Source organism: Gymnogyps californianus, chromosome 11, assembly GCF_018139145.2.
Source record: "Gymnogyps californianus isolate 813 chromosome 11, ASM1813914v2, whole genome shotgun sequence".
Classification (NCBI taxonomy): Eukaryota; Metazoa; Chordata; class Aves; order Accipitriformes; family Cathartidae; genus Gymnogyps; species Gymnogyps californianus.
The window spans coordinates 419904-483994 of NC_059481.1; the positions used below are offsets into that span (position 1 = coordinate 419904).

At 54.1% G+C, this 64091-nt stretch overlaps 2 protein-coding genes and 2 non-coding genes across 4 annotated transcripts; 2 read left to right on the forward strand and 2 right to left on the reverse strand.

The window, feature by feature from the left end:
* The first annotated feature begins 11615 nt into the window (after positions 1-11615).
* TRNAH-GUG (transfer RNA histidin (anticodon GUG)) lies at positions 11616-11687 on the forward strand. The gene has a single exon. It is a non-coding gene; the product is annotated as a tRNA-His (tRNA).
* A 352-nt stretch (positions 11688-12039) lies between these two features.
* On the reverse strand, positions 12040-12111 carry TRNAH-GUG (transfer RNA histidin (anticodon GUG)). Its single transcript has one exon. It is a non-coding gene; the product is annotated as a tRNA-His (tRNA).
* Positions 12112-15054: 2943 nt separating this feature from the next.
* Positions 15055-23652, forward strand: LOC127020646 (sodium/nucleoside cotransporter 1-like). The gene is made up of 17 exons (XM_050903409.1): positions 15055-15123; positions 15196-15293; positions 15768-15859; positions 16307-16496; positions 16862-17003; positions 17817-17930; positions 18328-18405; positions 18781-18861; positions 19198-19278; positions 19421-19546; positions 20767-20897; positions 21107-21275; positions 21471-21668; positions 22134-22215; positions 22743-22841; positions 23324-23435; positions 23529-23652. The coding sequence occupies exons 1-17, from the start codon at positions 15055-15057 to the stop codon at positions 23650-23652; spliced, it is 1986 nt and encodes a 661-aa protein (XP_050759366.1).
* A 1954-nt stretch (positions 23653-25606) lies between these two features.
* On the reverse strand, positions 25607-58968 carry ALPK3 (alpha kinase 3). Its single transcript, XM_050903672.1, has 15 exons — positions 58751-58968; positions 49489-49527; positions 47063-47107; positions 46110-46231; positions 38330-38447; positions 35975-37007; positions 30573-32421; positions 29605-29752; positions 28035-28162; positions 27726-27761; positions 27328-27602; positions 26885-26973; positions 26413-26630; positions 26168-26216; positions 25607-26007 (listed from the first exon to the last, which is right to left on the reverse strand). The coding sequence occupies exons 1-15, from the start codon at positions 58966-58968 to the stop codon at positions 25686-25688; spliced, it is 4689 nt and encodes a 1562-aa protein (XP_050759629.1). The 3' UTR covers positions 25607-25685.
* Between the last annotated feature and the right edge of the window lie 5123 nt (positions 58969-64091).

Consider the following 64091-nt stretch of genomic DNA (forward strand, 5'->3'; position numbering starts at 1 on the left):
AAGGGCGGCCGCTGCCCCGTCCCTCTTGCTGCGGAGCCTGGAGACCGCGGGCCTGATCCGGCCCCGGCTGCCGCCGCCGCTGCCCGCTCCCCCGGAGCATCGCCTGGCTCTGGGAGCGGAGGAAAGGTGCCTGCGGTGGCACCAGAAGGGCCACCGGGGAGGCTGCTAACGAGATAGGAGCAATAAAGGGTCCCTCGGTGGCAAATCCACTGCCTAGGAGGTGTTCATGAAACCAGCGCCGTGCAGGACCCACAGAGCAGATCGCTCCAGGGAGAGCCTCCGAAAGACCAGGCTGGCACCATGGACCCCCACAAGAAATACCACGGGACCAGGGTGAGCAGGGACAAGCCAGGGGAAGGCGCTTGGGAAGAAGGCTGAGCCGGGCTAGGTGTGCAGGGACGTCGGGGCGAGTGTGCAGGGCTGAGCCCCAGGACACGCGGGGCCAGGCCACGGGCTGGAGGACATCCCTTGGGGTGCAGCCCAGGCAGGGCTGGATTTGCGGGTAAGGGGCCAGTGGTGACAGGCGTGCAGAGCAGGGAAGTGGCATTGGGAGCAGTGTGTTGGAGCGTGGCAGCGGAGGCCGAGGCCGTCGCAGCGGCAAACAGCACGTTTACACGTGTTCTGACAGTTACCCCTGCACACACACCCATCACCAGCCACCACCACCCCTGCTCACCCACCACGCAGGACCGGCTGTTACCCCATGCCCTCCTAACCCCCGGCAGCCACTGTGCACAGCCCTGTCTCCAGACTGGCGCTGCTGAATCCTCCACACCCCTTCCTAAGCGCACACATCGTTCACCCAAACCTGCTCCCGGCCCTGCTCGCAGGCTGAATCCCCCGAAGGCCATGGTCAACTGTGCCTGAAAGGGAAGGGGGCCAAAGGCAGGATGCTCCAAAAGCAGGACCACCGCAGAGGTGAAGCCGTGCAGAGGCACGCAGTGAGGGGGCAGAGATGCCACAGTGTGGTCCTGCTCGTCCTCACACCGTGAGCCGGGCTCCTGCCCCACTATGGGAACAGATGTTGGGACGTGGCTGTCGGGGTGCCTGCTGCAGGGAGGAGAGGATGTGTGGAGAAAGAAGCTTCTCATGGTGACCCCCCCTTTCCTTCCAGCCCCTGTGCAGGAGGAGACCTGGGATGGGGCTGCTGAGGAGCTGAGCCTCCTGTGCCAGCCTGGCATGGCACATGCCGAATGCGTGCCCAGTGACCCCACCGAGTCCCAGATTTGCTGATTTATTGAGTACGCGCACACTGCACGCTCCTGTCCAAGAAACCCAGCCAGATCCCTCAGGTCCAACCGGACATCAAGGGAGCTTTCTCCCTAGGGAGAAGACAGCCATGGCACCCAGAAACCAAGACTGGAAATTTCAGAGTGCAGGGAATGCAAGACACAAAAGGCATCAGAAGGAGAAAAAGTGTCTGCCAGGAATAGAGTGAATACAAGGCAGCATTTAAGGTCTAGCAGCAGACCTCAATCCTGGCAGATGGGGATGATGAGATTGTTATTAAAATGCAGAAAAGACAGAGGTTCTCGATAAATCTGTCTGTCCGGCATTTGGAAGGAAGCAGGATGCAGGGCTGATGGCACATGAGATTGAGAGTACTTCCACCCTCTGTCAGTAACCAAGGAGGATGTTCAGCAACATCTGTTGGAGATGGCTTTTGTTAAATCCTCAGGCCTGGAAAACACACACTCAGCGTCTCCTGAGAGGTGACCGAGGAGGGATCTAGCTTGTGGTGGTGGGTTTTTTTTAAAAATACTACCATACCAGAGGAACTGCAGAGGTCCTTCCTTCCCATCCCGTCCTGTCACATCCCCTCCCATCGCTCCCTCCTTGGAGAGGCAGCTGCACCAGGGCCATGCTGGGGATCGAAGAGGGTCTGTGGTCTGAGCCCACCTAGGACCCCAGCACCTCCTCACCATTTGCTGGGCCTGCTTCTCTTCCAAATTCCTCTGCGGCCTTTTGGCAGGTGGGCACCTGGCCCAGCGTAGCCCCGTTCTCTGATCTGTGCCCTGTGGGGCATCCCCTTCTCACCTGAGGCTTCAGCAGATCCTGGAGGGGCATCAAGAAGATCCCTGGACCCACCTTAGCCCTCAGATTTGAGCTTCCCCTGGATATTGGCTTTGCCTGGGCCAAACCACCCAGACAGCAACATGGGGCAGCAGGGTGAGGAGAACATAGCCAGGGTGGGAGCTCCCCTCAGGAGACTTCTTTGTGCTTGGGGAGCTTTGAAGGGGAGTCCAGAAGGAGACCAAATGAGCTCCTTACGCCCCGCATGGCTCAGCACTGGCACGGGCTGCTCATATTTTTTCTGCAGTCGTGACGAGACACTAGCGACATCCCTCCGTTCACAGCAGTTCGTTTCAGGTTTGAAGAAGCAGCGACAGATTTCTGCATTCGCACCGCCAAAGCTGAGCTCCATCTGCGTCTCACGCTGCAGCTGGTGTTGCTCCAATCCCCAACTGTTTACATCCCCCGTATCTGATGCACATTGGGACCCGGGTTTGATGCCTGCACCGTAGAGACTGGCCCCGATACCACAACTGTGGCCTGCGAGTCGCTGCGGCCCGGCGGATTGCCGTGACAGATGGCTGTCACGTAGCATCGCTCGTATAGGGACTGGCGGGGGACACGGGGCAGGACTGGCAGACGGGAGAGGATCAGGGAGCACACGCTGCGCCACTTGCGTGCCAGACTCCACATTTCGGCTGCTCTCTCATGCAGCCATGGCGGGAAGCCCCCCCGGTGGGATGCGTGGCCCCGGCGGCTGCCTGCTGCTCACGCTGCCCGCAGCCCACGGAGCCCCCAGGAAGGAGGGAAGGACGGCGGTGGAGCCACTGCGCACACAGTCCTCAGTCGGGAGGAGAGCAACCCATGGCTGCACAGAAGTGATTTTTGGCTCACTCTTACGGACTGCAGGAATAGGGGAGACAGGAGGCCGCCTGCAGTGGCCTGCAGGGACCCGGGGCTGGACCTCTGCACCAGGAGCTCTGCTCCCACCCTATTCTCCATCTCTGGAGGGTCCAGGAGCTCTTCTCTGTCGTCTCTGGGCTGGAGCTCACAGCACGGCCCTTCCTCTCACCGAAGGCAGCAATAGCTGCTCGCCTGGGTAAACACTTCCCAGGCAGGTCGGAGCACGCACCAGGAAGAAAAAGCCAGGCAACGTCTTCCGGGCTCCTGCCAGCCCTGCAGAGAGCTGTGTGCGTCCTCAGCCCTCATCCATCCTCCTGGGTGTGAGGAGCTGCTTCAGCTACCCTGAGTGCTCCTTGTGCTCACCCACAGCTGGGGACAGGAGCCCTGTTTGGCAGCCGGGCCAAGAACAGGAGACGGGACCTTCCCTGGGTCTAGGAGGGCTCAGGCCACATCGTCCTGGTAAACCTTCCCCTCCAGTTTAACCCTGGGTGGTGTGGACACAGCCCAGCATCCCCCAGGCAGCAGCTTTTGGTGACTCAGAGGAGAAGGTCTCTGCTCCTGCACGCTCTTGAGGAGGTGCTGGAAGATGATTCACCCACAGGTGATGTGGAGGCTGAATTTAGCATTTCACATTTGCCAACGTGTCACTTGAGTCAGGCGCTGGGTCGGCTGCTACCCCTGACACCAGCATCTCCCCTGGCTTGCAGGGAAGCCTGCAGCCCCTTGAATCTCCAGGTACTTCTTCCGCAGCTTCAAGTAAAAGCCATCCCCGGGAGCTTAGCAATGTCTGTGGCAACTCCAGCCTCTTCCCTCCTCGGGACCACCCTATGTAAGCCCTGTTGTGCAGCGCAGCAGGGACCGGGAGGATGTCACATCTGCTGGGTGACACCCCAGCCTCTCCCGAGGTCTGGGTACAGTCAGGGACGTGAGGACTGGAAAGTGGCAACTGTGACACCAAAAATGCTTCCCAGGAGGCGGCCAGGGAGCCCCAGACTGATAAATGACACATCTGTTCTCTGCAAATGAACAAAAATTGGCATAAGGAGTAGGAAACTGGCATCGTTAGAGGACAGATGGATAAATATGACATATTGGGAAAGAGTCGACACAGCTCTCTTAAAGTGAATTTCTTTTTTCCAAAGCTAGTGGCTTTCTTGGAAAGAGCCAGCAGGCACCTGAGGGTGATCCAGCTGAGAGAGGTCACCTGCATTTCCACAAGCAGATCCTTTGATGAGATGAGGTCAGTAGAGAAGGGACAAAATCTGCTAATAATATTGAATTACTCCGGATACTGCAGATGAATGCTAAGAATTGCAGGAGGACTTTCAGAGGCTGAGCAACTTGGCAACAAAACGAGACAAAAGCCAGTGTCAGGGAAGTGACACACATGGGGAAACCGAGCCCAGCCTCACGTCTAAAGTCCCGGGCTCTGAGACCAGGAACTCTGACAGTCCGTGAAAACGTCCCCTCAGCACGCAGCAGAGGTCAAAACTGCAAAACCTCTCCATCAAAACTGATAGGAAGGGTTAGGAAAAGGTACAGACGACATCAGAGGCGCCACTATTCTCTGGTCAGTCCCAGCCGGTGTGCGGTCGTGGTCTCCCCATCCTGAGGATACAGCGGAGCTGGAAAATGCACAGAGAAGGGCGACAGGATGATCAAAAGTTTCTGCACATGGGGTGCAGGATGGACCAGGGCTCTTGGGCATGGAAAAGAGACAACTGGGGTCGCAGGGCAGAGATCTGTGCGGCTGGGGGAGGGTGGGGAGAGACTGGCAGGTCGGGGATAAACACGAGGAGGTGACTCGGTGCACAGCAGCCCTCCGCGCCACGGGCCGCTGGAGATGCTACGTGGTTTAGGAACAAGACCGGACAAATCCACAGAAAGAAATCCATCAAGCACCGCTAACTAAAAAGACTGGCACAAGGAGCCTTGCAAATATTTAGAGGCAGGGATCGTGTCCAGGGGAAATGTTACTACACATTTGCACCAGGAGACCATCAAAGACTGGGCAGTGGGTGAGATGGGCCGCTCTCACCGCAGCAGCTGCCCACGTGCAGGGGGATACTGCTCCCAGATATATCATGCAGGCAGCATGCTTTCATTTGGCAAGCCGTTCCCAGGCTGGAAGCATCCCTCTTCCAGCAGCCTCTCGTCCGCACACCAAGCACATCCCCTACCAGTTGCTCCATAGCACTTGGGAGCCTGCAAGCTTCATTCATCTCTTCCAGATATCCCAGCTCCCATCAGGCCAGAAGGAAATGGCAGGGAGCAGCCATGCCCACCCATCCCAGCTCGCTGCCAGGTGCTCTGGGGAAGGCAGGGAGCAGGCTGGCATGGAAGGGATGCCCTGCACAAGATGCTCTGCAGCCCCCTCTCACCCCAGCCTGCCACAATGAGTCGCACAGAGGTGGCAAGGGCCAAAGACAAGCGGTAAGTTGGGGGAAAGCAAGGAGGAACATGGAGAACATGGGCCCACATGGGCCCACACCAAGTCCCACGTATGAAGTGACACGTTGCTCCTCCCAAGTGTCGCAAACTAGGACATTTCTGCATCAACACTCGCACACGTGATGCAGACCCGGACTTTGTAAGTGCGTTCAGGCCACTCGGACGCTGTCTGTCCAGATATGCGGGATATGCCCAAAGCACGTGCATTTACCAAATGGAGCAAATTCTTGCAGACACTTTTTGCAGCTCCCCAACCTTTCTGTCAAAAGAAATCATTATGCAGTTGATAATATAATTGAAACCATGCTAATTGACCAAAAGAAGAGATGACAACTCGCTGACAGACATCTGCCAGCTCAGGGCCAGATACATTGGTCGTTGCCTCAGCCGCACCAAGCGCCTTTTCTGCCTCTGCTCTCAGCGCTGACAGCCCTCTGCACATCCACGACCCTGAGCGTCATAACTGCTCTCTGGTGTGATCCGTTATTTCATTAACACTTGACGAGGTGTGGAGAGCTGTGGGGAACTTCATTTCCACAAATCCAGGTGCAGCACCCTGGAAACGGGCCAGCGAGAGAGCTGGGTGACAGATACGAGAAAAAAATTACTTCAGGACTGACACCCAGAGGGTGAGAAACGCTTCTTTCACCGACAAATGCCAGGTATGGGTTTGAGGGAAATTTCCAAACAGCCACTATGTAAACTCTTTGGCTTTTTTTTTTTTTTTTCTGTAAAATCGTTTCACGTGGGCTCAAGCCCTGGAGAGCTGAAGCCGCACTCAGTGCCCGTGGGGACAGGGGAGCCAAGCCACAGGAGCTCTCTGCAGCTGCCTTCAGTATTTCCCCAGGAAAACCAGGCTCGTGGCAGGGAAACCTCATGACAGATGCCGGCTTGGTGGCAACAGCTATATTATATCATGCAAATCTCATGGCCTCATCCAGCCACCCACTTTCACACTCTGCCCAGCCAGGTTGACGCTTTCAGGGCTCCAGCCATAGCACAAATTCAACCCCTTCATTGCTGGCCCTCCGGTGGGGACGGCAGGGAGGAACATCCGTGTCCGCGGGGTATTATTTGCCCCTACCAGGGGGCTTGACCCTGCAAGGGCACAGCAGTGTCCAGGTGGGATAAGATGCCTGGAATTCCACCTCTGAATGAACAAAGGAAGCGGGACCAGCTGGGAGAGCGCTGATCTGAACTTGATAGCAAGTGGTAAAGTGGAATTGATTGGAGCCGCCTGCACTCATCGATCTGAGGCAGAGCAAACTGAGGAGCTGGAGCATTTGCAGCTCAATCAGAGCGACGTGCCGGTTGGAGGCCTGTGCTCTGGGGCTGGCAGGGGACCTGTGTGCCCCAGGAAAGTGTTAATGGTGGGTTTGATTAATCCAGCTGCAATGGCCACGCTCACACAGCTGAGTCCTTCTCCAGACAGACTCTCGCTAGCTTTACATTGTCTAGGGGGTGTGAACCACCCCTGGCATTCCCCTTATATCTCTTAATAGGGCTGTCACCAATCATCAGGAAGATGGGCACGGCGGATAACAGCAAAACAGGGGCCATTCCCTGCACACAGAGGGGAACAATTGCTTTTGCCACCAACCCAGCCCTGTGTCTCTGAAAGGGCGGGGAGGCAGAAAATGAAGGTGAATTCAGAGGGGAAGTGCAAGACGTGGAGAGGTAAGGGCGGGCAGACTGCCTGGCAGCGCGTGGTTGCCTGTTTTTTGCCCGCTCAGCACCACAAAGAGGGGTTAAGAGGTGGCTGTGTGCAGGCTATAAATCCCTGTTGCGGGAGGAGGCTCCCGCTCCTGGCGCAGACAAAGGCAGAGTGAGAGCTCGGGCTGGCAGCTGGAATGAGGCAGGGCACACACAAACATGTGGCAGCGTTTATATAGGGCTGTGGGGTGGCTGACTCTCCCCTGGGATGCTTTTATCACATCCCGTCTTCAGCTGGATGCTGGACCCACAAGGAAAGGGCTCAAGAGGCTGCTCCAGGCTTTGCGCTCCCTGAAGGTCGGACAGGACAGCTTTGGTGAATCCCTGCTCCATACATTTTGAGGACAATTCTCCTCCATCTCTGAACATTGGAGCCAGGCAAGGGGATCCCAAAACATAACCAAGCAGAAAATCAGTCTGTTGTAGCCTGTTTGCCTGCCCTACATAGCACTGGCAGACTGGAAAATGTCCTTTGAAGCTTGGGCTTTGGAAAAACCAGGACCATCTCATGCACTGTTGTGGGCTCATAAAGCCTCTCAAGAGCATCACAGCTGAACACTCATGTCAAGAAATGCTTAAGTCCTTCTCTTTCAGTCCTTGGTGCACGTCTCATGAGCTAGAAGAGGATGGGGAGGTGGATGGTGGAGACAGAGCCGTGTCAGGTTGCTTGCAACTGTCTCCCAGCTCAGATGTGCTGTCCTCCACCCCCAAATCCCACCTAAACCTTCACCTCCAAAATTATCCCAGCTCCAGGACACTTCCCTGGCCTGCTCTTGCTCCAGCATCCTGCACTGGCCCGGCAGTGCCTGTGGGTATGGGAATATGGGATACTGGGCTAGATGGTATAACTCAGTGGAGTCGCTCTGATTTTCTTAGGAAGAAAGGTGGGCTTTCAGCAGCAGAGCAAACTGCAAGCTGAATTTATGGCCTCTGAATACCCAGAGATGACAATGCTGGCCTGCGTCAGCGCACGGTGTTCTATCACCAGTAAAACGCAGAGCGCCTCCTTGCAGCACTGGCATCCGTCCCGCCGCCCCGGGCACCAGCGCCGCTCCTGAGGCTGTTCTAGGGATCTGAGACCAAAAGAGGAGGTGGTGGGGATCGCTCTGCCTCCCATCTGCCTCCTTGAGATGGGGAAAGGAGGCCAGGGGCTGCCCCAGCGAGGGAACAGCTGGAGAGGCCGCTCAAGGGGCAGAGCAGCCGAGACAGCCATGCAGTGATGAATTGCTCTTGTCCCTGTGCCAGCCGGAAGATTTATGTTTGTGCCACGGAGTGGCAATGTCTGGGCCCAGCAGCGCACTCTGCCTGGCTGCACCGGTGTTTCAACATTGCAGGCACCTTTAAAATCCCATTGAACGCAACCCACAGGCATCAGAGGGCTTGGAGAAAAGCCACTGAGGGACAGAGCAGGGTGGGAAGAGCAGAGGAGCCTGCCTGGAGCAGCCGTCCTGCCCAGGTGCTGAGCAGAGCCCGAAGGGATCAGGTCATCCAGCAGACAGACACCCAATGCCCCCACAAGCTCATCCCTTTTCCTTCACGCTGCGTGAACCTGTCCTGGCAGGTCCAAACCATCCGGGCCAGACCAGCAGCATCCTGTGGACAAAACCAGGCAGCAAAGGGCTGTTGGGGCCCTGACAACCTGGCGCTATTTCATTAGGAGTGGTCATATCCGAATCCTGTTGGGGAAGGCAGCCCACGGGTAGGAAGCTGTGCTGGGACGGGGCCACCACCAGTGATGGGTGGCAGCAGCTTCATGCCTCCTCTTCCGCACCCGCCAGGCCCCTGCCACTTATCTCCGTGTCCACTTGCCACCTCCCTGCTCACTTCCATGTTTGGCTGACTCCTCCTTATCGCTGCAGCGTTTATCTCAGTCATGCCTGTTCCAGCAGTTGAGATCATTGTTATTCTGCTGGCTTCCCCCTTCCAGAAATGTCTGCCGAGCATCCAAAGCACGAGCCCCACTGCCTCCTCCCTGCCCACTGAGGAGCATGCGCCGTGCACACCATGTGAGCAGCGCCCGGCACGCACCCACGCAAACGTGAGCCCTGCACCACGCTAGGCCAAGAATCGGGATCAAGACCGTGGTGGACACCGACCTCAGGGGTCCCGCTTTGCCTGCCCACACAGTGCCCCAGGAGGAATCCCCTGGTCACTGCATGCATCGCTGTAGGTTCTCCGTCCCCACCAGGCATGGGCAGCACGTCCTGCTGGAGGTGGTCCACATCTCCACACCGTCCCACCTTCTCCCTTGGTGCTTCTTCCCGACCACAGCTGCGCTGACCCAATGCAGCAATTGTCCAGGGCCGTGCGTGAGAGCAGGCCAGCGTGGAGCTGGGCTTCTCCTTTCTCCGGTGACACAGCCCAGCTCAGTGGCATTGCGACACCACCAGCTCGGCGTGGAGGAAGGCACAAGAGGCCAGGCACAGGACAGCATGGGGACCTCTCCCCTCCACAAGCTCGTGCCTTGAGATTCAGAGGTTGCAATGACCCCACCTCTACAGCTCAGCTGCCCCCTGTCCTGCAGATGTCTGGGTGGTCAGATCTCTCTCCACAGTGCAACCAAGGGGCTGATGACAGTGTTAAACTCCCTGGACATGGGAGGAGACACACGTATCTCCTACCAGTGACACTGCACCCACTTTAGGTCCAGCATGAGGACACAGGTGGTGACAGGGTTGGCCACAGATGAGCAAGAGCAGTGTCCCTGTAGCGCTATGGGAGGGACAGACTGGGATCCTCGGAGGGCAGACAAGGGAGGGAGATGGGCAGCACCAGGGCACGAGGGCAGTACCAAAAACCACGTGGACACCGAGGTCATTCAGAGATACCACCAAAGAGCCCCTCCTCCACCATCTCCCAGTCAGCCAGGTTTGATGTTGAGAGCATCTCCCGTTGCAAAGGTTCCCACCATTGCTGAGGGACCAGCACGCACACCAGTGCCCAGAGCAAGTCAACAGCAAAGAGGCTGAGGGAAGAAAGAGGTGGGCATAGACAAAGGGAGGACACAAAAGGCCGTTCTGTCTTCCGCCACCACTCTGAGTTCTTCTGGGTTGGATACGAGCAAGATGAGGAGCTCAGGGTGGCAGGAGTAATTACTTCATGGAGTAATCAAGGTGCACAGGGCCTTCCTCTGGTTTGTCGCAAGCCTCAGGAAGACTTTCAGATTTAGGATTCACCAGCTGCAGCAGGTATACAAGGACGGACGTGGTGCGGGGACATACTCCTGCCCAGCATGGGCAGCATGGTTGCCGGAGACCTCTGCCTCTTCCAGCACCCCCTCACACGCAAGCAAAACACGTAGAGGTGCATATATATGATGCCAAGTGATGAGCTCGTTGCGCACGCAGGAGCAGAGGTTTCTGTGATCACCTCTTCCCCTTGGCGCAGCACAGAGGTATGAGTCATCTGGGCCATCCAAGTGCCTTGAAGTGCCGTGATTGCTCTAAAAATATTTTACACAGAGAAATCCTTTTGATCCCAGGTGTTTTGAATTCTTTGCATATCTGTGAAAATAAAAAGAGCCTTTAATACTTGGAGCACTGTAAAAATCAGCAACAGTGGTGATGGCAAACAGTCATTAACTATTAATGTGTGTTTCACCAGGAAGAAACAGGAAGCGCAGCACAGACGGGTACCTGCTGCTGTGTTGGGCCACAAAGACGATGTCATCCTTAGTCCCTCGTCTTCTTCTCCGTGTCCCTAGGCACCACCCTGGTGTGCCAAGTCGTTAATGCTGCAGCAAGGAGAAACTTTATTCCCTGAGAAAAGCCCACGGGGGTGAGAGGTGGGATTACAGCTGGGGGGGGTTGGGGTTAGGGACAGAGCAAGGGTTGCGGTGAGGGACGGGATGAGGGGAAGAGTCGGGATAAGAGTTGGGTGGGGGTCAGGGTGACGGCTGGAAGCGGGGACGGAGTCAGGATCACAGTCTGGAGTTGGGCCAAGGCCAGAGAGGGAGAGTTAGGGTTAGGAGTGGGGTTAGAGAGGGTTAAAACCGCGGCTAGGGTGAGGGTTACGATGAGGCACAGGGTGAGATGCGGGGCTGGGGCCAGGGAAGGAGGTGAGATGGGGTTAGAGGTGGGGTGAGAAGCCGGGGTCAGGGTCAGGGTCGGGCCAGGGTGCAGGGCGAGGGGCGTGGGGAGGACCAGCGTCACGGCCCGGGCTGGGGTCCCCGTGGGGATGAGGGGCCGGGTTCGGGAGCGGGCTGAACAGGGTCGGGGGGCAGCGCGGGGGGTCCCGACCCGGGGCCAGCAGCAGGGCTGGGCCGCGGGCCGGGCCGAGCCCCGCGGGGGTCGTCGCCGCCGCCGCCGCCACCGCCGCCGCCGCCGCCAGCCCCGCGCAGGCGCACACAGCCCAGCCCCGCGGCGGCGGGGCGGGGGGAGGGAGGGGGGACCCGCCATTCACCCCGCGTCGCCATGGAGACGCTGCGCGGCGGGGGCGGAGCGCGATCCTCCGGGCCCCGCCCCGCGCCGCCAGCCCGGCGCCGTCACCATCAAGGGCCGCCGCGCCGCCGCGCTTGGCCAGAGCCCCGGTAGCGCGCCGTGATCGTATAGTGGTTAGTACTCTGCGTTGTGGCCGCAGCAACCTCGGTTCGAATCCGAGTCACGGCATCGCCCCGGCGGTACCACGGCACACGGGCTCTGCTTTTGTTCCGACGCCGTTAGAATAATTTTTAAACGATTATAAAATAATATTTTTTTAATTTTTATTTTATTATTTTATTTTGATTTCCCGTTGCGCCGTTAACTTATCCTCCCCCCCCCCCCCCGCCGCTCCGCAGAGTCCCCCGGGCTGGGCGGGCCCGGCCCCGCAGCACCGCGCCCCGCCAAGGAGCCGGGAAAAACACAAAAAAAGACAACGCGAAATACCGGCGCGACGTTAAAAATATAATCGAAGGCTCGGGAGAAGCGGGAAGGCACAAAAGGCTGTCGGAGCCCGTGTGCCGTGGTACCGCCGGGGCGATGCCGTGACTCGGATTCGAACCGAGGTTGCTGCGGCCACAACGCAGAGTACTAACCACTATACGATCACGGCGCGCTACCGGGGCTCTGGGCGACCGCCCCGGCGCGGCGGCCCTTGGTGGTGACGGCGCCGGGCTGGCGGCGTGGAACGGGGCTGCCCTCCCACGCGCGGCCCGCCCACGGCGCGGGGCCGCGGCGCCTGCACGCCCGCTCTGCGCTGGCAAGCGCGGCGCCGGGTTTGCCCGAGCACCCGGCGAGCGTGCGGGCGGTGCCCGGGCTCTGCGCGTCCCACCCGTGTTTGCCGCGGGCGAGCCCCACGAGTGTCGCAGCGGGCTGGGGGAGCCTTGCACACGCGGGGACGGGTTTATACCAGCGTTGCGCAAGCCGCAGGCAGGCTTTTGCTCCTTGCCGTCCACACGCTGACTTGTGCGAGCGGGTGCTGAGAGCCCTCACACGACGCCAACCCCGAATTTAGGCAGCTCCAGCAACAGGACTGGATAAAATCCACGGGGAGAAGGTGCTGCTCACGTGCGCTGGGGAACGGGCGCAGCGAGCCTTTGCATACGGGCACCGTGTGGCGCGTGGACACCCCGAGCATCCCGTGGCGACTTTCGTCAGCGGTCTCGGAACTGATTCCTGCTGATCCCCGGTGTTGGCACCCTCGGAGCCACATCGCTTCCACCGCTCCCTGTGCAAAAAAAAAGCTGGGAGATACCAGCTGGGTGCACGCACGTGGGGATGCGACTCCCACCATCCCGCGTGAAAAAATGGTTTCCAACATGCACTGGCAGGCAGCGTTTTTGCTGGCTGCAGCCCTGTCCATCCCGCGCTGCTCAGGGACCGAGTGACGCGACTTTGCACCACCGCAGCTTTGGAGGCCACGTGTGCCCGGCTCTTTTCCTGGGAAGCATTTCCTGGGGTGGGGTAAAGGTTGGATTTCTGCTTTTAACATCTTCCCTCAAGGCTCTTTTCACCTGGGGGTGAAAGTATTCCGGGCAACCTTTTTTGGGCAGCACGGTGCCCCGCATGGCTGCCCCGCTGGGCTCCCCCACACGCCCTCCTGGGTACCTGGGCACCTGGGCGTGAGCCCCGGGAGGAGCCGGGGCAGCCCAGGCCCCGCAGCACCCAGCCCAGCTCTTTGGACCGAGCTGTTAATCAGTAACCGGGGCACAGGACCAAGAGCTGCGCAGCCAGCGGGGCTGGCGGGTGAGCATGGGGGGCCGGCGGGCGCCGGGGCGGGGGGGCAGCCGTGGGGCACGGGGAGGGCGCGAGGCCGTGGGGGGGCGTGAGGGCGTGGGGCACGGGGGCGTGAGGGCGTGGGGCATGAGGACACGGCGGGGGGTGGGGGGTGAGGGCGTGGGGTGCAGGGGCACAGCGGGGAGGGCAGAGGGGCGTGCAGCCACGCTGCACCACGAGGCCGCGGGGGTCCACGGGGGAGAGGAGGGCACGGGGGGGGGGGCACAGGCACGGCATGAGGACACGGGGCGCGACAGGGTGAGGGGGCACGTGGGGGGCGCCCACCTGCTGCCCCACTGATTGGCTGCCTGTCCACATGGCCGCACGCCCGAAGGGGAGGGCAGCCAGTGAGGCTTCACCAAAACAAAAGGTAGGTGAGCCACGTGGCGGGGGTGGCACTGGGGGGGCCATGGAGGTGTCATCAGCCCAGGGGTCCTGGAGGGCAGTGAGCCTGGGAGGGATGGGGAGAGCCAGGAGCCCTGGGGGGGGTCCTGGAGCCCTGGGAGGTCCTGGAGGGGTCCCTGAGCACTGGGGGTGCTGGAGGGGTCACTGAGCACAGAGGGGTCCCAGGGGGGGTGTCCCTGAAACAGTGGTGGGCCTGGGGGGGGGCGTGGTCCTCCTGATCCCTGCCAGGGTCCTGGTGAGGGGCCCCTGAGCCCCAGGGGGCACCAGGGGTGCTGGAGGCCCTGGAGGAGGTCTGGGGTCCTGGGTTCCTACCGTGGCCCTGGGGGGTAGGCTCCTGCCCTGCTGCCGAGGAGCCACAAACCCAGGGACACGCTGGGGGCCAGCACGCCTCAGTGGTCCCCCTTGGTGGCTCTGCCAGTCCGTGGAGCCCACTGCCACCTTCAGCTGCCGTGAGGTCCCACGTTGAGGGGGATGTTGTCTGAAACTCCTCACCTCCACTCGTTTCATTTGGGGCTGGGTCGCTCCCTGCAGTGGACCCTAAATCTCACATGGTGGGAAGCAGGTGATGGCCCTGCTATCTCCACCTTGTCTATGCAGGCCTCTACGACCCTCCTCCAAAGCAAGGACAACCCTTTACTCCCTCTGTCCTCACACAGAAGTGCTCCTATGTTCGATTGCTGCCTTCTCTGGGACTTCTCTGTTCTTCCCTTATCCTTCTCCAGGTAGAGGAACCAGGAGGGTGTCCAAATGGGATGCTCCAGGGGTTCCTGCCCTGGCATAACACTGGTTCTTCTGGCTTTGCTGGACCAGTTCTCCCAGTATGATCCTCCTTTAGGACAAGTCCCCATGCAAACTACCACTTGTTCCTACCCATCGCTCCTGCACTGTACTAGTTATCAACATGAAAGGACCTTCTTCCTTATCTTACTCGGTTGCAGCAAGACCTCTTGATGAGGGATGCAGCCACATTTATTTTTTGCAAAATCTCACTTGCAAAGGGGCTCACGGAAGCCAGTGGCCACTGCCACCAAGTTGGAGGAGGAGTACCAGATCTCCCTGCTGCATCTAATCCTCTCCTGTAATTCCTTGGAAGCACAGAAGAGCAAAGACCTTCCCAGAGTTACAGGAGAACAAGGAAGTCAGCACACCAGCCCCACGGCTTGAGGACCCCATGGGATGGTCCCTTGATGTGCTGGTGCAGGAACTGCTCTGAATCCCTACTGCAAAGGGCGTTCTCCTCTTGGAGACCCAAAATTGAGAATTGGGGTTGGACATTCGTTCTTCCCAGAGGTGATCCCGTCTTTCTCTCCCAAGCCAGCATTGCTCCCTTGCAGTGCTGTTTCTCTAATGCATTGAAGCTGCGGCACTTCTGGAGATGGAAGAAAACAAGATAACCCTGGACAGCCTTGAGAAGGGCACAGATAACCCAGCTTTCAGCTCCATGGTAAGTCCCCCCTTCCCCTCCCGTCGGGGTACAGGAGCTGCTCAGGGTGCTCCAGCTAATGATGTTTTCCAGGGGGAGGAGAGACTCTATGAGGAATGTGATGGTCCATGTGGTGAGAGCAAAGAGGAGAGCAGAGGAGAAGGGAAAGGGAGATTCTCCTCCTACTGCAGGTAGGATAACCCCTGGAGACGCGTGTCTGTAGGGTATTTCCAGTGGTCATAGCAAGTCTGCAATCCTTGGGCCAGCAATTCTCCTGGAGCCAAACCCGATCTGGGAGCAGAGTAGGGTTGTATTGACCACATAGCGGGGACAGTGCCTGATGGCTCTGTATGGCTTTGTAGGGTGGCAGTGGCAGGTCTCTGTCCCTATAGCAGCCACTGAGAGCAAGCCTCCACTCATGGTGCTCGGGGTGTTGGGGTGTGTGGTGGGGTCTCCCCTGCCATAACGGGCCAGCTCGCTCCTCCTGGGAGCGGGCAGCAGAGCTGCTAGAGGCCACGGCACACCTATACCACTGTGCTGCTGCTGCTGCTGCGAGCGCACTCTGGGAGGCATGGTCATGACCTGGCTCCGTTGAGTTGGGTTGAGTTGATCTTCAGGATCCATCTTCTGCGCCTCTCACGTCTCTGGCATGTGACTCTCCCCAGGAAGGCCCTGCAGCCAGCATCCAAGGCAAAGCGCTTCTGCAAGGCTCATGTCAAGGTGTTGAGAAGGGTCGTCCTGGGGCTCCTTGGAGTAGGTGAGGACTTCCCGGCACTGAGACCCCATCTCCACATCCCTTTGGCTGGCTGTGCCCCCAGCCTCTAAGCACTGGGCATGGCCACCCGTGTGGAGGTTGTATCCACCCTCACCAACCCCACTGCCTGCCCCCTCCTCACCCCACCACTCCTGTCCATGAGGGCTACCTGCACCTCACTGTCCTCCTCCCCTTTCTCCACCTACCCAAAGGGTTTGCTGTGCCTCTTCTGCTCGCTCTGTGTGCCCCAAACAGCTGAGGTGCTGTCACCAGTTAGCCTGGCTGCTGGGGTGGTGCTCCCTAAGTCCTCCTCGCGCACAGATGGGAGCCTCAAGGGTGGCCAGGGAAGGACATTTGGAGGAAATGAACCTCATTGTTAGCCCCGGTTAGTGTTTTGAATCTGTGATCCTATGGCCCTGATGTTTCTGACCCCCAATGTGCTTTCTCCAGCCTACCTGTGCTACTTTATTGCGGCCTGTTGGCTCAACTTCCAGCGAGCCCTTGCCTTGGTTGTCATGACTGCTGTGGTTGTCTTCTTCATCTGCTGGAGCCTCTTTAAGAAGCACTGTGGGGCAAACGTATTGCTGCTCCTCAGCCCCGTTTCGAAATGCTTCCAAAAGTCCTGGCCGTGGCTGAAATGGTGAGTCAGGAAAAGGCAGGGCCAGATCCCTCCCCGCGCCCGGGTCCCCTCTCCCATGGCTGCCCTGCCAGCGTGACCAACAGCCGGTGGCACTGGGCACATGCCCTAGTGCCGTGCAGGCACCTTATGAATGATGAGGCATGGCCCAGCCTGGGGACCACTTAAAAGCCATGGCAGAAATGTCTTGCTACTCTACCTCAGCAGCGTGATGGCTATTCACACCCCTCATTTCTGTTCGAGCCCCAGGTTTCTCCAGGTGCATGGACCTTACAGTGGCATCTCCTGTACAATTAGCTCCTGCCCTTTGTGAGCTGCTCTCCCCAAGGTGACATCCTCTATGTGACAGTCTGGGATTTCCTTTGCAGGCTGCTGTGGGTGGCCCTCCTGGGAGGCCTGATCACGTGGCTGGCTTTGGACACCTCCAGAAATCCAGAGCAGCTCATCTCATTAGCTGGCTTCTGCTTTTTGGTGCTGTTCCTGTTTGCCTGCTCCAAGCACCACGGTGCAGTATGTGTTCCAGGTGTGGCTTGGCCATTGGTCCCCTCGCAGAAGGTGGCCACCCAGCACTGGGGAACAAGTGCTTCGTTCCCCCTGGCATCCCCTGATGGCCCATCATTGGAGCTCCCTGGAGGAAGAAGCCCAGCAGGGCTCCTGGGCAGAGCTGGGCAAAGCCTGGGGAGCCAAGCTGGTTGGGTGGACAGAGCCCCAAAGCCACCTCACTGCTCTCCTTCCCATGGCTCTCCTTCCCACTGCTCAACTCAGGGCTCCCCCACAGTGCCTCCATCCTGTTTTCCACCACGTTCCTCATAGTGGGTCAGACCCAGAGACCCAGCACCAGACCCATGCCTGAGCTTCAGGTGCCTGTGGGTGGAGGGTGGGCCTGAGCTTCTGGTGCCCTGGGTGACTTGGGCAGAAGTGATTGAAGTCCCAGTGGCTTCCAACCCAACCTGCTTCAATGTTTTGGGCAATTCCTCCATCCACCTCCTCCAAAGGGTTAATGAAGAGGAAGTTTTGATCTAGCGGGTCTGTACTACCAGTCAAACCATCAGAAGGTCTCTGTGCTCCATCTCCTCCTGGGTAAGCCTAGCAGGTTATGTTCCACCAACCAGTTCCTGAGTCCCACCAACTCATCTTCCTCTATCACCAACCTATGTTTGTGGGTTTCTGTGACCCTTTCTTTATTAGTGTCCCCATGACCCTCACCCAGGGCACAGTGTAATGGTGTTTGCCATGTGCAGCTGTCGAAGGGCCAGGAAGCCAGAGAGGGAAGTCTGTAGGCTTTGCTAATGTCTCAGTCCCCTTTCTGCTCTTGGTCCCCAGGTGTCCTGGAGAGCTGTTTTCTGGGGTCTTGGCTTGGAGTTCTTATTTGGACTCTTCGTCCTCCGAACAACCCCCGGCGTCCAAGCTTTCCAGTGGCTGGGTGACCAGATCCAGGTACTGCATCTGCTCACCCTATCCGTGCTTGCGCACTCCGTGTAGCCCCTCCCTGGGATCAGCAAGAAGAGCAGAGGGTGGCATGGGGCGGAGAAGCTGCAGGGACTGCACGCTCACAAACATTTTTGTTTGGGACTGGAGAAAAGCCAGCTCTTTCCTGGTTTTCTGCAGCAGCCCAGACCCTTCGGTGCAGTCTCCCTTGCAGGCTGGAGCAGTGCCCTGTGGCTTGGAGACAGCCCACCAGTGTCCCCAGCTTAGGTTTCAGAGGGTCATTCTCTGGCAGGGTAGTGAAGTGATCTGTGGGCTGGGGGTACAGACCCCTGCTAGGCAGAAGTGAGATGTCAGGGAAAGAGCTAATGGAGATCTCCATCCTACCATGTAACTTCTCCACTTGCAGTTCTTCCTGGGCTACACCACAGCTGGCTCCAGCTTCGTCTTTGGGAACACGCTCATTGAGGAAGTCTTTGCCTTTCAGGTCAGCTTGGGGAATGGGGTAGGGGGAGGGAGAGGCAGAGCCTGGTTTTCTTCTGGTCTGGCTGCCTTGCTGGGTCCTGGAGAGCATGGAGCTAAACGCAGCCAGGTTTGCTGCAGCAGAGCTCAACCAGCTCAAGGATGGGTCTCCCTCAGCTTTGTACCCACCCGTGGACCTCCTCAGTGCCATGGGGGATTTGCACTGGTCCCTGTCCCTCCCGCCAGCCTGGCCCAGTGTTGTGGCACCCCAATAGCGTGGGCTGGCTATGCAATACCATGCCATGCCTAGCTCATGGGACAGGGGGGCTTGGTCCCCAAGTGTACTTAGATGTGTTGCTCAGCTCTCCTTTAACCCTGTGCCCTGGTGCCTTGCCTGCAGACTCTGCCCATCGTTGTTTTCTTCAGTTGTGTGATGTCCATCCTCTACTACCTCGGCGTCATGCAGTGGCTCATTGTCAAGGTAGGCCCTCACACCTGGCTCTGGGATGGTGGTGGAAAGGAGAAGAACCTGGTGGGTTCTCTGACTACGATGATCAGCTGAGGGACGTCCCAGGAAAATTGACACGGTACTAATTTGGGGTGATTTGTCCTGCTTAAAACAATAGACACAAAACCTTTCTTTCTTGCGTGTCCTCCTGAGAAAGCCCAACCCTGGACTTGATGTTGCTACCTGGTCTGTGGGAGCTTCCCAAGATCACCTCTGTGCAGCTTGAGGGCCAAACAGTGCCCTGCTTCATGGGGTGGGTGGCAGGGTGCCAGGAGCCTTTGTGAACATGGTGGCCTTGTCTTTCCTCAGATCTCCTGGCTGCTTCAGGTCTCGATGGGCACCACTCCCACCGAGACCCTGAGTGTGGCGGGGAACATTTTCGTGGGACAGGTAAGGTCCTGGGCAGGAGATCCAGCTCCTCAGCCCTTGCAGCTGAGCCTGCCCTGGAGGAAGGGTCTTCTCCTCCCTTCCCAGGAGACCTGCGGCCCTGCGTGGCCCCGTCTCAAGGACAACAGGGTTTTCTCTCTTGCAGACCGAAGCCCCACTGCTCATCCGCCCGTACCTTGCAGATATGACCCATTCAGAAATCCACGCTGTGATGACTGGTGGCTTTTCCACCATTGCAGGCAGCGTGATGGGTGCCTACATATCCTTTGGGGTGAGTGCACGAGCAGATGTATGCCACCCCCTGCTATGGGGTCCTGACACCCAAGAACTGCCCCTGGACCCCATAGTCCCTTCCATAAGCAGGATGAGGGCAGGGTGCCTCCACGTCCAGCCTCACCTTCGCTGGCCTGGCCAGAACCCCAGGGCCCTGCCAGGTAGAAGGCACTGCCATGGGACCCTCACTGCACGTCCTTGCACAGCGAGCAGGGCAAATCTCACTGAGTCATGGGATAATTGAGCCTGGAACGACCCTCTGGGAGTCTCTGATCCACCCTCCTGCCCAAATGAGGTGATGGCAAAGCCCAAGGGGATGCCCAGGGCCTTGTCCAGGTTGGTGGTGAACATCCCCATGGAGAGATGGAGATCTCCCGCCACCTCTCTGGTCCATCCCACAGGTGTCTCGGTCACAGGGAACAATTTTTTCCTTATATCCAGCTGGAATTCCCCACTGAAACTGTGCCATTGCTTCTCACCCTTTCACCGGGCACCTCTGAGCAGTGCCTTCCCTCCAACCCCCTTTTAAGTAGTTGGGAACAGCAACTACAACCCCTCCAGCCCTCTTTTCTCCCAGTCGAACAAGCCCCGCTCCTCCAGCATCGCCTTGGTGGTCCTGTACCCTGGGGATGCCCTTTCCAGTTCATCAGTGTCTCAGCCCCGAACATGGTGTCCAGACATGGCCTCATCAGTGCTCTGTAATGGGGAATAAACCTTCCCCTTGACCTGCTGGCTGAGTTCCTGCTATTTAAACATTAATTAGTCTCCTTAAATGGGGAGCCAAGGGTGAAAGGTCAGAGAAATGAGACGTTGTCACTTGGCGGGCAGGGGAGAGGTGAGACTGGGAGCTTGACTCTTCGTCAGCAGGTAGAAGTTCGCAATGTTGCACAACCTATTGCTCTGATACTGATAAAAAGGGACAAGGAAGGGACAAGAATCATCACGATTAGGTCAAACAGCTGGAGAGATTAACATTTCTGAGGCTGCAATCGCTGCAGCTCCAGCGATGCCTCCATCCAGGCAAGCTGCCCTACGTGCCGTGGCTGGCTGAGATGGGAAAAACAGAGACATTTTTCCCACCCTGAGCAAACGGAGAGCCCTGAACTGCTCCGAGCATTGCTGGCTAATGCCAGCCACGTCCTGGGGTGCCCTCAGGTGGCACGTCACGGGGCGCAGCCTTGCACAGAGGTGCCTAAGCCCGCGGTCTGCACGTTGCAGATAGATGCGTCATCACTGATCGCAGCCTCCGTGATGGCTGCGCCCTGCGCCCTCGCCATGTCCAAACTCGTCTACCCCGAAGTGGAAGAGTCCAAGTTCAAGGGCAAAGCAAGCATCCGCCTCTCCAGTGGGTGAGTGTGAGGAAAGGGATGGTGGAGGGGGGCTGCATGTGTCCTGCCAGTGCGGGGAAGCCGTACGGGCAATCTGGGGGCACAAGTGGACATTGTGGGTGGCCTGAGGTTGGGAGAGCCTGTGGTGTGCAGACATCCACGGAGGGAGAGCTGACCTTGCACAGGGCATGCCTGGCCACATGAGCCCGTTGGGGTCTTTTTCCACGCAGGGAAGAGCAGAACATCCTGGAAGCTGCGAGCAACGGGGCTGCCACCTCCGTGGGGCTTGTGGCCAACATTGCAGCCAACCTCATTGCCTTCTTGGCGGTGCTAGAGTTCATCAACGCTGCCCTGCGCTGGTTCGGGGAGATGGTAGACATCGAGGGGCTCTCCTTCCAGGTATCCCCAAGGGCAGCCCCACGGTCTGGGCTGCCAGACCCTGCATCCCCCACCGATCCCCACCTTTGCCCACTGCCTCAGTAGGCTGCCGAGACCCTTGCTGGGTGTTTGGCAAATGCTGGCAGCGGGTGTCCAAGCCGGGGGCTATGCAGCTGCTCAGCTCTGAGTTGCTCCCTTCTGGGATGCTTTTCCCAGGTGATCTGCTCCTACGTCCTCATGCCTGTGGCCTTTCTCATGGGAGCCGACTGGGCAGACTCGCCGCTGGTGGCCGAGCTCTTGGGGATCAAGATCTTCCTGAATGAGTTTGTGGCATACCAGCAGCTGGCCACGTACAAGAAGAATCGTCTGTCGGGCCTGGAGGAGTGGGACGGGAGCCGGAAGCAGTGGATATCTGTGAGGGGCACCTGCCACCCTGCCGGGCACAGGGCAGGGATGGAGCCAGCCGAAACAGGGCATGGGACCTGGCCAGGCAGATGGGTGGTGGGCAGGCAGGGGGATGATGGTGTCGGGGGTGAGAGGGCACCGATGGCCAACCACACTCGGATGTTCACTAACTGCTGGGTACAGGGTCATCCCAAAGGAGTCAGTGAAGCCCTTTCCCATTTATCCTGCTCCTTGGTGGGGCAGATCATGGTGCTACAGGGCACCCTGTCGCCCTAGCCCAGCCTCTCCCAGGGGCAGGCTGCCTACCACCTGCATCCTCGCTCCCAAAAATAGCTGAAGGAGAAAGGATTGGGGTGGGGGACTTCTCGCCATCATGTCTGGCTGGGCTGGGAGCTACGACATGGTGCTCAGCTCTGGGTGCTCTGGGGCTGCTCCTGGGCGGAGGTGACCGTCCTCTGCTGCTGTGCCCTCCAGGAGCGAGCCGAGAGCATCACCACCTTTGCACTCTGTGGATTCGCCAACCTCAGCTCCATTGGGATCATGCTGGGAGGCCTGGGTGAGTATGACCCGCATCCTGGGTGCCTGGGCACGATGCAGGGGGATCCTGGGCCCAGGGAGCAAGGGCTCCGCTGGGGCAGGAGGAATATGCTGCCCTCAAGCCTCCATGTTCGGTCTCTGCCAGCACACAGATAAGAAAGAGGATTTGCATGACGTGATAGGGATGATTTTGCACTGCACCCATGGGCAAGAGCACGTGCTGTCCCACAAGCCCAGGCGCCACCCAGCCATGGGGCAAAGAGCAGAGACTCCAGTGCTGAGAGCGCCGAGGGCTCTGGTTGATCGCCCATGGATGCAGGGTGGGCACAGCACTCTGCCAGCACCCACTGCTGCCAGGACGGGCAGACAGCATGCTGGGTGCTGTCTGGGATCACCATGTCCCCCAGACACCAGGGGCTGGGGTGGGCAGGGCACTATGTGGCAGAGCCAGCTGGGGACCTGGGACATGCCCCTATCTGTCCCCAGCCCGGGGCAGAGCCGGAGCAAGGATCTGACTCGCTCCGGGTCTCTGCTTTGCTCCTTCAGCCTCCATGGTACCCCATCGCAAGGGCGACTTAGCCTCCATCGTGCTGCGAGCCCTGCTCACCGGCACCTGCGTCTCCATGCTCAATGCCTGCCTGGCAGGTAGGTCCCTGCCCACTGCCAGCAGGGTCAGAAAGAACCGGGGAGGGGCAGGCAAAGGGCTGAAGACCCCTATAAATGCAGGTGCAGGGATGGGGACGGCTGGCCTGTCCTCCCCCTGGCTCTGCCAGGGCCTCCAAACCCTCTGCTCTCCCCTCACGGCTTTGCCAGGGGCTGCCCAAGCCCAATAGCTCTGCTGGGGCCCCTCGTCCTCATCTTGGCTGGGCTGGGGACATTTCAAGGGCAGCTTTTGGGGCACTGCAAGGAGTTCCCTGGGGTCACTGCTGCAACCGTTTCGGAGGTGAGGTGGGACAGCACGTGGCACCTGCAAGCACAGTCCCAGGTACAGGATTTGCAAGCAAGCATAGTTGGGGTATGGGATTTGCGAGCAGGGTTGGGGTACAGGACTTGCAAGCATGCTCGGGGTATGGGATTTGCATGCATGGTCCCTTAAGAGCCCCCAACCAGGAGACCTTGTCCCCCAGGTCTCCTTCATGTGCCAACGGAGGTGGGTGACTGCGTGACCTTCCTCAGCACCGCCAACTTCAGCTCTACCAGCTACACCATGTACACGTGCTGCAAGCAGCTCTTTGCCAGGTGGGTGTGAAGGGCCCCAGAGCCGTACGGTCCTGCCTGGGGACCCAGGTGGTGGGGCAGCAGCTCGTCCTCACCATGCTTCTCTCCTTCCAGCTCGGTGCTCGAGAACGGGACGCTCTCCTTCACAGGAGAATGGGCCGGCCTGGCGGAAAGCGTGCTGTGCCTGACGCAGTGCTGCGGGCACTACAACCACACGTCCTGCGCAGGGACAACCTAGAAACGTGCAGGCAGCTGCCCACTCCGGGGGTGAGGACCTGGGAGCACCAGGGTCTGCAAGGCCTGGCCCCAAAGGTAGAAAAAACCTGGCAGAGACCTGTGCATTTGGTCTTCTCCGCTCCAGCGATCATGGACAGCCGCGTGCACCTTGCAACCAGCACCCCTAGGTGCCGGCCCCGCGGACACAAGGGAACTGCTCCCAAATAAATCATGGAAATCCCCGTATGCTTGCCCTCAGCGCCCCCCAGCCCCTGACCGTGGCTGTCCCACATGGCACAAGGTGCTTTGCTCAGGCTGCATCCCGCAACCGCAGCTGCCGTAGCCAGCGTTCGCTGCAGACCTTGCGAGCTGAGCCTCCACCAGGTGCCAGCTTTAGGGTCCAGCCCCGGCCACCCTCTTCTCCCCTGTGGGGTGCAGATGGGGGTAAAGCCATTACTTGAAGACGTTTCCTTCCCCCAAACACAAAGCCGCCCCGTCCTGCTGTGCTTGGGAGCATCTTTTCCGCAGGGATCACAGTGCCGGGGAACAGGCCAGTCCTTCTCGCTTTATTGCACTCAAGAGCACCCATTCGCCAACGCGGCCACGTTATGTACATCATTATTTTACAATGACCCAACAACAAAGCACGAGGCACCCCAGAGCATGCTGCACTCCCAGCCCGGTCCCTTTCCTCCTCTGCCAGGCTGCACTGAGCCACCGTTTCAGACACTACCATGCGGGGTGGCATTGCCGGTGCCCGGCACCCTCCTCCAAAGCCCTAGGGAACGTGATGCTCTGTGGCAAGACGAAGCAGGGAGCGCTGGGGAACTTTGCAAGCCTTGCTGCCCACCGCCACGCTCTGCCGGCTGCTGCACACCTGAGCGAGCTGACGGGCACAAGGGAGGCTCGATGCAACGCAGGGTGCTTTACTTCCCAGCATGAGCATCACTGGCTGTCCATCGCTGCCTCCCGCCGCGGGGCAGCGGGATCTGGAGCGGGCGCTTCTAGCTGCCACTGGGGTACGGCATGTGCCAAGCAGGGGTGATGCTAAGCAAGCATGACCGGTCGTGCTATGGGGCCTGGCAGGGCGTACGGGGCCTGCATATGGCAGGTGGGCAAGGAGGGGCGAGTCCTGTGGGCTGGACACCCACGTGTGCCAAAGCAGCGCCTGGCATGGAGGGGAGGTCTCCCCTTCGCTGTGCTCTCAGGTGCCCCGTGTGAGGTAGAGCATCCTTACCGTGGCGTTGGCCGGCACCCATAGCAGCACCACCACCCTCAGCATCTGCCTGGCAAGGGGGAAGGAGGCTCACCCCAGAGCGCAGGGGAGGCCAGGAGGGCAGGGGTGCAAAATCCCATCCCCGTGCAGCTGCCGATACCGACGCCAGTGCCCCGCCACGGGACTGGCCCGCACCCCAGAGCCCCACGCAATAGCAGCAGGAGCCCTGCAGCTCACTGCTAAACCCCTCTGCAGCAAAACCTTTTAAATCATGGTGTGCCAGGGCAAATGAGACCGCCTGGGCGCTGTTGGGGTTCACATCCTTGACATAGAGTGCTGGCGGGGCTTGGCACGGTCACTTTATGGAGGACACAAAGAGGGACACGAGGTGCTGGGAGCCAGGAGGGCAGCCCAGACTCCCAGTTTGCTCGGGGGAGCCAGGCAGGGGGCATAGCACCTGCAAAGCCCAAGGGAGCAGGTCTGATGGCCCCTGCCTTAAGGAAGGCAAACGGAGAGAGTCAAGAGAGGAAAGCGAGCCTGAGCATGGAGGGGCACGTGGCCCCACAGGCTCCACCACCGGCAGCAGCTCTTGTAAAGAGGTATTGGCGAGGGGGTCCGCACTGCCCATGGCTCACAGCCCCGCCATGACCCCGGCTGAGCCGCTCACACTAGCACACACCACACAACGCAAGCGCCACGGGCCGGGGCGGGAGCCAAAGGGAGGAGAGTGGTGGCAGCGGCCGCTGCCGGGGTCTCCCCTTCCCAGCCTGGTCGCGCGCTGCCTCCGGGCTGCTCGGGCTGGGGTCCGGAGCGGGGGGTCCCAGCTGCGGCGGCTCCAGCTACTGCGGGCAGCCAGACCTGCCACTCTCTCCTGACCCAGGTTTGGAGGCTGCTGGGGCCTCCCCTGTTTCTGCAGCTCTCCAGGAGCTCTTGGGGCTCACGGCAGCCTTGCGGGTACCCTGGGGACTTGCCAGCCCCTTCTTCTGGAGCTGGGGGCTGGACTGGGCAGATTTCCTACCCATGGAGGGGCTCTTGGAGCCCTTGGGCTTGGCTGGCTCCAGCGTCTTCAGGCCCAGGATGCTGCAGTAATGGTTACACTGGTGAGCGGCCGCGAATTGCTCCAGCAAGGAGGGGAAGCAGCTTTCCTTCAGCCCCTGGTACCTGCCAACACAGCCATCCTCAGCCCCTGCTTCGCACCAGGAGACATCCCGCTGGAGCAGGGAGCCGAGGACAGACCCCGGCCGCGCTCACCACCATGGCCCTTCGCCACATGAGCGGCAGAGCTGGGGCCACCCTGCGCCAACAGCTCGGGGTCACTCACCCTTTCAGGTTGGTAGCGATCCGCACGTTGGTCATCTTCCAGCCCACTCCTGCAATGAAAGGGAGGACAACCAGTCTCTGCCCAGAGAACGGGCACCGGCACCAAGGGCAGGTCATCGCCCTGGGAGCTGGGCTCCATGACACGTGGGGAAAAAGGCAGGAGGGCAAGGCTGGGGCTTTTCCTCCTCCTTTCACAGGCCAGAGGGTGGTGAAGGGCCACGGGAATCAGATGGGAGATCCCTTTACCTTCCATGTCAGTCACGAGGATGTTTCCGTTTGTCCACTGGTAGACCCAATGCTGGAAGGTGCAGCATTTGAGCACGATCTCCGAGGTGCCTCGTGCCACCAAGCTGCCATCTCTCTCGGTGACACAGTACTGCTCGCAGGGCCCACCCAGGTCCTCCTCCATCGTGGCATAAGGGATGTTGTTCGCTGGTCGGTAAATCAGGTACAGAGGAATTATCCTGCGTGGGAGCGCACAGACCATGGGGTGGGGTCAGCACCAGCTGGCGAGCTCTCCTACCGCAGCAAGTGGAGATTCACACCATGGTCTGCAACCCTGGCTTTTGCCTTCCCCCCAATATCCCTTCCGTTTGAAGGTGGGAGAAGAGTGAGCTGCCCTTCGGGATGTCCCCAGCACCCACGGGGAACCCTCCCACCATCCCCCAGGATGCTCTGCCGGGATGTCAAGCCAGCGGAGCCACAGCACCTTACTTACTCCGGCACCGCTCCAAAATCAGGGACGGCTCGTGCCTCAGCGGCAAAGATCTTGCAGTACTCACGGCTGGAGTTCTGGATTTTACATTCCTGGAGATGCAAACAGAAGAGTCAGGGACCTGTCCCGTCTTGCACCAACGCCTCCCTGGGACCCCCCGCCTGGCCAGGCATCCCCTGGGACCACTGCCAGTTGTTTCCCTGTCCTGGTGGTCAAAGGACAAGTGATGAGAAAGCTCTGAGCAGCTCCACGTTGCTCAGAGAGAAGAGCTGAAGTCAAGAATAACAAGGACATTGCCAGCCTGCTGGAACATGGCTCGACCCCTCCAGAGCATTCAAAAAGTGGAAGGAAATGAAGAAAATGGGCACAGAGCTGGGGACCGTGGCACAGACAGGCAGGGAAGGTGTGGGGGAGACAGGTGGGGGGTGCCCCACAAGGACGCCCACCTGGATGGTGATATCGTAGTTCTTCTCGATGAGACTGTTCTCATTCTTGGTCCCAAAGACAATGAAATTGTGCACTTTGATGACACAGGTGCGGCCGGACTCAAAGACGGGCTCCAGGCCGTAGATGGCTCTGGCACGGCAGGCTTTGCGCAGGAAACCGGCACCCACTTCCACGTCCTCGCTCACCACGCGCCCGAAGAGCTTATCCCCCCAGTAGCCTGCGTCAGCCAAACCCTTCGCGAACACCATGGGCGTCATCTCGATCTCCTCTCCAACTGGCAGAGGGAAGAGCTGGTGAGGGGGGACAACGCGGGCACGTCCTGCCCCCGCCACAGAGCTGCCTGTCCCCCCGCGCAGCAAAGGGCAGCAGTTGCAGCTCGTCAGCACATGGCTCTTACCTTCGATCTCTTCCCGCAAGATAAATCCTGACAGCACTAGAGGAGACAGAAAGCAAAGAGGTGTCAAGGTCCTGCCAGGATCCCACCCTGCCCCATGCACTTCCACACCAAGGGACGGCAAGGAAGATGGTGTGAGTGGCTCATAAATTAGCACACTGAGGCAGACGCACCTCGCCAGAGGTGGTGTTATGGGGCGTGCAAGGCTCCCCCTCCATAGCCTGGCACCAAGCCCTCTCTGCAGTTCACCACGCTGCCCCACGGCACAGCTGGGCAGCTGGCAGAGCTGCCAGGCTGCTGAGGGCTCCTCACCTTCTGGACTGAGCAGGAAATCGGTGGAGTCAGTGCCGTACTCATTGCTGATCACACACCGGTAGACCCCGCAGTCCTTCTGGGATGCCTGCACGACAGCCAAGGCTGCCTGGCCCTCGTCGCCAGCACTGGAAGAAACGGGAGCATGGCCTCAGCCCCGTGTGACGTGTGGGGGCACACGGGAGCCCCATGACAGGTACTGCAGGTGGGCACCATGCTGCCCTTGGAGGGCTGGAAGAGGGCTACAAAGGAAGCCAGCCCAAGGGCACCCCAACCTCATGGCACCGGGAGTCCTGCCCTGCAGTTTGTACTCACAGAGATGCTTGTCTTCCAGGCAAGCCCTGCAAAATCTGGCCGGGATTGGGCTACAGACTGATAAAGGTACTTGCCTCTGAGTGGCTGGGTCAGGGCTGTACTTGGGCTAACAGACCTGCATCTGGATGGGATGGCTGGAAGCCAAACAGCCACAGAGGTGTCCAGCTTCATTTTCAGCTGTTCACAAGTGAGGGCAGACACCACTCCCCATCCTGCAGCCTGCCCCTCTCCGAGGGACCAGCAAAGCACGAGCTTTGTATCAGCAGGCTGCCGGTCTTCTCCAGCCTACAGCAGCAAGCTTTGGGCTGGCAGTTCCTCTAGCCAAGGTGGCAACACATGGGGCAGACAGGTCTCCACAAGAACCAAAGGCCTGCATGGCCAGTGTGAACCAGCAAGGAGATGACGGGCACCAGAGGGAAGAGGGGGGACCCTCATCCTGAGACCCGCTGGCTGAGCAGGCTCTGCTCTGGTCAGCTAGAAGGCAATGGCCACTGCTGGTCCATCTGCCCCAGCTCAAATATCTGCCATAGGAGATCGTTTCCGCCCCAGAAGCACCTCTTTCTGCCTGCTCATTATAAAGGGAGCTCAAGGGACGCACAAAGGGATCAGGCAAATCCTATCCAATGTGGATGATGTTCCCACACAAGCTCCCTTGGGCTCGAGAACAAATTTCTCTGCGTAATGCACCCAAAGGAGCATCCAGGATACAACAAGCCACCCAGGTGTCCGAACATGCTCTCCCTGTGCAAGGGCAGTGCCAAGGGACAGAGAGGGCACAGCCAGAGCTGCTTTTTCCCTGTTGGTGCTTGCTAGTGGTGGCTGCATGGAAGCACCTGCTCAGATGCAGTGTGCAGACCCTCCCAACCCTCACATGTATCACTTGGGGTCCCAGTTTTGCAGCTCACACCCAGCTCTCAAACTCTGAGATGGGCACAGCACCTTCCCTGCCCTCCCCAAGGTTCAGGTTCAGCCCCTGCCCTCCCCAGGGCTCTGCTACTCAAAGCATCAGCCCTTAAGCCAGGCTCCAGACGGAGCATCAATAGGACAAATTTGGCAGCAATTCCCCATCTGGGCGATCCCTCCCTCCCGGGCACTGAGAAGATAAAGTTCACAATGTACTGTGCCATGCAATGAGCTTCCCATGCAGCCTTAACGGAAGGGGCACCTTCACCCCAGTAAATGCAAGGAGCTGGATTTAACACACGAACCCAGGGCTACGCACAAGGACTACAATGAAGCGGAGCTGGCAGGTTACCTCCTTTGGGCTTCTGCTACAGGGATCTCGTCCTTGTACCACATCAGCTTAGAGTCACTCAAAATATTGAAGAACTGGCACCAAAGTTTCAGGTTTCCTGATGCATCAGAAAATTGTTCTGCCCTGATCTTACGAATCACCTGTGGAGCTAAGGACAGGGTGCAAAGAGATCGACGGTGAGACACACAGTACTGGCTGCAGCTCTGGGGACAGGCCAGCCTACCCCAGCGCTGCTGCTTAGGACTTTGGTGTTGAGTATCATCACACATATGTCAGCACAGCCTGGTACAACATCGCCTTCCCAGGGAAGGTCTCATTTATCCAAGCGGAGCTCTACGGTGCGATACAAGTGGCACAAATTCGTTCAACAGCGCAGCACTGCAAATACCTAGTGGGGCTCAGCCAGAGGCGATGCAGAAAAACATATATATAAATGTTGGAGGAAACATTTATGTACTGAAGTAGGGATTTATCAAGGTTACCCTTACTTTTGCAAGAGTGCTGATTTCTGTGCGGGTATCACCTGGCTCCCGCAAGCACTTCAACACCAGGAATATGCCTTTTCTAATTCAATGCCATGAGGGATCAAATTAGCATTGACCATGAAGGTGGAAAAGGAGCGTGCACCCCGCTGTTGCCCACTAGACCCCCAACTAGCACGAGGCATGGTGAGGACCAGGACACAGAGACCAAGAACAAGAGGATTATATGATTCCTTTGGCCAGGGAAGTCCAGGCTGTAGAGACAGCCAGTCTCAGCCCTGCTGTCTCTTGCATTCCTCCGCCCTCCCCGGGCGAGGGAATAAGTCTTGGGGCAGACTTTTGGCTTTCACACAGCCAAAGGGCGATGCTGAAAACCCTACAAACAAAACTCACATGGCCCCAGCTGACTATCACCGGCTCAGTTGGCCAGCCTCCCTTTGTAGGCAACAAGGAAACATGTTTCATGGGGATTACCTCTTCCCTTACCTTTAAATGGGTTATTTGTTTTCTTGGACTCTGCTGGCTGTGCTTCTGGCTTAGCATCTTCAGGGACCTCGTGGTCACCACTGCTGTCACCTGTGGACTCCTCATACAGCTTGGGAACCTCCAACGTGGCCATCTTCTTCGTGAGGGTTGGTGAGCGCTGCTCTGCGGGAGGGGACGGAGCCAGGGCAGGCGACTGCAACAGGGCCGTGTTCTTCCTGGATTGCCGTGGCGAAACAGTAGGACTTCTCACGTGCCCTGGGCTCTCTGGGGTTGACTCCTCTTCCTCTCCGACCTGCTTGGTTTTTGGCAGGTATATTTTGCGCCGGGCCCCAGAAGCAAGCTCCTCTGGCGTGGCACAAGGTAGCACTGCCAGAGGGTCAACAGGGCTCTCTTTTTCAGGGCTCACTGGAGGCAAATCGGAAATATTATTAGGAGGCTGCCCCACTCCTGCTGCTGGCAGGCTGCCCACCACGATGGAGGGCACAGAGAGCTGGGGTGGCCCCTCTGCCTCGGGAGCAACCCGGGTGCGTCTCTTTGGCGGCACAGGCCTGCAAGCCAGCATCTCCTTGCTGGTAATGAATTCCTCGTTAATCATGCCCGTGATCCGCCTGGATGTCCTGGGGGTCAGAGGCAAGTTCTCTGCTGTCTGGAAGAGCTGATTGTTTTGTACCTTTTCCAAAACTCTCCTTGAAGTGCGGGGGCTCAGGCCTGCAATGCCTATCTCTGGGAGCATGACTTCCTCTGCATCGGGCTGCTCCTTGTCGCTGGGGTCAGTGTCTTCTTTCGTGGCATCCTTACTGCTATCTGACATTTTTAAAAGCAGCAGCAGATAGTTCTTCAAGGAGGAAATAAGGTTTTTGTGCTGCATCTTCTCCTCCAAAGACATCTCCTGAGGTATCTCGGGGCTAGGCAGGACCAGTGGTACTTGTGGCTGAACCTCAGCACCCCCTTCAAAAGTGCCTGAAGGTGCTGCCGGTTCCTGGCGCAGAGCTGTGGCTGTTTGCTCTCCTCCTTCCTTCCCCTGAGGTCCCACAGGCACTGGTTTAGCACCCTCCTCCCCTAACACGCTGGCTGAAAACTCTTGCGGGGCAGATCCATCTGCCTTTTTGATTTCCATTTCTCTGCTCGCAGGAGGCAGGAGCTGGGCTCCAGACAGGACCTCTCCTGCTGTGGCCTCCATCCCTGGGGCACCATGAGCTGCAAGCAGTGCCTCCCGAGCCACCGATGTCCCAGCCGCAGGAGCAGGAAGTGGCTTTTCCTTGGCAAGTCGAACTGAAGCAGGAGCTGGCGTTTCAGTCTCCTGATGTCCCAATGGTGTCCCTCCCGCCTCCCTGTGTGCAGCCCCTGGAGATGGCTTGGCTGCACCACCCCCTCCTGCCTCTGCACCCGGATGGCTCCTGGACAGCTCTGCTCCTGCCTCTTTGCTCTTCCTATCCTTGACTGCTGTCTGATGTGTGATTTGCTCAAAAGGAGTGTTTTCTCCAGGCTCTGGAGGACTCGATTTCTTTAGCAATGGCTCTTCCTCACCTTGGTTTTTGTCCTCTTGATTTAACAGTCCTTGTTGGGTCTCTCTGCCCTCAAGAGCACGGGAATGTCGTTCTGCCTGCTTCCTAGAGGGAGGGTGCTCCTTGCTGGACTGCACGTGGTCTGGAGAAGGTGCTGGTGGCTTTGGTGGCTCCTGAGGCCTCAGCCGAGGATTTGTCCTTTTCCCGGCCCCCCTGGTCTCCTGGCAGACAGGCATCTCTTTCCTGAGCTTCTCTAACTTATTGGCTTGCTGACCGGTCTCTACGGTTGGACTGGACACTGCATGTTTTAGGTCACTAGCAGACTGTCCCACTGCTGCTGCAACCTAGTCAAAAACAGAAAATGGAAAATTAGCATCATTGTACTGCCTGGGTCTGCTCAGTGGTGCTTGTGGTCCATCTGTACCATAGGGCACTGCCCAACTTCTGCTTGAATCATAAGTATTAACCTGGTATCGCTGATACTCACTCATCCGGGGCCTCCTGGTTTCGCCATCGTCCTACGGCAGTGGGTCCCACAGCCCCTGTCACGCTGCACAAAACGTTCTTTCTTTTCATCGGCTCCAACTCTTCTGCCTTTCAATGCCTTGGTTGTGCACAAAGAGGCAGGAGATCTGCCTCTCTAAAACATTCAATGGCTTTTAATTCAATCTCCTCTGACACGGCGCCTTCCCAAGGAGCAAAACTTGCCCATTTTCACCAGCCGTTGCCGAGACCTTGTATAATTTCCTTGCTCTTTTTTAAGACTCAGTGCTCCCCCTATACTATATCTGCAATCTCCACTCTGAGATGGGGCGATCGGCACGTCACACACTATCTGGATGAGGCTGCCCAAATGATTTATAGTGAAACTGTACACCGTGACATTATCTGCGCTATTCGACCATCCTGTTTCTTTGACATTCGGGAAGCTCAAATGTTTCCGACTGCAGCTGCACACCAGCAGACGTTTCAGCAAGCTGCCCGCTGTGACGGCTGAGCTTTATCCCGAGGAGATCTGGCGAAATCCTCCAGCCAAGGAGCACTATCTATTTTTGTAGAATAAGGCTCAGGGGAGGCAGTGATACCGCTGATACACACTGTGCCCGGCTGATGCTCAGCTAGCAACATCAGGACAATTGCATGGGAACCGGGCATGCACACAACAGGTTCCCCTTCCATCCCAGAGGATCTGCTGCTAAGGATTTTCTCCTGAGGTCTCTGACTTAAGCTTTAAGCCTCCAAAATGAGGTCCATGGGAAAGGAGGGCTGTGGCACTTAGCCCTTCTATTTTGTGCCACTTCGGCTTCATTTGAATGCTTGGAAAAACCAGGAAAGGTAATGCTGGTCTCTCAGCAAACCCTTCCCCAAGCAATGGTTATGACAATGTGAATATCAGAGGACTGGGGTGGGAGGAGCAGCATTAGGGGGGCCATTCCTGCACACAAAATTCAAGTCTGCTTCCTTGGTAGACTCCAAAGGATGCCAAAGGCCAGGTAGTTTCTGTCTCTGCACATAGGGAGTGCAGAAATAGGGTTCACAGGGTTGCACAGGCACCCCCAAATGCCACACGTCCCTGCTGCTGTTCCCCTAGAGCCATGTCCCTAGCCTGCTTCAACGGGCTGAGTGTCACAGCATAGAGCATCCCAGTGCTCAGGCTTAAAAGGTTTTCTTTTAAGAGACAGACAGGCTTCATGCAGTGAAACCCTCCTGGATTTTACCACAGTATTTGGTCTTCCGTGGCATGGAAAGGGACGGGGATGGACACAGCCCAATCTAACCACAGGCCAGCCCTGGTCCTTCTGCCTGGGGGGTTGAGCAGTGCCCAGCGGGGCTGGAGGTGGACCAGGGCTGGTAGTTCACAGATGGATGCACAGAGGCGGCTCTACGCAATGGTGCTGGTCAATATGGACATCTCTTTGGCTGAAGAGGACTTGGGGCTTGCGGGAAATTTCCTTATTGCTGGTGCACGAACTAAAGCTTATTCAGAAAAGCTTTCTGGGAGCTTTTCAGAAAAGCATCTGTCCTTAAGTAATTGTAAAACACTCAAACTAGGGGCATATAAAAGAAATATAATAAAATCATCAGTTTCAAAGTTAGGCAAGAGTGATCATCATGCAAATGCAGTTTCTTCTCCGCTCTTGTGTGTGAGGATGTTCAGAGCCTGGCTAAGGTCTGGCATTGTGCAAAGCCCTTGTGCTATGGATAAATTGAGCTCAAAAGAGAAGTCCTGAGCATGAGGCCCAGCTGGGTCCCAAGGCCAGGAAAACACTCATGCTACGACCCTGTCTTGTTTAAGGGAAAGATTAAAAAAGAAAAAGACAAGCAACCCGTGTCCTGGGGAGTGAAAATATCCTCAAACACATCCGGAGTCAGCTTTAAAGGGCTTTAAAATAGCTTATTTGGTCACACAAAAGCCTGAGCACTTTCCCCAGCATCACCAACTAGCTGAAGCATTCAAATTCAAATCAAAAGCATTCCCTTTTGTCTACTCAAAGGCACACCAGCTGACAAGTTACAGGTTTCCCTCTGTGAGTGGGTTTTTGAAGAGGAAAATACCTTGATGCATGTTAAAGGCTCAGGGATGACAGCCCAAGCCTGGCTGCTACACACCAACACTTTCCACCCTCCTTAAGAGCAAGGGGCGTAAAAATGAGCAGAGAGGGAGAAAACGAATTGCTTTGCCATGGGCTCGCACGCACAGCAATAATTTCTGCAGCAATATGTGATGCTGATGGGTCAGGTTAAAGATGGGTTCAGGGCGCTGCACTGTGGCGAGGCCAGGACCCAGATGCTTGCTTCACTGCATAACACAGCAGGTTTCTTACCAGTAAACGGTTCTCCTACCTTTGGCTAAAGAAATCTAGAGGAGGAAGAAAGGAATTTTTTTTCACTGGAGCACCTGGCAGTCCCACTTTCCGTATCGTGGATGTTTCCACACCCTGAAATATTTGCATTACCTACCCAGGGAGACGTGCTGCACCCAGAGTGCCACCTCTGATAGCCTTGGTCTGTACTGAAAGCGTGCACCTACCATAGCTCAAACACCAAATCCTGACGGCACCTGCAAATTGGACTCAGAGAACCTTTTACCACAGAAAGGGTCATTAAAGAAAAAAGGAAAAAAAAAAAAAAGACTGGTAGCTTCCAGTCTAATATTTTCATGGAAAATGCTTCAGGTTAAGTGACAAAAATAGAAGTTGACTAAAAGACGCAGTGAGGGTCAGGAGCAGGTGCTGTGCCCTGGCACTGCATCACCACCACAATGAGTCTTGCAACAGAGTTTTTCCAACAGGGAAGAGCCAAAAAATAGCCCAGATCTACTGTATACATGTTGCACTGTAAACAAAATTCAACGCCCTGCCTGGCGCAGCTCACGTGGCGTACCTGGCACGCTGCGCTCATTTGCATGGGGGGCTCATTAAACGCCGGCTGAAGCTCAGGCTCAATTGCTAAACTGAACAGATGTCATCAGTCTCGCTGCCCGTCGTACGCACAAGGCATCCACCCCCAACTATAAATAGCCATTCAGTGCTCCCTGCTTAACTGATTTGGAAACATTTCGCATGAGGTCAGCATGCCGATTAAACAGGAGAGCTCACAGCACGCCCCAGGCCACTCAGAGACCAGCTGCTCGGCCGGAGGGCCCTGACATACATCTCTCCTCATCACCTTGTCTGACATTTATTCGGAGATGGGGTGGAAGCTCTGCTGTCTGGGCACACAAAGTCCAGAAAGCCCTTTTTCCTGGGTGCTTTTGCCAGTGGAGACCTAGGAAGCCTCGGCAGCAGATCCCATGGGGTACACACAGCCTCCCAGGGCTGGTGCCACAATACAACCGTGCGGCACAAATATTTTCTTGTTGCAACCCCTGCGTTGGCTGCTTTCTGTCCTAGTTACCTCTGGACGGACGGCTTTGTTTCCCTCCGACTTCTGTGCTCGGCGCTGGCCTCTCTGTCCCTCGGACGGCACAGGTCCTGCCTCCAACACCTCTGAGGACAACAGAGCATCCTGCGTCTGTCTGCTGACTGCCACAGGCTGCCGGGCAGCCTCGCTCACAGCCGCTTCCTTGGCTCCCACCTCCTTCTTCCCTGCTGCCGGCTTCACTTGCTTATCAAAATACATCTCTTTCAAAGAGAAGTGCACGTCACCATTGATTTTAGTGTCCTGATTCACAGCTTTCCCAGGCTCTTTGATTTTTGGACTGTTTTCTGCTTCTTGATCATTTGCCGCCCTGAAACGTGCGTTCCTCCGTAAGGGGACAGGAGGGGCAAACCTTGGATTTGGAGAGGGGTTGGCCCTGTCTCGCCCACTTTCTTCTCGCTTGGAAACTTCCTGCTTCGCTGCTGGAGGAGCCTCCACCTTCTTTTTCTTTTTAGCTGCAGAGTCTTTCACCACTGGCTTAGTCGCGAGGTCCTCCACCGTCTCGTAGATGTACGCAAGAAAGCTGTTCCCGTTCTCCTCCACACTTTCCAAAGAGGTATCTCCATTGGTGGTCACCTCCGCTTTCAAAGGTGCTATCAGTTTGTTTGGAAAGCCCGCCATCGCATTGACCGACTGCTCCTTCGGCTCAGCAATATCCTCATGTAATCTGGACTCAGAATCGGCAACGTGCACTTTTGCTGCATCCTCGTTCTCCCACAGAGAGCCTGCTGACCGGAGGTTCAGATCCCTGGCCAGCCTCCGCTTTCTCTGGAGCCGATCGGGGCTCATTCTCTGCAACTTCTCCACCTCCACATTTTCTTTCCCTCGTTTCTTGCCCTGTTCTATCTCTCGCAACTTTTCTTCAGCTTTTCTCTTAATTTTGTCAAACCACTTCTGATGGATTTTGAACTCCGTCATGGTTCCCACTTCCAGCACGCCAGAGCAGGACACGATGCCTTTGTTATTTCTAGCTGAGGCCTGGTAAATGCCTGCATCTTCTTCTCGGCACCTGGAAACCAAAAGCTCTGCGTGAGACCTGCCCGTCCTCCCCAGGCACTACCGCTGGGCACACAGGCATGCATGGTCTCCCACTTCTTGCTCCAGAGGGGCCAGAAGACGAAGACGTGGCCCTTGAGGTGCCCGCAGTAGGTCTGGAGGCCTGGGGCTGGCCTCCCGCCCCGGGCTCTGCCTGTTCTCAGCACTAGCAGATAAGCGAGTTGGATGTTAAATCAGTGCTCAGCTCCCCCCTGGGCTGTAACTCTGATAAGAGAGGGCTGTGATGGAGGAGGAACAGCTAGCATGAGGCTTCCTGACTGTTCTTGGCCACATTCCTCTGCAGTATCTTCTCCTCTCAGCTCTTCATAGCCTACATGACATTTCTGTTCTTCCTCCACCCTACTGCCTTACCAAACCCTTCCCACCCCGCTTCACAGGCACCAGCACAAGCATGTGCATGCTGTCTCTGCTGTCACCCCTTGGGGACGCCTGGCCCATGGAGATCCCTGCTCCTGCGAGAGGTGAGCCAGCCTCTGACAGAAACCTGGAGCACACCTGGGTGGCAGAAAAGTCCAGGCTAGAAACACGAGGGTGACAGGACTATCAGCAATACCAATGTTCTGCACTTTCAGACAGTGCCGCACCTGTCTGACATCCCAAATCCAGGACTTGAGGTGCAACAGGCCTCGGCTGGCTGGGGACACAGTGTGCCTGGCTCTCCAGAAACACAGTCCTTGTTTAAAGTTAAAAGAAGCTGGTAGTCAGGGCTGAATAAAGGAGATCCTTGGCTCCATCAGTCAAGTGCCAAAGCAGCCCTTTCCTTCCCTGACCTCATGGTGAGAGCTAGGAAAGGCCCTCTTGGGAGAGGGCTGCAGCCCTTTCCCCTCTTTGCCCTTGCTCAGGACACTCCTATGAACTGTTTCCGTCCTTATCCTGCCTGATCCTCTCGGCCATCATCCCGGAGGGCCAGCGCTTTCCCTTCGCTCACCTTCGTCCAGCCCTAATGCTCAGCTCCTGTCTGGTGGAGCCATAGCACATGCTGCTACCAGCACTGGAAGGCTCCAGAGAGAGGAATTTCTCCTGACCTTCCTCTTGCTTCCGGCACGGCAGCTATCCCTGGATGCAGTAATGGATCTCATACTGATGTGATCAGGGAGTCATCAGAGCAAAGAGCTGAAGGGGAAGGGACAGCTGGGAACATCGCAATGGGGAGCAGAAGGGGCCAGCATGGGTGCTGGGGGGAGATCACTGCTGACAGCCAGCTCCTCCAAATACTGAAAACATGCTCAGAGCTCCCATCACAAAATCCAACCACTCTCCAGCTTCTTTACTCACTTGTACAGCTGCAGGGTGTGGCGATTTCCATGACGGAATATCTCATACTTGGGTAAGCCACAGTAGCGGTCCATCTCTTCATCATCCTTATACCACGTCACCTCCGGCCGCGGGTATCCTGGGGAGGAGATGGATGGTACATCAGGGTGTGAAACATTGCAACCAGTAGCACAGCAAGCCTGCTCCCGCGGGGACAAGGTATCAACAGCAAAACGAAACGCTCCGGCAGAATAGGATACATGTTATTCTGGGCTCACTGCATTCTTTAAATCACACAGCAGAAAAAGTATTGTGAGTGGAAACCTGATGGGCTTATCCAAGTCTTTTATCACTCCCAGGAATAGGGCTATTTTTGAGAAAAAAATCCTAGCACTTCATTCCTGAACAGAGGGGAGTGGATCACACGATCGTCTCTTGTAACGCTGGCTGGGAGCAGAAGGTGAGCATACTGTCACTTTTATATGAAGAGTCATGTTTTGATGAGACTGAGGCTAAGGTTAGAAAACAGGCATTCGCCCCTCCATGGAGCTCACAGCATTTAGCTAAGTGTCACAGCCTGTAAGCTGATCCAAAAGTTTCCATTGAACAGAAACAACCTTGATTGCATCACAGCCAGCTTGGTGTCCTACAAATGTCACTTGACAACAGATGTCACCTGCCTTTTCAGTAGAATGACATCATGACGTGTGTGACTGGCTGGCTAGCAGGCCAGGCACGCAGCCACGTTCCCCGCCACTGAGTGGTGTGGATCAGCATGAGTGCCCCACATGGACCAGTGCTAGCCACAGCCCTCATCTCCCACCCTCAGCAGCTCTAGCCCAGAATAAGAGCAGTTTTTCAGGGGAAAACTGCTTGAGCCTGTGGCCAACATTGGTTCCCATACTTCACACGGGGCTCCTGGCAGAGCCAAGCTGACCCTAAGGGCCTGGGATAAAAGTTTCAATGATTACATCATGCCTCTGCTTAAGTCAATGCGCTCAACGGTTGTTTGAAGCCCCAAGGTAGATATCTGAAGCTTATCTCCTGCAAATGCCCCTGCTGGCTTTCCGTGCTGCCGAAGTGAAGGAGTTCGGCACGCTGCTCACCTCCACCAGTCCCCAGGGGTCTCCCCACCAGTCCCCAGCACCCCCAAATGCAGCGGGGGGTCAGCTCTCATGGACAGCCCTGGCGTGGGGCCAGCAAGGGCTCTCCGGGAATATCCAAAGCATCCGGACTCAACGGCTCTGTGGTAGAGAGAGGGCAGGGACAGGGCACTACCTACCTATCTTGGATACTTCCCAGCTGCCAACCCACAGGTTTCAGGGCTGACCAGGACCCTTTTCATCTCCAGGGTGAGGAGGCTCCTACTTGCACCAGCCAGAGATGCTGGCAGCCTGTAGCAATGCCTGAGCCCAGCTTACGCCTGCTCCTATGAAGGTCCCATAGCAGGAGCAAAAGACCAGGAGCAAAGACTCATCAGCAGGAATTCACCCTGGTTTTGGCCAATTCAAAATGCCTTTGACCAGAAAAGCAGCATATGCCAAATCTTCTCCTCATGTATTGCTTGGTTCCCCCCACCCCAGTCTGCTCTTCTGATGCACTCCCTGTCTCCATCCCTTGCTTGTTGGGGCTCTCCAGTGTCCTCTGACCCCTCGAGGGAATTAGCCCACTGGAACCAGACAGGGTCGGGGAAATAGTCTCAGAAGAGTTTTCCTTTCCTGCTCTTCTCCATGAACAACAGCCATCTTCATAGCCCAGACACCCCCGCAGACCAGATTTTACCCTATTATCTTCCTTTCCTCACTGAGGTCTCTTACGCTGCACTGCCCCGGCATCTACCCTCTCCATCCTCACTGCCCGTACATCTCTCGCATCCTTTCCTGCCTCATTCCCCTCCCACTACTGCCATCGGCAGCTTTGGCTTTCTGTTGGTTAGTGCCTCGTTCCTCCTCTTCTGCAGGAAGCCAAGTCATGACTTTCTCCTGAAGCCCTTTCTGCAAGGCTCTCCATCCTCCCCTTTGGTCCCCGTCTCGCCACGGTCTGCTCTTTGCTGCTGCTCTGGCCCTCCAAACCAGTTTCTAGAAGAAGTACAAAGCTCTCAGATACTTGTGGCTGAAGCGAATGAGCCCTAAACTGCTAACTGGAGGAGGCCACAAGAGTATCCCAGTGATGCTATCACCAGGGGTTGTCGCTGCTGCTTATATTTTCCATAAATATTAGCTACTGACTATATTTGGCAGCAGGACCCTGGGCTGAATGAGCCTGCGGTGGTTTCTTTCTGCTCCAGGGATGAGGAACAAAACGATTTTCATACACAGATCACACTTTGCCCAGAGCAATCCTACCCCTCCCCAAGGGCTGTTCTGCAGGCAAGACCTTCAGGAGTCCCCCACGGTTCGTAACGCGGGGAGCTGGCAGGTAGATTTCCTAATACCCTGTGAACAGCAATCGCAGCACTTCATTCTGGGAACTGCAAACGTATTGTTTCCGAGAAGCCCTGTGATGTCCCCCCATGGCCTCTGCAGCTGATTCCCATTCCCAGCTGACATCTGCCGGAAAGAGCTGCAATTTCTATAGCTGTGCAGTGCCTCGATGAAAAGCTTTTCCTCCTGTTAAGCCTAAACTCCCTTTGACCTGTAGCACTTGTGTCCTCGAGGCTACCTGCTCCCTACCAGGGGCTACCGCCATACTAGCCCAGCACAGGCAAGGAGGGACTAGCTGCTGCTGCACGCTCCAGCCTGCAGCGAAAGGAAGCTACAGGCAAGTGCTGGCTGGAAACCTGCAGGCAGAGGGATGCTGAAAGGCTTCCCACCTCCCACGCAGAAACAGTGGCCCCAGCTGCCTGTTCAAACACCAGCCGTCCCTCCCTAGGGCTTGTAACGAGAGCCAAGCAGGGGATGGAGAGATGCCTGTGCAGGGACAAGGCTCCCTGGCACACCCTGCGCTCCGCTGGGGAGGGGAGCTGCTGCTGACACTGCAGGCATCCATCTTCAGGCTGCCGAGTGAATAAATTCCCCTGGTCCGGGGTGGGGGGGGCAGGAATCACTGCCGGCACATCCCCTGCAACCATAACATCTGCAGGTTGCCCAGCTGCCGCAACAGGCCTATTTCAAGGGTGCTGGTGGGACACGGTGGCTGAGCTGAGGGCTCCATCGGCGGGCATTGCCACGCTGCAGGGCACCAGATGCCCACCCTTAGCATAAGCGCATTGCAAGACAGAGCAGCCATTCATAAATCAGGCACTCGCCCTTCCGAAAGCTGTCACTCCCGCAGACCCCCCGTGCAGCTGGTGCCGAGAGGGATTTGCTGGCAGCTGGTCCCCTGCGTGCACCAGCGAGCGCCCCACAGTTGCAGACAGAGTGGTGCCGGGCATTCCTGGGGAGGAGGGCAGGCGTCTGCTGCACATCTTCGAGCCCAGCAAAAGTTTTTCGGGAAGTGTGTCTTCCAGCAGCATTGCTCCAGCATGATGGCCCTCCACTGCAGGACCCAGGAGACTTTTCTGAGCAAGGATTTTTTTTTTCATGGAGATTGCCAGGTTTAGATCAAACATTCTTTTTCCCAAAGCTGTTAAAAGTCTGAGAAGTCTTCAAAGCTTTGGTGACCTTATCCAAAACAGTCCTTGCAACAGCTATCCAAAATCAACCAGAGAAACTCTGTTTAAAGCAACTTTCCTTTTTGGATTTTTTGGGGTGGGGAGTTAGTCTTCTGAAACTTGGGAAGGTGGAAAGCATTTAGAACAGTTACACATAATCTCCACGGTTTTCTGTTTCTGCTCTACACAAGCTATGTGGAGTGGGGGCTTCAGGCAGTCTTGGGAGGAAAAGTCATGGTAAGATCTCATCCTTTCTGGCTTTCTGGATTTAAACCTCCCCATCACCTGAAGACAAGGAGGCTTCCAGTAATGCTGACAGGAGGGACAGATAGACACTCACTAAGAGCAGTAGTTCCTCATGCCACCGGCCTGTGAGCAGTGCTCATTCTCCATCCCTCTCTTGCCCTGGCTGCCCCAAACCCAGGCATCCTCATCTCCCACCAGCCTGCTCTCTGCTCTTGTACTCACTACCCCATCCCCACCACCCATCCACTCCACTCGCAGCCCCTGCATTTGTCCAGACATCCTTCATCCAAGCACTTCACTCTCATCCTTCAAACGTTTTCCTAAGGGCCACCACGGACGCAACAAGCCAAACTCCTTTATGCTTATTAAAATCCTCATCCACTAAGCACGTGACTGTCTCTTCACCTCACCCCAACTCTCTTCCCTAAGCCATGGGCAAAGCCCTTTCCCCTCCGTAGCCCTACAATAAAACCAGATTGTTTCTGGGCACGTTGCTTTGTTCCCATCCCCTCGGGGGATGTGCTACTCAACACAGTGCAGATGCCCACGTTGATCAAGCACCTGCATAGCATGGGAGAGGTACCAGGCCGGACACTTCTTCAGTACAAGCACTGACCCATGAAGGGAGTGATGGGACCGAGCTCCTGATTTGGGCAGCCAGGTCAGAGGGGCTGAGCCTGCCTAAGGAGGGCTGAAATGGCGCTGAAGAGGCAGCTGTACAACAGCGGGCAATACCTGGTACTGACATACAATGGTCTTGGCTAGATCCAGTCATCATCTTTCCCAGTTGGCCTCATTCCCTAACAAGCAGTCACAGACCCAGGCCCTTTCATCCAAGCCCCGACATTTCAGCAGCCGACATCTCTCCTTCCCAGCCAACGCTATATAGAAATGACTGAAAAGTTGTAAAATCCTTGTAGTGGCACCTCCAATAAGGGCCACTCTCTGAAGAGAAGAGCCCAATATCCACTCACTGGGAAGGATCTGTGATGACCCTTCAGATCCTGAAGTCCAGACAGACCCACCAAGGAAAACACCTGGTGCAGAGAAGCAGGGTGCGCTCTGCTCTGTAAGAAACTGCACCGTAAATGGAAATGTTCTCGTTCCCTTTTTCACATGTCTCAGAGAACAAAGGATGAACTAATTTTGTCTAAAAAAAGAAAACGTGTCATCACTGATGCAGGATTTGACCCAAAACAATCAAATCAGACACACTAGGGACACCAGTAGCAGGCAGAACTAGGCAACAGGAGGAAAGGAGGGTTTGTGCAACCACCCAAGAGCATCAGGAAGTCTGCCTCTGCCTGACTTGTTTTTTTCTTGCCTGCACCACCCAGCACATTTTGGAGACAGGCTCTTCAAACACTTGCATCTTGCTGCCTTCCAAGGACATGCCCAGCAAGTCACTGGTATTCATAGATGTGGGACTACCCTGTAACTCTCATTATTGGTCAAGAAGCAGCAAAAAAAATATTAAGATGTTATTGTAGGTCATGTATCCATATTTGTGGCTTGAGAGTCAAAACAGGAGCAGCTGACAGTCTGCCCTTTGCCTCCTGCAAGCCTATGAACCAGGGTGTCCCTGGACTCCAGCCACAGCAGTGGGACTGAGCTGGTTCCACTCTGGTCACCGGCCAGGGATGCAATCGCCACTTCCTTTCTCCCCGTAACATCTCCCAGTTGAATGTAAACATCATGGCAGGGAGAGATATCTGAACTACTGATCAGACTTTGCAGTCAGAGTTTGCTTTCTACCTTGTGTCCCTCTCTCCCAAAGAGATCCCGAGCTCCTAAAGCAGTCCACAGGACCATATGCAAGAGATGACCATATGGCATAGATGGTCCAGGCTGCTTTTAAGGACGTTTCCATGAAAATTCCTAATTTTGTAGGTTTATTAATTGACGTGCATAAAGACATCCCCCAATCTAGTTTACTGGGTACAAAAATACTGCAATAGGCTACATGCTGAAGATGCCCATTTGACACTTTCCTTCACCTGAGTAGAAAATGAGACCAGTATCAGGTCAAGTTTTCAACTTGGTGTAATACACCAGGTTGTGCTACACAGCAGCAGCAGGTCATCCAAAACTGGAAGGCAGCATCCTGCCTCCCAAGAGCAAGGATGGACTGCAGGAAGGGCTACAGACTGGACAGAGACCGGATCTGTCTCTAGACACTGATACTTCGGTTTTGGTACAAGCAGAGGAGGTTATTCCTTGGCAGCACGTCTCCTGCACATTATACAGTGAAGAGCTTCTCTAGCTTTTCCAGGTGAGATGCTGGAAAGGACATGGACATTACATTTACAAGGCCTCCTTGATAGGGCTGACTGAATTATCTCTTCCCCAGTCCTCTTGAGAGGAAACTGAGCAGGTTGGGCATCACACGTGCAGGGCACTTCCCACCCTGTCATCCATCTAGTCTCACGGTGAACTAGAGCTCAGCTGCACAAACGCATCTCACCTTGACAGAGCCCACGTGGAGCTGATGGTATCATCCAGACTTTGGAAGAGATGAAGTTTGTCAGAGGGAACGGTCATCCTCAAGGTGCAGCTGGTGAAGATTTAAGCCAGTGAGAGAAGCCAGGACTAGGCACTTTAAAAGGGGCAAGAAATCCTGAAAGGGAGAGCAGTGCTACCGCATGTCCTTGCAGTAAGCAGTCATGCAGCACTTCTACACTTTCAGGCAAGGGGAGGTGGAAGAGAGAATTGTATCTGCTATTACTTAGGATTTCCTAACATATCTAAACATCACTCATTTTTTGACCTCTGACACTCATGGCTTGCAGAATGGTGAGTTCCATGATACCGCGCAATATGTCAAGCTTTTGCTTTTAGAAAACTTTAATTGGGAAAGCCTTTCTAATGAATCACTGAAGGGCATGGTTTGGAGGCCTCTCCCTAGCAGCCCACTTTTGCCCTAGAAGCAGGAAATGGTCTGCTGAAGTTAAGCGTCAATAAAATCAATATATCAGTTGTACCTCTGCAAGTTCAGAAAGTCAGACCTGCAAACAAGTGAATCCATGAGAGAAGAGCCAAGAATTCAGAGCCAGCAGCTCTCAGAAGGGCTCAGTCTGTGTTTCCTGGTGCACAGCTTATTTACAGCATGTTTCTAATGGCAAACTAGATTTCCTAAATCTTAGGGATGTCTTGGTCCTTGTGACTAAGAGGCTCACTGGAGATACCCTCCTCCTTCCAAAACTTACAAACTTGTTTAATGTCTCTCACTGAGTAACCTGTCGGAATAATTAACATGCGCAACATCAGGAAGGATCACAGAGTCATAAACAAGTACATACTATGGAAAAAAGAGGTTTTGAGTCTCTATATTTAAAGGACAAAAGCTCATCAGCAAAGGAGCCCACTTGTACTGCCATGCCACATCATCACAATGCCTTAGTACCAGCCCCCTTTTCCAGCCTCCCCCTCCTCCTCTTATTGGCCTAACCCCTTCCTGCCCAAGGTTAGATTTTAGCTCATTGGGCAGAAACCAGCTTTTATTTCAGATGTTGAAAGACACACGGGTTTATCACTGATGCAAACGCAGCTGCACTCTAACCATTTACAGCCAGCAAAGAGAGCCAGAGTTGGCTCCAGTATAATAGCCTTAGTCTTCAAAACCACACATTCCTGAGTTAAGGAGTCCAGGATTAGAGAAGAAGCAGAGATTAGGACAATAAAATGTAGCTGGCCCAAGCAGTAACCAGCATATTCCATTTTCTGGTCTTTAATTTGCTTTGTTTGAGATGTTAGGTTATGCCTTTGCCTCTTTACAATCTCAGGTGTTTCCGTCCCCCCTTAAATTAAAGCCGAAATCATCATGCAATTGCTGAATCTTTACTTGGCAGTCTGACAACAGTGGACTTGTTAACGTGTTGCCTTCTTATCACTTGCTCTAGAGTTTAACTAGCGCAAGTCCAGCAAGTGAGGCAGGACCAGGTTATTCACTGAAGACACTGTTACCTGTCACTATGCACGTGAATTTAGCATCAGCGTCCTCGGACACAGAACGGGATTTGATAGTGGTTTCAAATAGTGGCTGGGTTTCCTCCGTCAGCTGAGAAATGATTGCGCAGAAGGTGCTCCTGGAAGATTCAAGAAGCATTTCTTAGAGATCAAAGTACTAGAAAAATCAAAGGGCCCACTTTCTATCTCACCTCAGAAGCCTGTGTTCTTGTTGTAAATGCCCTCCTTCCCTCCCATCATCCCTACACTAGGCTGTTCACAAGTCCAGTCCAGTGTCAGGCTATTTGACTGTTTTTTCACTCCTATGATGACTGTCAATTTAAAGTGTCATTTGGGAGACATTCCCTTTGTCTTAGCCCTTATGGCTATTGGGGTAATGAATGTCAAGAACCATTTTAGTTCTTGATTACACCAGAACATTTCTTTGATCAGCCAGCAGGCTCAAAGCAAGACCCTAACAAAGTCAGCTTCACACTCCCAGTACTGCACCATCAGTGTTTCAAGTGTTGTCCCGTTCACCGAGATTTTACTTTATTTGTGAAGACTTCATATGTAATTTCAGGCCAAGTGTGAACTGAACATGTCTCCCGAGCACAACAGCCCTCTTTGAAAGCTTTGAATTAAGAAAAGCTGCCTGCTGTGGGGACAGCTCACTGAAGGAGACCTTGAGCCTGCCTTGCAGCTTTCTGAGCTCAGGAATTATGTGTGAAGCTGACATCCATTCCCTGTTTAACCTCTCACTGCTGCAGGTAGGCACTCACACTACGTACTCCATGAGTTCAGGCACTGACCTCGAAGTTCAGGCTGGGACACCCAAATAGCCAGAACTATCCAAATAGTGAAGCTCAAAAATGAGCTATGATGCTCAAAAATGGACCTTAGATTCTCCAGTCATTTAAGCACTATTCAATGATAGCAATAAATCACCATATTCATACAGCACTGCCAACCCTGTTGGAGCATCACCAAGAGAGGCTCCAGAAGACCTGGGCTTTCTTAAATAAAGGAAAATTATTTAATTCCAAGTTGAGTCTTCATTCAGATAGTGCTCTGGGGCTCTTGGAAGAGAAGAGCTGCTTCTTTCATTTTTCCCTCTGCAATTAAAACACTACATGTTTACACCAGGAGAGAGGACCCCAAGGTCTCAAGTGCAAGGATCTCAGGAGAAACAGCAAATATTGCAAGAGAACCGGTAGCTGGCAGCTCTACTTATATCATTTTCAGCAGTGAAAGACATTCCTTAAACAAGTGATCAGCTTCTAGAGACATGCAAGAGGTGGAACAAACCCCCAAACCATTCCTGACACAGCTCCACCACGAGCAGAAGGGCTCATAGCACGTGGTGAGGGCTCCATGAGAAGGACCCCGGCCTCACAAGCAGCCTCCGGCTTGCAGGCAGGATGCTGGTGCTGCTGCCACTCATGCTCTACCTGCTGAGGAAGCAGACTTGTTCAGGAAAAACAAAAAAAATTTAGCATGAACCCAGCAAGGTCAGGTGCACTGACAGGCTCTGCAGGAGGGACTCAACTGCACGCACAGCTGAAGGTGCCAAGACAGCTCCAGCCACAGCAACTGCCTGTTTCATCCACCCAGAAAACTTACCTGGAGCCTGCAGTGCTATGATTTTCACTCCGGCTTCCTGCTAGAATGGGTTTGTAAGAGACGCAGGGAGATGAATCCCTGAGTAACAAACAACTGGGATGCAGCGGGAGTCTCACCCAGCTCCCAGGCACTTTGTGTTGGGTAAGGGTACGGGACGGGGGCAGCTAGGGCTGTTGCAAACTTGACTCATCTACTGAACAAGGGTTCTAAGCCCTGTCTATATCCAAACACACGTGTAGGATGGGGTAAAAAACAGATGCCACAGCTCAGATTCTTTTCTGTGGAAATCAGTGGTCCCCAGGAGACTGGTCCTGGCAAGCAACTCTTCACACAACTACAGGGCCAGGAAGGGGCTGTGGGAGCCAACAGATCTTTCAAATCAGAGAAACCTTTCCATACTCCAACCCCAGGAGAAAAAACTCCCATTTCCAAAGAGCAAGGCAGACAATCCAGTACGAAGGCAGTTACTGGTGGGGTTTTGATGGCCCCTTCAATACAGATCCCCAGCCCTAGACCAGTAAATGCCTTTTAGAACCACATAAGGAACTTCCCAAGCATCAAGGAACATTTCATACCCCAGCAGGAGAGCAACTGGATCAGCATCTTAAAAAAAGTGATGCGCACACACGTAGTGACACTCGGGACCAAGTTTAATCCCAGTACCATGCCACCAGTATCAGCAGGCAGCACCAGGAATAAGTCTGGTCCATTCAGTGCAAATCCCACAATCAGGTGAAATACAGCAAAGGCTACTGAATGGTTTAGGAAAGCAGTGTCACCAGAAGCTGGGGGCTCCACAGGCACGGCAGATGAATCAGAGGAGACTTGCCCAACGTACACTTGGCAGGAAGCCCTGGAAGGTCTATTTAACCTTTCAAAGAAACCATTGTATTAGTCACAGGGGGGGTTTAGAGACTGCAGCACTGTGGGGCTCTCAGCTGACTCACTCCAGCTGCAAGGAGACTTGTCCAATTCAAATTGCTTTCTAAACCAGTAATTCAGAGCATTCAAGAAATCTGATACAAAGCAGGAGCCGCTCTTCCTCCAGGCCTTCCTGAAGCTGCATCTTTGTTGCAGAAAAAGCCCTGGAGCCTAGGAAGAGAACACCGGCAATTCAGTAGCCTTTTTACATTAAAGAGGGATTTCCATACAAAAGCAGTCTGCAGGAAAAGGAGATTTGAGAAGCGTATTCCTCTTCATCATGATTTTATTTTCCTGACCTTTTGGTTAGCAATCCCACAGCTATAGGGGCATTTTGGAGAGGCCTTTCCCTCCACGGTCATTCCTCTACTTGCTCCTGCAGCAAACCAGTAATGCCAACTTATTTCCAAATGTGTTATTTTGCCAAAAGCAAAGTACAACCGTACAAGTGCATTTCAGGGCAGAGTCCAAATGAATGAGGATCTTCACAGTAAAGCACAGGATGGCAGGGGGAGAAGAAAACTGTTTCTTTGAAAGTCTCAGGGCAGGCACATCCAATTTTTAACGTCTCTGTATGGAAGTCTCACTTTAATATCAACAATAGCTGAACACCCATCCTTTGGCTAAGAAAGAGGAATATTTCTTGCACCTTAACACAGGAATTACGATGAACATTCACTTTGCTGTCTGCAGTTCAAGCAAGTATTAGGGATCCAATCATGCAGAATAAGGCTGTTAGATCACTTCAGGGCTCTCTACTAATTAATTAGTACCAAAGCATTACAGATTAATCATGTGCAGTCAGATTCAGCAAAGTGTTTGGTCAGAGCAGTTTAATGCAACGTAGTTTTACCTTCCTAAACTGGAGGGAGAGAATCTGCTGCTTGATAAGCTAAGCAAAAAACAGCATAAAAACCATTAGACAGAGAAGCATGGAAAGGAGCTGAAATAAACAAACCGTTACAGAGATGTATTAATGATGAGTCGTTTTGCACAGGTCAGAGTTCCTATTAAAAGAAGGTACAGCTGCCTTACTCAGGCTGACTGCCAGGACGAGCAAGCCACATTGTCAATTGAAATCAAAGGCTGCAAAAATGAAACAGTCATTAACCGCAGAGAATAAGTGTAAGGACATTTATACAAGTTGGTTTCCAAGAAGCAGCACCTGAGCCTTCCATGCACCATCCGCAGCGCTGTGCTCAAAGCAGGCAACTCCACCCCGGGAGATGTTCGATTAAATGGCAGGCAGGAGTACAGAACGTTGCAAGCCCACTTCTCTGCTGGCAAGCAGGTGGCCTGAGCTGGTCACCCCCTGTGCTTCCAAGGACAGCTCTTTGGAGAAGCTGAAAACTCTCTGGTCACTATACACCGCTTTCCAGCTTGCCAACCAAATCACTAAGGTCTGGCAAAAAATTAAAATAAAAGAAGTAGACTTTACAAGAATCTACAGATTTTGCTTTCTTTGCAGGAACATGTTATAACATTAACCAATTCAGGGAAAAAAATCAAGCACCCAAGTCCTGCACAAGGTACACCCAAATGAGCTACTTACCAGTGGCCACCAGCTCTCCCAAAGGAGTGTCTTCAAGGACTCGTGTCTTAGCCAAAAGGCCACATTGCTATATTGTGGCAGCAGCCCCTTCCAGGCTGTAGGAAATAACCTCTCGGCATTGACTCGCAGCAGTCAGGACCAGTTCCTCAGACCCTGAGCTCTCCCACATGGCAATCAAAAGCCTAAAACTAACTAGGTACCAGCTAGGCAACAGCACATAAGCTCAGTGATTTAATCACACTGTGATACATGTTAGTTATGCCTATGCAACAACCTCACCATATAGCCTCAGAAGTGACTGCAGCATAGACATCCCCTTTGGGATGTAAGAAGTCAGACTCCCACATCGGTACATGCAGACGGATCAAACCTTCTCAGCCTTGTGCACTGAAGACCACTATTGAACAATCAAACTTCAGTGCTTTATGATGATGCTACAGAAGACACCATGAAGAACCAAGAAAGGTGCACCTCTTCAGGTCTCCTACCCAAATGACCACATCCAGGCTCTGTGTGAGTCCCAGTCGCACGAAGTCAGCGGGACTTCAAGCCTTGCCCTAAAAATGACCACAGAGGGTCTCTGAAAACTGCTCCTGCCAACCATATAGCAATTCCACCTGTGGAGGCAGCACCTGCATGCGAATAATAAGTAAAAAAGTAGTTCAGCTTGAAGGCCTGACACTTTACACAAATAATTGCACATTTTCATTAGGAAAAAAACCCAGCACTCTGAAGAGCTCACTGACTCCTCTCCTTCAGATCAGCAGGGCAAAGACAGAAGACGTTTTAGACAGCCGCTCAGGAGTAGCTTTAGCCCAACAAACATGGGTGGCACTTGCCCTTTTGGCAGCAGCTTCACCCTCTCCACCCCCAGCCGCACGATCCTGATCCCTCCCCAGTGCCAAGTGGTGTTCACGCAGCCAGAGGATGAGCAGATCAGGCGTTATCCAGCTGGAAAAATCAAACACTAACCATAACAGGCTGAGGATCAGCCACCCAAACCATCTTGCATGCGCTGTGCTGGCCCACGGGAGAAGTCAGACAGAGGAACTTTGTCTTTCCAGCTGAGCCCCACCACCTGGGGCATCCCTTTGAGCTCCATGTCCTTTCCAGCACTGCAAGGCATGCCTTCGCATTACCTGCCTTACTGACCAGCACATCACCTTGTCCTCATCATTCCCAGCTGCCCTAACATCTTAGAGAGCTCAAATTGCACCTCCAGCTGCTCTTGCCCTGCCCTGACCTCCCAGGGGGATCGAGCTCCCTCCTCCCCACAACCCTCCCAAGCACAGCCGCCCCAGGTGATCCCAGGGGCAGCAGCACCAATACGCTGTGTCCCTGTGCTCTGGGCTGCCCCCAGGCAGCTCTGTCTAGCTGGAAACACAACTCATGGGCTTAAGTAGTCTCAACCACCAGCTTTTCAACAGTAAATGAACCCAAAAACGTTTTGCATACCACTGCAAGGGAAAAACGTCCTTTTAGCCTCCAAGAATACTAAGGACCTGGGCATTGGTTGCAGGGAAGATCCTAAAATGCTTGCTGGAGAATGCTAGTGTAGGCAGAAGTGTGGTTTTAATCATGCTTTCTTGCATAAGACAAACGGGAAGGTGTCTTGGCTTGGACGTAAAGAAAATAACTCAAATAGCAAGAGTCAGAATGAAGGGTGCCTGTGCCACGAACCCCTTGTGCTCATGAATGTGATCAAACAGTGAGCATCGTCAGTACTTTTTTTTAATCCCCAGTGTTGAGCACACAACCTGGGCTTTATTCACTGCACATCCTGAAACACAGTGCTGAATACGGGATTGAGGGTCTCTTGAGGAGCCTTGATATTATCAAAAGAAAAAGGCCATCACCACAAAGATCCACGTATTAACTAAAGTTTAACCTCAATATGCTAAGGAACCAAGTAAAATTTGCTTTTCAGACTAGAGATTTAAGCCCAGAGAGGGCAAGATCAAATTCTGAATGCTTCAGCCAGAACAGCCCTGCCTGCAGGCAGCTGGCGTTTCACTTCATTTTAATTACGTTCACAGCATACCCGCATAGAGCTGCAACAGCATAACTACATCAGCCTCTAAACCAAATCTAGCCACTTGGAAACGTGGGACTCTTGAGCAAGGCACGACAGACGCCCCAGCGTGCCGATACTCTCTGGGACTGGGCTGGCTGTGTCCTCAGCTCCCCAGAGACTTGTTAGAGCACACAGTACAGGACTCTGCTAATGAAATGCAGCATCAGCAGCGGATGTGTCTCCCCCAAGCAAGCTTGAGGCCATTATAGTTAATGGATGAAGGCAAACGCTTATCTTATCCTGAGGAACACACCTAAAGTGGGTGAATCAAGGTCTAAAGGTACTGGTTTCTCTCTACTGGAGAAGAGGAGCTCAGAGAGGTCTGCTCCAGGCATGTCCAGCATCGGTGGGAGGAAAGCCTCCTCGGGCACCTTGCATCTATGAAGTGAAGTGCAGCTTGTTAAAAGCTAGCCCTGAAAATACAGGTTTTGTTATTAACCACTGTTGCACTGGACTGTAGAATTACACCCCTCTACTATGTACCTTCTACCAGCCTCAGTTCTTCTTTAAATTCCATTTTATCAGATGCTTTCAAACTCCTTTGGACACTTATCATCCTCTTAAAGGTTTTAGCCCTTCAAGTACTCACAATTTTCTTCAGAAGTGAAGACAGTCTTCCCCATTTTTCATGCACTTGCCAAATTTCAGTCGTGCTGCAAGGGCAGGAGGCAGAAGTGCCAACACCACTCACTTTTTTTAATCACTAAAAATATTGCTCAAGTTGATGGCCTAGGCTGGTACATCACCCCACTGGCACTGAAAAGTTAACTGCTTGAAAAACATAGATACTAAATCCAGCACCTCTTCTAACCCTCTCATGCAATCACTGCATGAAATTCTCCTCTTTCTGTATTTCTTCTCCTTGCAATAAAGAAATCTTTCTCCTTCCAGCTCATGTCCTCATATGGAAGTTGACAAGAGCTCAGGAGACCCTGAAATAGGCTTCACAGTGGCTCCATCCTCACATGTACATGGACTTGATCTGCTTGAGCTGCAACAGTCATTAATATATTTCAGTGCTCTTCCACAGCATGAAAATTGAGCCACACAAGCTGTCCAGTGCAGCAAGTAAACAGCGAAACGTGTCAATGACAGCAAAGCTGAGACCTCTGAGCTATGTTTTGACAGAAACAGCATTGCACAAAAGCCCCTCAGAAGAGCCCACCGAGAACCGGGCAGCCCTTCCATCCCAGGAGCAGGACAGAGGGATGGTCCTGGCAATCCCTTACAGACGCTCCCTCTTGCTGGCACTCTGACCCGTGACATTATTGGGCATGTTTTGCACATGCAGACTTCCAAGTATAAGATTTCACATGAACTTCTCTGCGTCCAAGGTTAATACTACTTGAGACAAATAGAAGCCACTCTGAATGTCTTCTCAGCTGTGAGTAGCAAACCATTTTCAACATTTAAAAGCCAACAATGAAGCTTTCATGTACATATGGTTATGCTTAAGGCTTCTTTCCTGCCACGTGTCCCGCTTCTTATCAAGCACTTCATGCACACACAGAACGAGTATGTTTGTGTTTCATATACCATGGCAGTAATTATCAGCACTCCTCTGATAAAGCAGCTGTGAGTGCTATGGAGCTGTACAAGACGCATTGTTACTTTACAGACTGGAAAACAGATGTATTGAGTCTTTGCTTGTCAAGGTCACGGAACGAATCAATGTCGGAGCTGGAGAAATATGGCTTTTTTTCTGCAGGTAATTTACTTCAAGCTGAGATGAACACGGACTTGCATGTAACAATTTAGAGCTAGATTTCATTAACAGAGAAGGTGGAAAACAATAAATTAAGTTCCATGTTCCTGTATCAGCCTCTGTAACACTCTGAAGATGGCTCAGATCTGTGTATTTTAACTCTGAATTATTGCTGTCTTTATGGTCCAAATTAAACTGGTAGCTAGTTGAAAGACATCAAGGAATGAGAAAGAACAAAAGAAAGCAAAGCAAATATTGGACAATGAGATGCCCAGGAAAGTTGACATTGTGCATAGAAGATTTCTGTGGGTTAGAAAAGAAGCAAGGTGAAAATAGTTGTTCGTAACAGCTCTTCTGCCTTCCTCTTCTTGGACCAGCCGATGCTGTAAAGTGTGAGACTGAGTCGGTGCGAGATAACAGGCTCATTCACCCAAGACCTTCCTCCCCTCGCTGAAACAGAGTGAGGATAGAGCAGGTTTTAATTCCATCTCCTGGAAACTGCCTCTGCTGTGGCACAAGAGGTGCCTCATTCAGAGGAGACCACGGTCTCCCCTCCACGCAATCAGATGGGATCCCAGGCCTGGGAAATGTCTCCATTTATGAGGTTTCCAGAGAAGAGCAAAGTTCACACATGTGACATATTCTGTATTTTAACAGTGGTCCTGGAGGGCACTGTTTGTCCAGCTCCACATCTTGATGTTCCAACCTAGGTTATCGGCTCATCAGCCTATACACTCAGCTCCGCTTGACTTTCTAGGAGATATGGACGGGAGGCTTTAGAAAGGGAGCTGAAAAGTGCAGTTTGGGATTATTATTGAATGTGCACAGCTGCCAAGGAGCCCCGCTCAAACAAGGCATCACCGTGCAGATAATTATACCAATAGGAAAAAGATGCCTCTATCCTAGAGATCCTACAGACTGGAGATGAATCCATCGATGCCTTTACTTTTGCCTTTCCAGTGGATACTGGATGTCCCTCCTTTCAGAGGTTGGGACACTTCCATTCAACAAGACAAATGGACTGAATTCCCTCAGATGCCACAGCTGGTTTCTTATCGGGGACTTAGACCACTTGTTGCCAAACACAAGGTCCCATAAGAAGTTACAGGTGCCCAACTGCTGAAGAGGGAACTCCTCTGAACTAAGAAAGCTAAACATGCTTTTCAGGAACTAAGCACTCCTGAGTTTTCAGCTCACTTTATTATAGAAACAGATCTTTCACCTTCATTTGATATTATGTGCAAAGCAAGAGGTACAAGATCGGGAATGGGTTCTAGCCAGAAAAGCCAGGTGGCAAGGCACTCTCCTGAGCTCAACTGCTACCACAACCAGAGAGAGCCGTCCAAGAAAAGATCAGAGGCAATGTCACTATACTCTATAAATATCTGCATATGATGAAGCTATGACAGTAGAAAGATATTTAAGCAAGGAGGCAACGCTGTAACGAGATCGAGGAGCAGACATCTGCATTAGACGAGAGGTGCAGATCGCTTCCAACAGAGGAGTTTGCCTAGGACTCAGATGAAGTTTTTACATAAAATTGCACCTCTCTGCACAAGACATTCTCCAGACTCAGCTAGTTCTTACAAAAAGGACACCTAAAGACATGTCTTGAAGTTACGGCCCATGAATGCAGCTAAGGCAGACCCTGGACAGGACTGACAGCTTCTCCTCTCACTTTGTGAAGTAATTATAGTCTAGTGCTTTGAGACATAAGAGTTTTTAAAAAAAAAAACCACCTACCCCAAAATAAAAAAGTCCTGTCAGCTGCCAGGGCAGAAGGCAAGTCACCATGACCATAAGCTGCTCCTCACATTGTCCGTTATCAGATACGTTAAAAGACCAGCGAAGGAAAGCCAGTAGTCTCTTGTCACTGAGCTATCTGCTCACAGTGAAGATTCTTCCTAAAGACCAGTTCCCAAGGGCACAAAAAGTAAATATCCTGAATACTTTGTCTAATAAAGGGATGATGTTCTCTCTAAGGCCATTTTCAACACCTCTGTTCTTCTGGCCCCTGCAGCACCACCTCTGACAAATTCTACAAGCTAAAAAACAGAAAAAGCATATACTGGTTTCCAAATTAGTATCCTTCAATTTACACAACATCCCTTTCCTCCTATAGGGAGGACCAAGTAAGACCATCCAGACTACTCTCTACATGATTCATGGATGCAAGCATATAGGTGAAACATGTTCATGAGTCACTCCTGAAGCAGGGATTCCTAACCTCAGTTTCTTTTCATAAAGATATTTCCATGTCTGTAAGTACCTCTACCATGTCACTACACTTTTTACTGCTTTAAGAATGGGTGAAGAGAGCAGGCAAATATTTCGGTTAAACACACTCTACAAATACATATAAAGACTGCAACAGAGAAGCCTGAAAAAAACCACACTTTCTTTGGATCAGAATATCCATTTTTGCTTTCTAACCACCACAGCAGCCTCCCACCGCAATTCTGTGTCTGCATCACTTGTCCCATACTTTTGTTAGCTCCAAACCCACCAAATTCAAATACGTTCTGCGTTAAAGAGAACTGCTGAATGTTATCTGCTGATAAGCATGTCACTCATCTTGCTTTTCAAGTTCTCCCAGGCAAGCTCTCCAGATGTTCCTGGATTTAATTAAACTCATAATTGCTTTCTGAAAGTCTCCTTGCTACATCATTCCACTCATTTGCTTTCCAGAATTGTTATGATACGTTATTTAATTACAGGACAAAAAACCCCACTTCATTCAAGCCCTTGCCCTGCATCATAGACAACACCACAGCTTCCACACATCCTGGCTCAAGTCTTCAGCACTCGTAGGCGCTCTCAGGGCTGTGCAGGGAATGAGACTTTTATATTACTCCTCCCTAATCCATTGCAGAAACTGGAAGATGTCACGAACACAGGGAAAGGTCAGTTTTGCTATTTAGCGAATATTTATTCACTGCTTCTTACAACAGAAGGGGCAGCCACTGAAGTTAACAGGCAAAATGAAATTACCTTGCCATAGGCTTTGATGACCAAGTACATAAGTGGGTTGAAAAAAGGATTGGACAATTTGTGGAAATCGAATGCACTGCTGATTTAAGCATGGCAGTAGAGTGTCCCTTTGCTTGCAAAAGCATTAGGCTCCCATGGATGGAAATTGGGGTGCACCCACCCACAGCACTAGCATGACAAGTTCAAGGTGTTCAGGACACGGGCTGGATTTACCCTGCCTGAGCTGCAGCATCGAGCCAGCCATAAGACACCAGTCTCACTGCACGGGAGCGCTACATCGCTCTGTGCCTTCCTCAGCGGCCTTCAGGAAAACTTCAGGAATTTGGGGAAGCCGGCTGGGAACACCGGAGGTACTGCTTGCAGGACTGATGAATCCTCCTTTATGGTTAAACTGATTAAAGCTGCAATTTGAACATCCTCAGGAGGAAACAAATGTCAAGCTATAGGCAACCAAAACACCTCGACATCTTATTTATTAAAGACTCTCTCTACTTGTAATCTGCAGAATGGAGTCATCGGACTTGATTACCGATTTTCTTTGCATGGTATGGTCTGAGGTCGCAGATCAGTTGTGGACGCTGTACGGGCATTTGTTGGTACTGAAGATAACACGGTATGCAAACAGACTGCAATTAGATAGCACGCTGTGGTACAAGCACAAAGGAACTGAATTAAGGCAACTTAACTTTAGCATTACCCCAGTTTTAACACCTGGCTTCGAGGCAGCACTTTTTTTATCTCTTTTGGTCCTGTATTTATTTTTACGAATCTCTGATTCTTTGAGGCATCAATGCTTGACATGCTGGAAATGGATTATTTATAAATCATCAACAGGGAGGAGGCACACTTGTTTCAAGAGCTTACAGACTGAAGAGTGTTCCTAGTGAATTCAAAGTAATTTATAGGCTTTATTCTGAACGACTAACACAATCACTGACACCTTTGCTTTCACTGGCACGTTGCCTTGTATTTTTGTATTTGCTAACCTCAGCCAGTCTCAGTTGACAACATGTTTATCATACCTTCTCCCGTGCGAACAAAGCCTTATTCCTACCACAGACCCTCTGCCTAAGGCCATTTCTGACCCAGGAATGCTGTTCTCATCGCTGCGCGGCTCGTATCTACATTGTAGAAATACCTTTTTGGCAATAAGATAAGGCACACGCGCAGTGGGCCCCTTGCTCGGAGTCTGGTGTCGATAACACAAGCGGCTTCACTACAATGAAGGCAGGAAGGTCAGTGCAGTACCCTGTACGCAAGTTTAACTCGAGAGACGCAGAAGCTCGTGTCCATCAGGATTTCACAGCAAGGCGATCGACTTAGCACACCTGCCCTGCTATAAAATGATGCGCGACGCTGACAACCCCTGCCCCGGCAACAACCGCAAAAAAACACAGCCCTTTTCTGGGAAGCGAGGGGCTGGCCCGCAGCAGATGAGCTGTTTTGGAGAGCCCAAGCCATCGCTTAGTTTTTCCACCCTGGAGAAGATCTCCGGGGAGGGAAAGGCCCAGGCGGCCATGCCACTTCCAGCTTGGCCGTCACCTCGGTCCATTTGGGGCCGGGGTATTGCCTTACGGCTTGGGACGCCGCCAGCCTGCTCTCCTGCCGCTTCACCTCCAGGCAGCTTGTTCCCGCTTCCCCCGCGCCTCGATCCTCCACCTGCCTTTGGAATGTCTCCCGCAGGCCCCGTCCCCATCCCAGGGCCCGGCGGCACCATGCACCCATGGCGGCAGCCGGGCAGGGGGACACCCACCTGGCACCAGCGCCTTCCCCCCCGGCCCGGCCACCCTCACCTGTTCTGGGGCCGGATGCCCAGCAGGTAGCTGCGCCGGTCGGGCCGAGAGGCCCAGGCCGCGCTCTCGGCCTCCTCCGCCCCCTCGATGCTGCCCGTTCCCTGCCCGTAGAGGCCAGCGAGGGCCCGGCGGGGCGAGCCCATGGCGGCGGCCAGACTGCGGCTGCGGCTGCCCCTGCCCTCGCCGCCGCTGCCCGCCCTGTCAGTCACCGCCGGCATTTATAGCTGCCCCGCACATGCCGCTGTCAGTCGGAGGCGGCGGCGACATGACGCGGCAGCCGCGGCCCGGCCCGGCCTCCCCGGGGCTGGCGGCCCGGCCTCCTCCTCCTCCTCCTCCTCCTCCTCCCGTCACTGCCAGCTCGAGTTCATCTTTTTGGGAGAAAGTGTGTTTTATTTTATTTTTAATAATAACCTCCACCCCCCACCTCGATTTGGGGGATTTCTCGCACCTCGAAGATGTCTCAGGATCAGCTGAAACACTCCCGGATTTCTCGCAGGCGCAAGGCTCCCTCCCACCCTGGCCAGCGGCACCGCTCGGTGCGGTCATGGCAGTCATGTCCTCGCATCGTCCTCGGGAGCGCCTCATGCCTTGGCAGCCAGGTTTTTATCCTGGGCTGCCTGGGAGAAGGTCTGTGATGGTATTTATTCGGTCTCCATGAAAAGGACAGCCCAAAAGAGGGCTATAAAAGGTAGGTACATGTCACAAACTATTACCAGCAGTGATTTAATACCAAATGAAAACATAACGTGTAATAAAATGGGATTTTTTCTTGTTCCACCTTTGTCTTGCCTGTCAAGCTGTTGTATCGTGCGCTGCAGGCACGTCGCTGGTGGCACCGCATCTCTCTGGCACAGGACTGACGGATGGAGCAGATTTGCTGTGAATTGGCTGTCTGCCCATGACTGCACAGCAGCGATTGATGCAGAAGCGGGAAGATGATGGTAGAGAGCTCCAGACTGGGAAAGACAACAGGCTTTGAGCTGATCCTCCCTGGGCAGGAGAGATAACGAATGCGGCAGCAAGCAGCGGGGCAGGTAACGGCTGCATGGATCACTTGGTGCAGAACACCCCTGATTCCTCTTCCCCAGCAAACACTGTGATTTGGAAGGTGACTTTGGATAGGGACTGGCACAGGGGTGTTCATGGACGTACACAGTGTGTGCATCACCTATACAGGTACGGGGGCGTGCACAGAAACACACAGTGTGCACACCACCTGTGCACAGGCACAGGGATGTGCATGGACATACACACAGTGTGCATCACCTATGCATGGGCACGGCGTGTGCGCAGACACACACACAGTGCGTGCATCAGGTTGATATAACTCAGCCTTGACCTAATCTGTTCTTGTCACTGGTATATCAAACCTCGGTCCAAATGGAAGAGGTGGTTACAGCTTGAGCCAGATCTACATGTGGAGAAACTGATGTCCACCAAGAGAATTGCCAAGCCCAGCAGATGCCCAAGCCTGGGCATATGGGTGAGCAGTGACATCTGTGGACCAGGGGTTTGGGGAGAAGTTTGTGGGGAGAGGCGGTGACTGTGGGGGATTCAGCCATGCAATCTAGTAGATCGGTGCTTGCAGACACCATCAGATCCAGGACCCCCAAGTGAATTTTACTCTCATATAAAGTTTCTTGGATCCTGTTGACCTGTCAGAGTCAGTGTATACTGGGTCAACAATTTGTTTTTTGTGGTTGCAGTAGTTATGATGTGGTCCTAAGCACTCCAAATCTGGATTTATCCAGGTGGTTGACAGTGGCCTTACCAGACTTCTAGTTCTTCCACCCAAGCCCCAGTGAAATGCTTTTCTCAGATCTCAGATCTCAAGATAGTCTTGCATTTAAGCAGTGTTTTGGAAGGACCCTTCTGTCATCTCAGGTGTAGATACTGGAGTTTATTTGCTTTTTGCAGGCCACCGTGGCAGGTGATTACATTATCAGGCATGTAAATAGCTGGCTTTGTGATACTAGAGAGGATACCTGGTCTTGGCAAATGCAAAGGAGATGGACTTCATAAGACATTTGGATGTGGTCCTAGGAAATATGGGGAAAGAAGGTGGTCCCAGAGGGCTGACTGAAGAACTCACCTTCACCAGGCAGTAAAATAGCAGATGAAATTGCATAAAACAAACATAACATGATCCATAGGGGAAACAACGATACTCATTTTCGATAGGCAGCAGTGGACTCTGCGTGGGCTAATGCCACTCAGGAATAATCCATCTGAAACAGAATACAGTAGACCTGAAAAAAACCAAACCCAAAACTCACAGAAGGGCAGCAAGGATGACCAGAGGTCCAGACTGGCTGCTGCATGAAGAATAACTACATAGACTGGGACTCTTCAGCCTGGAAGGAACAACTGAGGTGCATATGACTGAGGTGTACACAGCTGTGAGGGACAAGGAGAACAAGACCAGGGGCATCAAGTGAAATTAGCAGGAGGTAAAATCAGTAAAAGGAAGATGCTTCCTCCCTCACCTTGCCATTAAGCTGCTTCCACACATTGCTGTGGCTGCTCAATGTCAATAGGGGTTAAGAAACCCCATAGGACAAATCTGTAGAAGGAAAATCTCTTGAGGTTTACTCAGGACAAAGATACTACCTTTGGTTCAAGAAGTGTCCGAGCTACAAAAGAATATTCACTGTGTGTGTGCCCCCATCTCACACCCTTCGCTGTGCCCTTGCTGCTGCCCAAATGTGGGAGGCAGGATGCTAGGCTGGGAGGACCCAAGGTGGCATTCTCCTGCTCCCATCTTTTTCTCTGAAAGGAGGAGGACTTTCGGGTCCCACAGCTTCAGGTAAACCTGAATTCAAGTCCTAGCATATGAATTACATGTTATTTTACCATCCCATCACCATGAGCCCTGTCTCTTGGGGTGCTGATCTGATAGAAGAGAGCCCAGACCATCTTGAGAAGGGTGTCCAGAACAGGTGGGTCTCTGTGTCGGGCCTGGAACTGTGTCCAGTTTCAGACTTCCAAATACAGGAAAGACAGTGATATACTGGAGTGAGTCCAGTGAAGGCCACCAAGATGATTAAGGGAGCTCAGGGACATGACATAGGAGGAGAAGATGAGAGAAACTGGGTTTAAGTCTTCAGGGGAGGGCTAAATGGAGACCTCCTTGCCTTCTTCAACTACCTCACGGAAAGGTGCAGACCACTTCCCAGAGGTGCAGAGTGATAGACTGAGAGGCAACAAATGCAAGTAGCAAGGAGGAAAGTTCTGATTAGGTGTTAGGAAAAGAAATTGCCCTGTGAGGGGGATCAAACAGCACAACAGGGTCCCAGAGAGGTGGCCTATTTCCATCCTGGGAGACAGTCAACAGTGGATGGGACAAGGTGCCGAGCAACTGATTGACGTCCTGCTCGGAGTGGGATGCCGGACCAGAGACCTCCAGAGGTCCCTTCCCACCCTAGTCATACCATGGTTCTGTGCCTTACCCTGGTAGCGGAGGGAAACCTGGATGGTGAGCACAGGTTCAGCTCAACTGTGATGAGACAAAGCCTGCTGTTGTGTTTGATCCTCCCCCCAGACGCATGGTGGATGTATTTTTTTCTGCCCTTTGAGGCTCTGAATGGTTCTTGTGCCCATCGTCCTGCTGAGACAGAGCTTCCTCTTACAGCATCTGCTCTCCTGTCATTTTGTTCACAGAGAGTGACAGTGCCCTCTGCTCCCGTCTCCATTTGGACACGCACTCTCTCACCATTTAGTTTTTGAAGCCTAAGCCAGTCAGCCACGAGGCTTCAATCCTTGTTAGCAAAGCTTTCCTCCTCTGCCTGCAAATCCAGCGCTGACTCTCAACGAGAGTTGCAGATGTTTTCTCACTCCTCTCACGCAATATATCCTTCCCTTTCCCACCCTGCACGCATACCCGTAGGTTCCTCCCTTTCTAAAATCACAGGCTTCTTCCTGCTCTCCAACGTGGTGTCAACAAGCTCTCACCCCTGGTTCTTCACCAGATATTCATGCAGACTGTGCCAGGGCAGGGCTCTTACAGAGGACAAGCACGACGGACTTTTTGTCCAGGTATTTGATGGAGGATGCTCTCTCTGAAGCCCAGAGAAGCAGTCTCTGGGGAACGCAGCAACCTCCAGCTGTTTGAAGAGATGCTGCATCAACCAGAAATGTCATCTTTAGCTCCAGGAAGGTGCTGGGGTTAATTTAATGATCATTTTTATTAGCTACCTGCGCTGCATTTATAATAACTGTGCATCACAGGCATGACACAGAGCTACTGGCACATATTCAGCCAGAATCTTCATTTGCAATCCATTAATATGTTTATTTTAAACCTGCAAGGGTATATTTCCAAATGCTTGGCTGGACCCTCTAGAAATTAAGAAAAAGGAGGGTCTGTGTGACCTCAGAGACAGCTGGGGAGATGAGCACAAAGAAAGGTCCTACAAGTCTATGCTAAGCATCACCTTCCCTGTATCCAGGAAAGGAAAGGACTAGTCCCTGTAGGAGCAGGAATTGCTCTGGATCATATTGGATGGACAGGGTGTAGCGCGTTTTCCTACCTTTGCAGGAGCGCAGCATGACTGTCCCATCCTGCACAGAGGAAAGGACGTGGAGGGAGAAAATCCTTCCTCCATCCACCAATTGTGTTGGGTTTGGCTTTTTCCTACCGTCCTCTTCCCCATCCCTTATAAGAGAAAAGCAGCAGGTAGAGGCGCATCCCTCAGCCTTGCTTAGTCCCTCCGACCCTATGGCATGGCTCAGCTCTGCCCTGGGTTCCCTAGGGAACCCTGTGGAGGTGATCCGTGACTGCTCTCGGCCACGACTGCTTCTCTCCGCCACCCCAGAGACCTGCCTGCGCCCTTCCACGCTGCCACTGAAGGCACTTGGGAGAGACATCCCTGATGGCCTTGCTTTTCCTTGGTCAGCCTCCATCATAGCCACTGCTGCAGCCCCGGGGGAGAGAAATATCAGCAGGGGAGCAAAAGTCTCTCTCACAGCTTCCTCTCCACGTGGTCTCCCTCGTGCTGAAGTCCTGGTCCCTGTCACTCCTGGCACCACAGGGACCTGCTGCCCAGGACCATTGGCTTGGGGAGAAGCCAGCCTGGTGGGAATTTGTCTGCCCTGGGGCTGGGAACCCATCAGTGGGGCCCCCCAAGTTCTGAGCCCAGACCTGCTTCATCCCCATTGGCTCTGTGTCACACTCCGTGCCCGCTCACTTCAAAGTTCTTTGGGAATGGCAACCATTCACTCCCTGGTCACCCTCCATCTTCTCCATTCACCATTTCCAGCTCCTTTCCACATGGTCCTCCCGTATCTTGAAAGGTGACGAGTTTTGGTTTAATAAGTCTGACCTTACTTACCCTAACTTCGT

Excerpts from the sequence above, each read along its gene's own strand:
- ALPK3 (XM_050903672.1), bottom strand. The coding sequence starts at position 58,968 with ATGCCGGCGGTGACTGACAGGGCGGGCAGCGGCGGCGAGGGCAGGGGC. Across the intron at positions 46,232-47,062 it reads CTTGGTGATGCTCCAACAGG|GAGCACCTTCTGCGCAATCA; the intron begins GTTGGCAGTGCT and ends TGAATCTTCCAG. Across the intron at positions 28,163-29,604 it reads GTAGCAGAAGCCCAAAGGAG|TGCTGGCGACGAGGGCCAGG; the intron begins GTAACCTGCCAG and ends CGTTTCTTCCAG.
- LOC127020646 (XM_050903409.1), top strand. The coding sequence starts at position 15,055 with ATGGAAGAAAACAAGATAACCCTGGACAGCCTTGAGAAGGGCACAGAT. Across the intron at positions 15,294-15,767 it reads AGATTCTCCTCCTACTGCAG|GAAGGCCCTGCAGCCAGCAT; the intron begins GTAGGATAACCC and ends GACTCTCCCCAG. Across the intron at positions 19,279-19,420 it reads GGAACATTTTCGTGGGACAG|ACCGAAGCCCCACTGCTCAT; the intron begins GTAAGGTCCTGG and ends TCTCTCTTGCAG.